This window comes from Azolla caroliniana, unplaced genomic scaffold, assembly GCF_043228905.1.
Source record: "Azolla caroliniana isolate FFs.n. ecotype wild unplaced genomic scaffold, voAzoCaro1.0.p SCAF_68, whole genome shotgun sequence".
NCBI classification, from domain to species: domain Eukaryota; kingdom Viridiplantae; phylum Streptophyta; class Polypodiopsida; order Salviniales; family Salviniaceae; genus Azolla; species Azolla caroliniana.
The window spans coordinates 7,231-68,178 of NW_028230503.1; the positions used below are offsets into that span (position 1 = coordinate 7,231).

Sequence of the window (60,948 nt, forward strand, 5' to 3'; positions counted from 1 at the left end):
TGTTCGTCAGTGATTGTCCAATCCTGTACTGGATTCTAAAATTCCATTTGAAGTGAATAACCATACAATGGATTCTAGGATTCATTTTGTAAAATTGATTGCTAGTATGAGTGACTCATTCTGCATGCAATTGATGACCATTCTTTACCACTCTCCAATGATCCTTTTCTTCATTTTATGTCCAAAAATTCATTGTTATAAGATAGTCAAATTATCTGAATCAAAGTACACACTCATACCATATAAAGTTTGAATTTCCAAAGTAGAAAAGGGTTGTCAAACAATTCATTGTTATAAAGGTTCTCTGATGATCTGAATCAAAGTACACACTCTTATTACCATATAGACCTTGAATTTTCTAACATAGAGAAGCATTCTCAATAATACACCAACTCTTCTTTTGCATTTATGCATCATGGTAAAGGATCTATGAATTTCATTCACATGGTCCTAATGTTTCCAATTGACAGGAATCATGAATTATACTAATCTAGAATTCTCAAAATCAAAACTCAAGTTTTGATTCAGATGGTTCCATTGTTTCCAATTGACCGGAATCAAGAGTTGAATCCATTAACAAACCTTCAAGTCTTCAGTCTTACACTAATCTAGAATTCTCCAAATCAAAAGTCAAGTTTTCATTCATATGGTTCCATTGTTTTCAATTGACTGGAATCAAGAGTTGAATCCATTAACAAATCTTCAAGTCTTCAAGTCTTACACTAATCTAGAATTCTCAAAATCAAAACTCGAGTTTTCATTCACATGGTTCCATTGTTTTCAATTGTCCAGAATCAAGAGTTGAATCCATTAACAAACCTTCAAGTCTTACACTAATCTAGAATTCTCAGAATGAGCAATACACTGATTACGAGCACTATACAACTGTAAACTTTGAAACCTTCAACAATCCAAGAACTGTTCAATGTGAACCATATCACCATGACCTACAAAACATTGAGTCGTGTATGTCCCTATCCAAAAATATTTTAACTAGTGATACATTGAGAGGCGGAAAACTGCAATCAATATCACTTATATTTATGACTTGCATAGAAAAGCTATCCTGACACATACATATCTATGTTGCATAATCCAGCAGCAGATAATTCTTCTACTTATGGGATGATAGTATTAAGTTTTTATGGAAATTTAATTTTTATTTTTGTGCTTTGAAATATATCAGGAATGGCTTACACATGCCAAATGCTTCACAACTAGACAAGTGTGAGAGATCACCAACATTTGTTTTCAGCATGCATCCAAAACAGGAATTGCGTACACATGCCAAATGCTACACACAGCTAGACAAGTGTGAGAGACCACCAAAGTTTGTTTTCGGCATGCAACATTTGGATGAAGAGACAAATCCCCATCAACTTTATGAACCATTCAAATACTAGAACTTAACCCAACTCCTTCTAACACTAAAATTTGCGAAAAACCTTCATCACATCAAATTGGATCTTGATAGATATAAGAGAAGGGAAACCCTTGGTAAGACTATACCATCATATATTTCCAAATGCCTTGCTTTCTGTAGTTTGGCATTGTGTCTCTTCCAAGGAAAAGTACAAGTGTTCTTGTGTGAAGGGCAGTTATCACCTTTTTCATCATTTAAGGAATACTGTAGATGTCTAAATGAGAGGTTATATGAAGCAATAGCAGTTAGTTAATCGGGCTGCCCAAGACAAAAAGCCATGTAGTGTCTGTACTCTTACAAGCCCCCTTTGGAAACAATCATTTGTGTAGTACATTTTTCTTTGTAATCCGAGGACGTTTATTACTCTATAAAAACAATAAAAGAAGGGTAAGTGTCATTCCATCAAAACCTAACGCAAAATAAGACAACATACCTTGTGCTTCTCTAGTGCCTCTGCATCTGTCCGTTCCTTCCACGTGCTTTTACGAAGCTTTATTGGCCGGTTGCCTACATATTTACCTACAGAAAAATAAGGTGAAGATAAGAAACTTGAACCACAGCCCAGTGGAAAGAGTAAAAACTAAGAAATCTTCTGACGTTAAATAGAATGGAAAAACACCGAAGTACCCCAAAACATTTCAGGTATTACTGAATTTACTATTAGAAGGGAATTCTTCAAAATTTATTGGTATTCTCTTAAATATCTAAAAGTTTGCAGCATTTTGGTGCCTTACCCAAAACAATGACACAAGAATACAGTCACAGACCCCAATTCAACATACCATTCATTTCCTTCATTGCTAGTGCAAGCTCTGCTGGAGTTGAAAAACTCACAAAGCCATAGCCCTTGGTCTTTCCCGTGCGCTTATCCCGAACTACCTATTTTCAAGTCCATACAATGTTTTAGCTATATTTGTCTGGGTCATAGAAAGAGAATTTATTTAGAAATATTCTGTGTTATCAAACCAATCATTCTTTGGAAATTTGTGATTCATGACATATGCCTTCAATCACATGTACACTGATACAGAAAGTACACCTCGAGCAGAGGTATTTAATTTTGTGCAATGCGAGTTGTTTCAAAACACCTTACAATTGCATATGGTGAAAACAAATGCTTAATAGTGACTGATCGATGCTGACATACAATGAATGGTCTCAGTTCAGGGACAAGTCCATGAGTGACAGCAAAAAATGTCAGAAAACAACAATGGTCAACAAACATATCTAGTGAATCGTGTGGGAGACAAATTTACTGGCAAATACTTATTCATGATGGACCATGGCTCATTTAGAGAATTAGACGGTTTAGAACATAAGCAATAACATAAAGTTTGATCCTTGGAATGATGTAATGAAAACATGGAGTCTAATTACAGAAACCAATATATACCAACAATTTCTTGGTGTGATGGAGAAACTCTAAACATGGCTTCTGACACATTGAGGGTAGAACTTGGAAGATACATGTGTGCCAATATGTGGGGAGGTATGCAAACTACCTGGGAGAACAATAGCCAAGCACATTTTATGTTCTGCTCAGAAAAGACTGTAGAAGAACAGCAGTAGCTTGAATTCATTCCTACAGGTTTGATGCATAAAGATCACTTATCAAGCAGCATTTATATTCCACCAAAGCCTCAAGAATAACTCTTTATACCTCTAAGTTACCATCATGAGAAGTAGAGAAGAGTCTTTACCCTTGCCATATTGAAATTTGTATATTTTGCGAATGCTTTTGTCAAGACTTCATCATTCACTTCATTTCCTAGATCCCCACAAAAAAGGCGGTAATCATCTGAAACAACAAAATGCAAAATGTTACATCAACTATGACCAAGTCAGCCATAAAAAAATCCATATTCAAAAATATGAATGGAGTTTATTTTAGACTGAAGTCAGAGATAATTTAAAAAAGGACGGTCAATTTTGTTCGTGAAGCTTGATTACATGAGCAGAAGAAGAAAATTTTAGCATTTAGATTTTATAGCCAAGAGATTTCTCCGTCTATTAAGCATCATTATTGCCTAATTGAATAATGAATAGAAACCCAAAGGTCCATTATGCTATTAAAACAATCCTTCAGTATAGTTGGATGATGTTCTGCTTCTTTTTCAGGTATTTCCGCTGTGTATGTTGCCACAATTTTAAAACCAACTCATAACAAGCTATGTCAATACTGATCCTATTCTAAAAGAAGACGCATTCAGAAACTGCGGAACTTTTTGAAGTTTAACCAACAAAGAATGGGGGAACAGTTATTAAGTCACAACGAAATATTGCACGAAAGGAACAACATACTTTCAGGCCAATCAGAGAGTGTAGGATCCTCCCATGTCTGTCCAGCTGCTTTACGAGGAATGGCCTTTTTTTTTGCCTCGGTTTTGTGTTCATTATCTCCACTTGCAAGCGCAGCCTTTACATTTTCAAGTGCTTCAGGTGTAATTGTCTGTGCATCCCTCTGGAAAAGCTGTTGTGCCTATTCATTGCAGATTCAAAGCACTCAGCATTGCAATTGCTACAATAAACTTGCAACCAACAAACTAGAAACTAAATATTGCTCTCCAAAAGAATAACATTCATTTGTTAGTTAAAATTCAGAGTTAAAAGACCAGTAAATCAAACATGATTCCCATATGGTCCATCTAATTGTAATCCCCAAACATCTAAAAATTAATGAAAACAGGGAACCAATTGTGAGCACTGTCTGAATAATGTGGATGTGTTTTATACAGCATGGAGTTCCATCGACATACTAAAATTTGAGCTTAGATTGAAGTCTCTTCCTTTGTGAAAGGCTAGAATTTACTTTTCTTCCCAAACACATGTTCGCAAGATGGCATGACAGTGTGTAAGATAATATGCAAAAACAAAAATGTGTGACAGGAATGCTCACATTTCTACATCCATATCATTTATAAATCTAAGCATTCTGGATGTGAAACCTTCTTGTTCTATAGATCCTTCGAAAATAAAATAATAACAAAAATTAAAGGGAACATTAAATACCATATAGGACAGGCAGACTACCTTTTGGGTTAAGCAAGCATGATATATGAGCCTATTGTTTTCTCTCACCACTGGCTCGTAGATAATTATTAGTTGCTAATCAGTTTCACAACCTTGTGCTCTGTATGGCTTACATGACACTTTATTGGTTTGTTTTGCAAGGAAAGGATAGCCAGTCCTATTAGAATGTTGTCTAACAGCACCTTCTATACAAGATATTGTGAAAGGGAAGAAAGAAACGGAGAAAACACATACAACTGTATAAAAGTACTGAAATAGATTTCCAGCTTGGATATAACGAATGTGTCCCATATCAAACCATAGCCTATTTAGATGATGGGGCACAATGAATGATTGTGCAAGCAGGCTGAAAGAAAGAAAGAAAGTGGACTCGAAGACCAAACTGGCCAAATAGACCTATCAGACCAAACAAGAGATTACATCTTCAAAACTGGCTCATTTTTAAGAGCATCAAACTAAAACGAATATAGCGAAATTTAGGATACTAGACTAGTACTAACGCAGAGAAAATAACTGCCAATGTCAGATTTCTACAAAATGTGCTCCGTGTATGATACAAAAGGTGATGTGGGGATTGCATAAAGTCTGTGGGCCTTCCATCTAAAACAACCGAATTACCGAGTAAAATGACAAGTAATCAACATTGCACCATTGCTAAAGAAAAACGCGACAGCCAGTGCAAGCAACTTGTCATGACTAATAAAGTATTTTCGCACCCAGCGTATGAGTGACGTGGATGCTTGAACTAGAAGAACTATAACACAGCCCTGAGCACTAACGAAATCCTCATCTGGTCTCCCTGGATCAAATGGAAGATAGAACAAAATCCTTGTATACTCGCATACCGATGGTCTTCACATGGTTTACTCGCATGGTCTCCCTGGATCAAATGGAAGATAGAACAAAATCCTTGTTTACTCGCATACCGATGGTCTCCACTTTGGAGCAGCACATGTGGGAGATCTTTTACAGAAAAAACCTCCAGTCTATCTAAGTTTAGAGCCTTAAGTTCTTCGATATACAGATTCTTTAATACCATATGTTTAGTTGCATTTATTTTGTTTTGTTCTCAAAGACAAGAAAACATTGTAAGATGTAATCTCTTGTTTGGTCTTATAAACCATTTTGGCCTCTTAAAAAGTGTTAAAATAGCTCTCTTTCTCTCTCTAGCTTGTTCACACGGTGTTGAGGTGGCATAATGGCATCAGAACAAATATGGAAATATGCACCATAAGCAAAGAAAACCTAGTGGAGGATGAATATCACTTACTTATTGCATGTTCAGCGCATAAGGTAATTCGCGAGAAATATGATAACTTGTTTGACAGGCAGGATAAAGTAAGTCTCATACTCAAATGTACACCAAGACGTGTGAGCACATATATGTGCCTTATTTTCACACACATAGAGTTTTTACTACAGAGTAGTAACCTCCCCTTCTTAGGAAGGAGTCGCATACAAGATAATATGTTGATTTGGTCCCATACACCAAATTTGGCTTCCTCATGGACAATAAAAAATCTATTCTATTCTCTCTCCTGATTTATCTCATAAGCCAATTTGCACATCCAACACATTAATCTCTCCCTCTCTGTAAATAGTATTTTACTATACAATGTTACGGATATAAATTCACGATATCACCTTCAAATATGAGAGACATTGTATCAGTTATAAATGTTTGAATGTGGCACAAATAGGCCAGATATGGTGTACGTTAGATACTATTACTCTCTCTTTCTTTATATCATCATATATCTAGAGACGTAGTTATATACCTGCTGTTGTTGAGGCAGAGCGAAAATATTTGGAGTAGGAAAGGGCGCCTGATAGCCAGTTTGATATGTATATTGTGGAGGCTTTATAACAGTTGGTTGTACTTGAGGCTGGAATTGGGAAAATTGTTGAGGTTGCGGTGGATACTGAGAGTTCTGCTGCTGAAGATGAATGGGAACAGGGAAGTAAGAAGCTGATGGAGCTGTCGTTGAGGGTGGAAATGGTGCACTAGTTGCATAGGTGAACTGAGATGAGGTAGATACGTTTGGAACCGAACTCATTCCTCCAGGATTCACTAGCCATGGAGTTGTTGAACCAATAGGAGTACTGGGGACTGGTCTTGGAGGTGATGCCTGGCATTCACAATATGCAATGAACATTGTGTATGTGTGAATGTTTTTTAAAATATTGGAGAAATATTCTACGTATGTTATTGGAAATGCTCTATCCATTTACATGTATTAAGAAAACAAAAATTAGGCGTAATTCTCAAAAATCTAAATCTTTTGACTGTTTTTACGACCAAAATTTTCCAAAGAGTAACCCAATTTTCCAATAAACTAAGGAATGACAAGCGACATTAGTCAAAAATATTCTCTATATTGACAAATTTCAAAAGATTAACCCAGTTCCACACACATTCAGGATTTCATTACCTATAAGATTGCCAAACCTCATTTCCAATGACTAATTCCATATGGTATGTTGTTTATAAATTTTGACCCTGATGTTTACGTGGCATTCATATATGCCATAAGGCATGTCGTATGGGACATGTTGGGACTTGTGGGATGGGGCATGGGGATGTAGCATACGGAATGGTGTATGATTATGTGTGCGAGCGATATATATATATACAAGTGTAAACAAAAAAAAGAAGTGGTATAGAACTCTTCTTTGGCAATTGAATCTGTTGCAAGGAGACAATACCTGAGGAATTGATGGTGGAGAGATGATAGTGGGAGGATGAAGGCGAGGCGGCAGTGGAGATGGATTGAGCGGGGTAGCAGCTCCGACCCCTTCTGTGACTGAGGAGATGTCAGACCCCAGTTCTTTCATCTCCTGTTCGAACTTTTCTAACTCGCTTAAGAGCTTCGCCATCTGCAGAAGAAGAAGCGGCTTACACTGATTTTCAGAGTCTGAGCAAGAGCGATCGATCGCTTTCTCTTTCTCTGTCTGTCTATCTGTCTGTCTGTCTGTCTGTCTCTCTCTCTCTCCCTCTCTCTCTCTCAAAGGGTACAGGAAAATGCTAATGTAGTATACATACGTATTTATTCTCTCTTTACATGCATACATCCCATACAAGTAATTTGTAAAGAACATATACATTACCGAAATTACCAAAATACCCCACCCGGGGCCAGCCCTCCCAACCAACATGATATTTCACATATATTCTAAACCTACCCCTATATTCTTGTTGAGATTTCTATGCCAGAACCCAGTTTTCATGGAAACCCCCCTCTCCTACAATCTCCCTCTCTTTCTCTCTGCATTTCCGAGGTGTGTTGCAGGATCAGGCACAATTGTCATTGGATTGCTCGCCATATGCAATAGATCTCATTCACAAGGTGTGTTTAACTAAATAGAACTCATTTGCTCGTTTTGTTGGACTCCAAGGAGCATACATAGTTGAGATACTAGAATACACCCATCCCATATAAAAATATGAAAATATAAACAATATAGATCATAGTTGGAGGAAACACATGAAATCATATTTAAGAATGCATAAGAATCTATCTCTTTTTTTCACAATGTTTATTGTGTTGTATGAGTTTCTCATAGGTCTAGCAATCTTATAGTCAAATTTAATAAGATTATTCTATCTCCCTCAACGTAGCTTAGGATTTCTTGTTTTGTCTCACAAATTCAAACATGACCAAACATTTTCACTCAATATCTTTCTGGTTTTTTTCATTAATGAGTTAGAACAAACAATCACCAAAGTTTGTAAAGCAAGAAGGTAAGGGTAAACCATGCATTGTGAGAATGAGCCACTCGAAACGATTTGTTTTGATGGATTGTATAACAAACATCAAACCACATAACCTTTAAGCCCATTAATAGCTACAAGAGAGACCTTGCATACCTTTGGAAGGGAGCGATCAATTTCTTGCAACTTAGTTGTGATCTTTGTTGCCACCAAGCATCAACGCCCATTAATAGTACCCACAACCTTTCTCACATCCACTTGCACAAAGTTGCAAGCCGCATGCATGCAACTCCTTGAGGAACTAAAAGGCAAAACTACCAACCAAGAAGCTCGAATATGTGATAAAAGTCTTCATTATGATGATGATTGGGGGATGATTGAGGTGAACGAATAGTACTACTAGGAGGTTTCCCACTATTCAAGAACATAGAGGTATTGATCATCAGTAATTTCATCATTGCAAAATATGAAACCCAGAAAAGGACGCATCCCTACACAATGACAAACTATAAATTGAAACACTATAGGAGAAATTTCGATGAAATCATCATGTCACTATCACCATAAAATGATGAGCGACGAAATGCATGGAGGACCTAGATACTACTAACAACATTAGGCCAGAACATAGGAGATGGATATTGTGGGGAATTGTTGTTATCATTTTATCATAAAATGACCCAAATTATCACATTTGAACGGTTGACACGCAAAACATCCCCACTCCAATCAGCACTAGAATGAGCTCATATTTCTCTCACATGCACACATTACACCAATGGGATGCATTAATACATTCCTCCCTGAATGAGACTTTTTTATGATGCCAATTTATGATAGCTTGGCAAAGATATGGAGGTTTTCATTTCACACATTACACTATATATGATACACACAAACTAGAGACTGTGCAATCTTCTTCTCTAAATTCGGAAACCACACTCACTAATACATGCCAAAACCCATCTCGTTTTTGCCATCTACACCATTGCTCCATAACCCCTACTAAACAACCTTGGCACACCATGCTCTTCTAGAGTGAGATGTCCAAAACAAGTTTCATTGCTTTCCATTTAGAAGATATTGTCTAATTAACCTTGGTTCCACACTCGAGAGATAGATAGCTATGTGTTGACCCCGGCGTCTAACTAAACCTTGGTTGGTTCTTGCTTTGGGTGAAATGAGGAGACATAAGGAGGCGTCACTCATTTGGTTTTTCTATGCTTTGGATATACTAAAGTGCTGGGCCCTTTTTTTGGCCATTCACTCTAGTAACAACTCACATACTCCAACAAAACCAACTTGTACCCCAACTCCCTTACACTTACAGGAGTTTTTGTGTTTTTTTAGGAGGCCATTATATCATGCAGATGATGTTCAACAGATAAATTGCCCCACATTGGTGATCATGCCACAATCGGTGAATCCACTTTTATTTCCTCTCTTTAATGGACACTGTCTCGATCATGTGATATTCTCGCCAATCTTAAAAATCGATGAGATTTTGGTACTCATTTGTACTACATATCTTGCTTGGGCTGAGATTTGGCACATCTATTCCTTTCTTTAAAGACATGGCAATGCAATAATGCTGTATCCATTGTTTTACCTTATAAACGTTGCGAGACATTGATCTGCGAATCGATGGAATATATATTGTTTCATTCGTATGCGATCCGAGTACCGAAAACATGAAAGATAAAATGTGGACTGTTAATGATGCCGCTTGGATTGTGGGAAATTTGTTAATGATTCCCCTTCCATTGTGAGGCAATACAGTGAGTAGTCTGTGTAATTATGATCTCAAGATCACAGCTAGATATAGATAGATTGAAAGATAGATAGATGGATAGATTGATTGATTGATTGATCGTGAGGATGCGAGTAAGTTCATGTATCGATCAGTTTGATGGCGATGTACGAGTAGTAGTGCTGTGTGGACCTATTCACTTTATAGGGCCTTAGGGTAAAGTAGGGTAGGCGGCTGCAATGGCTATGGCGAAGAGACGGAGACACGTTATGCATATTTCTTATCATATTCGTATTGCTGCAGCATAATTGAGAAGAAAGTGGGCGATTCGCAATCATCATAATCGCAAACAAAACAAAAAAAATGTATGCATCCATTATTTTGGGCGATTGCCTGACTTCACAAGAAAAGGAAGGAAAGAAGGAACACTTCTTTTTATGTTCGGTCCAAATCGTCTTTTTTCATCTTTATCAGACAGAATATTATGATTATTCTTCACGATCATACCATTGATTGATTGATTGATTGATTGATTGATCACGAGTGCATGCAGGCACCAGGGATCATCTCATTGATCAATCCGCAGACATTAAACAAAATGGGTTAATAATGTAAAAGCCGGTATTTATCCATTTTTAATCAACACACGATCGATTCTCTTGCTAAATTTAAGACCAATCTTATTTTTGCTAAATTCTAATTCTGGCTGATCAAGTTACCAATCATTATATATATATAGCGTGAGAGAGAGAGAGAAAGATATATGAACGTCTTTCTAAGGCCAAAATTGGGACTGTGTAAGAATATAAATAGATCAAATACTTGCAATAAAACACTATACTCAAACTAACCTTAAACTTTTATATTTCCAGTTCATATATATTATATGCTATGGGCTAATTACATCATTCCCTAATTAAGTATCTGTCTCTGATTTAAGGAGATCCGGAATCTCGCCAATCATCAGATATAAGTCAATTGTATGGAAATGGGATCCGTAGAATTGAAGCAATTCGAGGTTTTAAGGAGGACTCATGGTGGGATTCGATTAGTGCTATGGATTGTGATTTGGATAGCGAGCTTTTGGTGGGTTTCGTGGTGGATCATCTCGTCCAATCGTCCTCGATCTTCCATTGATGCAAAGACCATGATCGATCAGTTTAATGCAGCCCTTACCATTCGCTCATTTGGGCTCCATGATGTGCACACCCTTCTTATCACTCAATTGGGCCTCCTCAACTCTCGATTAGTCTTTGGGACCGATGAGAAATATGGTAAGTTACAGCTACACACTGTAACTGATTTATATAGCCACGCACATTTCCTTTACATTATGAATTAAGAGAAAATCATGAGCCCACGCGTGGTACTAACAGAGTTACTATTTTGTAGGGTCTGCGTTCTTGTTCCAAGCCCTTCCTTTCATTGTTGTGGCCATCTGTAGCTATGGCTTGATTGAGCTCAACCGATTCGAGAAGAAGAAGAAGAAGAAGAAGAACATGATGATGAAGTAATTATAGCTCTGTTTTCTGGCCCTTAATTGTAATCATCAATGGTCTGTTGATTTACAGTAGCTGTCTCCTTTTAATAAGATCATAATGTACAACTAATTCAATATCAATGCTGCTAATCATTAATGTATACATAACATTGGAATGCAGAAAATGCTCCATTGGCATTGGTAGCAGTAATATCGACGATAATGATGATGGTACCCTAATTTACCCTAGATCACAATCAGTAGGTACTGCAGGCATTAATCATAATATGTGGAGCATCATGCAGCAGAAGATGAGCCTCATGAAAACCTATCCATTGGTGGTGAAGAGCCCCTTGGGGGTACTCACTGCAGCGGAGGTGATCATCATCCTCGCATTTCTGCTGTTCCTAGTCTATACATTCAGTCGGAGAACATATCTCGACTTCATCGTGCTCGACGATAAATTCAAGAAGCTGCCCAACAAATTTAAAGCCATTCCCTTGTAAGAATCAACTAGCTAAAGATCCATCTGATTATTATTAAGTAATTGCTATAAGGAATGATGTATGTGTCTACATAATCATCTTATAAAATCTCTGCTATTGATGTGGGGAGAGAGTAATAATTGGGGGCTGTGATTTAGTATTGAAGCCACTGATTAAATCAGCTTTGAACATACACAAATTCATCAGGCCTGCAGCCAAACTCGGGAGAGCGTCCTACAACATTGCTCGGTCGGCTTTGATTCCTTTCGCACTTCTATGGATTCCAGTGTCGAGGGGATCTCCGTTCCTGCGTCTTCTCCAGATTCCGTTCGAGCGCGCGGTGAGATACCACACATGGCTCGCGACGATCATGATCTCCTTGCTCACAATGCATGGAGCAGGCTACATCATCTTCTATGTCACCATTAGTAGATCCTACAAGGTAGAATTATTAATTTATAAGGGTCTTTGGTGAGTAAGAAATCACTACACTACATTTCTACAAGCTTGGCTGATTTCTCTTTGTGATGGGTAATGTAAATAATAATCAGATAATCTCCTGGGAGACAGATGTGGAGTCATGTTCTGTGGTTGCAGGCGTGGCGGCATTGGGTGTTGGGCTCGCCATGGCCGTGACGGCCCAGCCGGTTGTCCGGCGCAGGTGCTACGAGCTCTTCCTCTTCTCGCATGTCCTCCTGTCCCCGCTCTTCTTCATATTGGCCCTCTACCACGCCATATGGGCTCTCCACTTCTTCGTCCTCCCCGTCCTCCTCTTCCTCGTCGATCGCTTCCTCCGCTTCTTGCAATCGCGCCGCCTCTCGCGGGTCGTGTCCGCACGCATCCTCCATGAAAATGCCGGTGCCATGGAGCTCCACATAGCACTCCCTACTCATGATGATGATGATGACGATGAGGAGGAGGAGGAGCAATCTGTACTAAGCAGCTGGTTTTTGTGCTTTCCTAGTGTGTCCAAGCTACAATGGCACATGTTCAGCTCCGTCGGCTGCTCTACAGCTGCTAGTCCCATCGTATCTGATCGTGGGCATCGACTCCTCGTGCTCACATTCATAATCAAACCTGTCGGCAATTGGACTCGCCGATTGAAGGAACAACTCATCGGAGCCTCCCACGGCACACCCATTACACCTCCTATAACCACGAACGTGACGATGCATGATGGAAAACAGAACCAAATTAGTAGCAGCTCTGATGGGAGCCTCGAATCGGATCTGCAATATGATGGGAATCGGATCGGTAGGTCGAGATTCTATTCTTCGAGGAATCATCGCTCACCGTGTCCGATGATGTTCTCCTTTAAAGCAGGGCTCGAGGGCCCCTACGGCTACGAATCCAACTTCTACTTGAAGTGAGCTTATTATATGACTCTTTTAACTCCATGGATCAATAATGTATACAGTGATCACATGTGCTGCATGAACATCTTATCAGTGTTTAAATTTGTTTTGAGCAGTAGCTGTAGAGTGATAGTGTGTATGATTTTCATGGGTTTTATATGTATTATTCAAGAGATATTGTAATGTGCCCAATGGTTTCATTGTCTAGGTACAAAACCCTGGTACTCATTGGTGGTGGCATTGGAATTACTCCCCTACTAGCTGTTCTCCGGGACCTCCTCGTTCGACATCACCGGCATCACGGACATTTGCCGAAATCCATCAAGCTGTATCACTGTGTCCGTCATGCCGATGAGCTCTCCATTCTCAACTCCGTTGATCCGAACCAGCTTTCGCCCAACTATGAAAAGCAAGGGCTCAGCATACGTGTCTTCGCATATGTCACAGCTCAGCCCATGGGAGACATCGAGCTCGGGGTACAAGCCGGATCAACCGTTGCTGTCGATCGGGATGTGGAAAACGGGCCAATGTCCAAGGATCATAATAAAGAAACTACAGCTGATCATCCGAGGAATGAGGGTGTATATGACCTTGCGGCATTCGATCGCAGAGGACTCCATTGTCCGAGTAGGTCACCGGAAATACGAGGATTGAGGCTGGGCAATGAGGAATCCACCACACCTCCACAAGGAGTACATGACCAACAAAAAGTGGGAGGTGCTACTCAACAAAAGGTCCCACTAGTGCAGGTGCAAGGTGATGGACATGGACATGCATTGGTGAGGGGCACTAATATGATGGGTAATCGAGGAGAGCCAATGTGGGTGGCCTCCACCATGGCGTGCAGCATTGTGGGGTTCTATGTGTTGTGGGGTGTGTCCACCATCTTGATGGTGAGGATGAAGAAGAGATTGTTGTTGAATTATGAGGAAGCACATGTGGTGGTAGCAAGCATGGTTTTGGCTACTCTCCTCTTTGGGGGCTTCATCGTCTTGATCTGGGAAATCATGAACAATAAGAAGAAGGACAAGAACAAGAACAAGAAGAGTTTGCCACCAACTCACCACCACATTAGCACCTATTATAAGTCTCCAACTAATATTAGTGCAGCTACTAGTCACATCCATGGTGGTCATGGTGAAGACTCTAAGTTCCTTGGAGGCCACCAATGTATAACTACCACAAGTCCCACTACATGTTACACCTCTCCTTGGTGCGGAACTTTGCAGTTCGGATCTCGCCCTCCATGGACCGGTTCGTATTCATCCCATGTATATTTTGTAGTACCGTCATTAATTGAATTGTCTCTAATGTTGCTAAAGGAACATGTTTATATTGGATGGAACCTTAATATATATATATACATATATATAGTTATGAATCCCGTTATCATTCTTCTCTTGTAGACATTTTCGAAGCTCTAGCAAAGGAGTACCGTGGGGAAAATATCGGTGTAATAGTTTCTGGACCACAGGGCATGCAATTTGATGTTGCAAAAGAATGCAAGAGGCAAACTAAGTTCTTTGGGGTCAACAACACTTCCAATGTCTTCCACTATCATAGTGTGAGCTTTGAAATTTGATCTTTGCATCATTGTAACAAATGTGTGACTCCTCTAACTCTGACTAACAATAACATTGGTCATCAACAAATCACATCGTCACAATTAACTCTTATACTTTGGAGTCTGGATGAAAGAGTTCTAGATTTCCACTATGAAATGCCAAACGCATTTATAAATACCCCCATAAACCATTAGGCGACCATATAAAACAAACAACAATAAAAATACATAGATTTAACATTTCCAAATTCTCCCTCCTTTTTTAGATTTATCCATTCATTTGGAAAGGGTTTGGAGTTTTTTTTAGCATTAGGAAATGTGTGTGGGCATGCACATTAGACTGATCAAATGTTTTTAATAATAAGTTAAATTATATTATTTTGTATGTGAATTATGAGTCATCCATTAGATTGAATACGTTACAAGAATGGAAATAATTTTGTCTCCCTAAAGATTCTTGTTGTGAATGTCACATTTTCTTCTTAAAACTTTTGAAGGTTGTAGAGCAACGCTTTTCTACCATCCTAATCCTATCTACAAATACCTTTTTGTAGTGCAACAACTGGATGCTACTACTACCACTAGTATCACCCCCACAACCATTCTTTCTAGACAAGCTTTTAGTGCATTATTTTCCTTTTTTAGGGAGATGTGTGATTTGACATGATAGATTTTAGCTTTTCTTCTTCATGCCATGATATTAGCTTTCATACTTGTTGCAAGTACAATGCTACAATCATCCGCCCTAGCATTATGAGATGTTTGATGCAATAATGATTGGTACACATGGATCACTTGGGGTTCATAATACATATGTGAGTGAAGTTTCACACTCAACAAGTTTTCAATTTATACTTTAGTTGCATCTACATAATTCAACAAACAAGCACTAACTTATCTGAATACGTCTTGACTTACATGAGTACTTCAACAATCAACAAATGTTCATCGAAATGGTATGTGCACATCAAACACACATGGGATTCATTACATTCTAACATTGGGCTTATATTTGTGAACACCATTTAAACACAATCAAACGAGTCACATACTTGTTTTGCATTTATTAGAGTTATGTGTTCGCCTCTTGAGCCACCAAAGATATGACTTTCATATGTTTTCGCTTCACAAAGAAGTCATATTTATTGTTGATTATCAAATTTGTAATTGTGTTTTATGTTATTTTCTTTTCTTTTTCTTTTTTTTCAAAATGAAGCTACTTTCCCATTAGTTAGGAAGGATTATTACATAGAGAGTCTACAAAGAGACTTATGCACACATCGGGGAGTCTTCCTCCGATCAAGTATAAGAAGATGAGCCTACTTACAATGCCTTGCGGCATAACTTAATGTAAGAAGCTACCTATATCCAAGGCGATGCCCTTCAATGTTGCCTAGTACGAGTCGGCTCTTGGGGCCTACAACGAAGACAGGGTGGCAGGTGAGTAGGAAACAACCAACGTGGGGGCTGGTAGTTCCACCTCGGGCCACTCCCGCCTTGCATCACCATAGGTGTGTTCCGCCATTTCTGACAAAAGCGCAAACGGGCAATGACCACGTCATTGGAGTGGTTGCAAACCTCTTCCAATTGCCCTCGTAGGCAACTGATAAGCACGAACCATATGTCCATGATCACTTCCTCCGGGAGGGCGTACTGTACCTTGGAAAACCTTGAGGCAACGCGCTTTCCATATATACCACAAGGTGAAACCTACGATCAACATCCAGATTTCCGGAAACCTAGGGGATGCGGGCTGCAACCCTCTTTCAAAATGGATCTTGACGATTTTGCCTCTCGTGCATACATAGCACCAACTATCCGCATTGATGGCATCCGTCCACCCTTTGACCGAGTGATCAATCCATGCCGCAGCGTTCCACGAGGCTGTTCCTTCAACTTCACATGCCGCAAGGAGGCGAGTTACTCTATCCCATACCTTTTGAGCTTGAGGGCAATCCCACAGACAATGTCTCAGAGTCTCAATAGGTCGAGAGCACAGTGGGCAACCTAACGGGCCGCCACGTTTATCTAGCCATTCGCCAACGGGCACCACATTATGACCGATCTGCCACCAAAAGAGCTTGATCTTTTCAGGCATGTGGAAACACCAGAGACCCTTCCAAAAGGTAATGAGCGCCTCTTCGGGGATGCCCAATGTTCGCCAGCCATTGCGAAGGGGGCCGCCTAGCTGCAACTGCAAAGTCCGACCCAATTTAGTGGTGTAATCGAAGAAGTGGTGGAGTCTATCGTCATGTTTCCATCTGAAATCCCCTGGGTCCCAATCCAGATCGACAAGGAGGCGACAGTCGTATACCCTTAACCTCCAATGGGGTTCCACCTTAGCAACATCCGGGTTTGTCTTATGTTTTATGTTATTGTGAAATGCACATAAGGGAACAGATGCACACCACATTATCATCATAATAATCAAGCTAAGATGTTTTATCACAAACTACGTAAACAACATTCACATTAATCATTTTTCCAAGTATAGCAATGGTAATTATGGTGGATACTGTCCTCACCAACAATGATATGTGTGTTGGGATTACAGTCCCTTCGGATGGGATGATCGGATGTCGGAGATGAATGCCGACGAGCCCGGTTTCGGTTTCGGAACCGGATGATGGAGACCCCGGCTTCGGAGCCGGATGACGAATGTACCCGGAGAGAGATCCGGATGCGGGGACATATCCGTGAATATGTTTGCTAAGGGCCCTTGAGGCTATAGTTGTAAATAGCCCCAAAGTCATATGTGTATAAATATGACTTAGGGCAAACAGTTTTAATGTTGCTATTATTTTTCTGTTTTTCCACTCAAGAGGAGTGAAGAGAGAGCAGCCGTGAGAGAGATAGAGCGTGAGAGAGGAAGAGGTCGACGCCTCTGTGTATTTCCGCCGCCTGTGGCGAGGACAGCGAGCTCAAGGTCGTCGCCTTGCAGCTCGCCATTGTATATTTCTCTGTGCATAAGTTTGATTTGGAGTCTTGTACTCCCGTGGTTTTTCCCGTACAGGGTTTTCCACGTTAAATCGTGTGTCCACTCTATTTTTCGCATTTCCCATTTTACTGCAACAACGATTCGTGTGTTTCCTTGGTTGTAGTCGAGAGGTGAAGTTTGGAAAGTGTCGATTGTTTCCATCAATTTGGTATCAGAGCGAGTTGCTGTAGAAAATGGAAGGCGGCGGCAGCGGGCAGCCGGGGATGATGGTGCTGAATGCGCAGAATTACGCCGACTGGAAGATCAAGATGGAGGATCTTCTGATTGTTCGGGACCTGTACGAACCGATTGACAGGTCGGAAATACCGAAGGGGGCACTTGAGTCGGAATGGAGGCTTCTGAACCGGAAAGCCGTTGCAACCATTCGGCAATACGTAGACGTGAGCGTTCTACAACATGTGGCGAACGACACCAACGCATATGAGATGTGGCGGAAGCTGTCGGGCCTCTACGAGAGGAAAAATGCGTTGAACCGGACCTCCCTGATGAGGAAGATAGTGAACCTCAAGTACCGGGACGGCGAGAGTATGGTGGAACACGTAAGCACGTTCATGGGATTCGTGAATCAGCTTGCGGCGATCAAGTTCCCGTTGGAGGATGCAATGCAAGCCATCATTCTGATGTGTACATTGCCGGAAAGCTGGGAGAACTTGGTGGTGACTCTCAGCACCTCCTGCACCGAAGATAACTTGTCCCTACAAACGGTGAAGACAAGTATTTTGAACGAAGAAGCGCGTCGGAGAGATAAAGAACCGGCCTCCGATCCGAAGATGTTGTTTACCGAATCGGATCGGGGAAGACAACGGAACCGGAGTCCGCAAAGACGGGAGAAGTCGGGGACTCGGTCGCAGTCAAGAGGAAGACCCACATGCTTCCACTGTGGGAAGCCGGGGCACTTCCGGAAGAATTGTCGGCATTACCGAAAGGACAACGGAGCCGACGACACCGATTCGAAGAAGTCTTCGGAACGGAACGGTGCTTACCGGGGAGCCACGGACCGGAATGGTTCGGATCGGCGAGGGCAGGACCGGAAAGGAACGACGGCACTCGCGGCAAGTGAAGAGGAGATCATGCTCAACACCGAAGAAGGTGAACTAAACATTGCCGGCGATGAGACTACCTGGGTGGTCGATTCCGGAGCGTCGTTCCACCTGACCCCAGAAAGAAGATACTTCTCATCCTACACAGCCGGTGAGCATGGCTGTGTTCGGATGGGAAATGAAGGTACCTGCCGGATTGCCGGCATAGGAGACGTGTGGTTGACAACCCCGACCGGATGCAAAATGCTACTGAAGGATGTCCGACACGTTCCGGAGGTTCGATTGAACCTGATTTCGGCTGGGAGGCTAGACGATGAAGGCTACACAGGTAGCATCCGGAACGGCGTTATGAAGTTCAGCAAGGGGAGCCTGATAGTGGCTCGAGCCCGGAAAGTGAACACACTGTACCTTATGAATGCCTGGCTGTGTCCGGAAGAGTTGAACGTGGCAGCCGACACTGCCGGTGAGCTGTGGCACAAGAGACTGTGCCACATGAGTGAGAAGGGGATGAAGAGGCTTGCAGAAGACAACCTTATTCCAGTGAAGCATGTGCACCTGGAGAAGTGCACCGATTGCCTGGCCGGTAAGCAGAACCGAACCTCCTTCCACTCAAGGCCACCGACGAGACGTAACGCACCATTGGAGTTGGTGCACACTGATGTGTGTCAGGTAGAAACGAAGTCACATGGCGGAGCCCAGTACTTCGTAACATTCATTGATGATCACAGCCGGAAGCTGTGGACGGCACCGTTGAAGACAAAGGACCAAGTGTTGTGCGTCTTCAAAGAACTCCACGCGAGAGTGGAAAGGGAATCCGGCAAGAAGCTGAAATCGATACAAGCGGATAACGGAGGGGAATACCGGGGGCAGTTCGCAGAGTACTGTCGCTCGAAGGGAATCCGGCTCGAGTTTACTGTGCCGAAGACGCCGGAACTGAACGGGCTGGCCGAGAGGATGAACCGGACCATAATGGAGAGGGTCCGGAGTATGTTGGCGCATGCGAAATTACCCAAGGGGTTTTGGGCTGAGGCAATGTCGACGGCGACATACGTGATAAACAGATCACCCTCAGTACCTTTGGACGGAGACACGCCGCAGAGAGTGTGGACCGGCAGGGAAGTCTCCTACCGGCATCTGAAGGTGTTCGGGTGTCTCGCATATGTGCATGTGGCTAAGGACCGGAGAGGAAAGCTAGATCCAAAGACCCGGCCATGCATATTCCTCGGTTACGGCGATGACGAGTTCGGCTACCGAGTATGGGACCCGGTCGACAAGAAGATATTCCGGAGTCGTGATATCATCTTCATGGAGAACAAGACACTCGCCGACTGGGAGTCGAAGAAGAAGATGAAGAGCTCCAAGTCGACCGGTGAGGATCAACTCTACGAGGAGCAGTCCCGACCGGCAAGGGACCGGTTAACACTTGAAGAAACAGAACCGGCCGAAGAAGATGAAAATGATACCGGAACCGGCCCCGATCCCGAAATGGATTCGGATGAAGAAGAATCGGAAGAACCGGTTACCGAAGCTCCGGAACGGAGATATCCTCTAAGAGAGAGAAGGGCCCCCCGGAGATTTCCGGAACCAGAGCACGTGCTGCTAACCGACGAGGGGGAGCCGGAGAGCTTTGAAGAAGCAAAGCATGACACCCAGAGCCGCAGGTGGTTGAGTGCCATGCAGGACGAGATGGATTCCCTGCATGAGAACCACACATATGAACTTGTGGAGTTGCCGAAAGGAAAGCGGGCACTTCGAAACAAGTGGGTGTTCAAGCTGAAACCGGGAGATGCCGGAAACCCCCCGAGATACAAAGTCAGGATCGTGGTGAAGGGGTTTCAGCAGAAGAAGGGCATCGACTTCGACGAGATATTTGCCCCGGTAGTGAAGATGACCTCCATCCGGACGGTGCTGAGCATAGCGGCAAGCATGGACCTCGAGGTAGAACAGATGGACGTGAAGACGGCATTCCTTCACGGTGACCTCGAAGAAGAGATCTACATGCAGCAACCGGAAGGATTCGAGAAGAAAGGGAAGGAGCACCTGGTATGCCGGTTGAAGAAGAGCCTTTACGGACTGAAGCAGGCTCCCCGGCAATGGTACCGGAAGTTCGACTCTTTCATGACCAACGAAGGGTACCTCAAAACGCAGTCCGACCACTGCGTGTTTGTAAAGAAGTTCGAAGGAGGAGACTGTCTAATACTCCTCCTGTACGTGGACGACATGTTGATCGTCGGACGGGACCAGGTCAAGATTCGGATGCTGAAGAAGGCTCTTCACCGAACCTTCTCAATGAAGGACTTGGGTCCGGCGAGGCAAATACTAGGGATGCACATCATCCGGGACCGGAAGAAGAAGCAGTTGTGGCTGTCACAGGAGAAGTACGTGACAAAGGTGCTTCACCGGTTCAACATGTCGGAAGCAAGACCGGTCGGGTCAACACTCCCGGCAAACTGCAAGCTGTCCAGCAAGCAGAGCCCCAAGACAAAGGCTGAGAAGGAGGACATGATGAAAGTACCATATGGCTCTGCCGTCGGGAGCTTGATGTACGCAATGGTGTGTACCCGACCGGACATCGGATATGCAGTCGGAGTGGTGAGCCAGTACATGAGCAATCCCGGCAAAGAGCATTGGAACGCGGCCAAGTGGATACTCCGATACCTGAAGGGCACGGCAAACGTGTGCCTCCGATTCGGCTCCGGTAAGCCCGAACTCGACGGTTTCACCGATTCGGATATGTCGGCTGATGCAGATACCAGCCGGTCCACATCAGGGTATGTGATGACGTATGCAGGGGGAGCTGTTTCATGGCAGTCGAGGCTGCAGAAGACGGTTGCGTTGTCAACCACGGAGGCGGAGTACATGGCGGCTGTTGAAGCCGGCAAGGAAATAATATGGATGAAGGACTTCATTAGAGAGCTCGGTATCCGGCAGGAGGAGTACCGACTCTACTGCGACAGTCAGAGTGCAATCCACCTTGCTAAGAACGCGGCCTATCACTCCCGGACGAAGCACATCCAGCGAAGATATCACTGGATCCGGGAAAGAATAGAAGACAAGGAGTTCGTGCTGACGAAGGTCCACACGGACGAGAACGGGTCGGATATGCTGACCAAGGTGCTCACACCCGACAAGCTGGAAGCATGCCGGAAGAGGATCGGATTGGAAAGACATCCCATGCCGAAGTGAAGGGGGAGTTTGTTGGGATTACAGTCCCTTCGGATGGGATGATCGGATGTCGGAGATGAATGCCGACGAGCCCAGTTTCGGTTTCGGAACCGGATGATGGAGACCCCGGCTTCGGAGCCGGATGACGAATGTACCCGGAGAGAGATCCGGATGCGGGGACATATCCGTGAATATGTTTGCTAAGGGCCCTTGAGGCTATAGTTGTAAATAGCCCCAAAGTCATATGTGTATAAATATGACTTAGGGCAAACAGTTTTAATGTTGCTATTATTTTTCTGTTTTTCCACTCAAGAGGAGTGAAGAGAGAGCAGCCGTGAGAGAGATAGAGCGTGAGAGAGGAAGAGGTCGACGCCTCTGTGTATTTCCGCCGCCTGTGGCGAGGACAGCGAGCTCAAGGTCGTCGCCTTGCAGCTCGCCATTGTATATTTCTCTGTGCATAAGTTTGATTTGGAGTCTTGTACTCCCGTGGTTTTTCCCGTACAGGGTTTTCCACGTTAAATCGTGTGTCCACTCTATTTTTCGCATTTCCCATTTTACTGCAACAACGATTCGTGTGTTTCCTTGGTTGTAGCCGAGAGGTGAAGTTTGGAAAGTGTCGATTGTTTCCATCAATGTGTTGTGTAAACGATTACTTGCGGAAGCGTTAGAGAACAGAGAAAGCAGAGAATACACAGAGTACACGGGAGAGACAGAGAGAGCAGAACCTCAAAGCTATATTCAAAAACGATAAAAACACTCTCTCCATACAACTCTGCTCAGTAGCACTATTTATACAAGTCTTCGTGGGACTAACAGAAGTACCGCATACTTCAATGCTCACATGAGCATCTGACACTTACTACGAGACTATAACTGCCTAGTAGTCTAAACTAATACTAGGCTTCCGGTTACCGATTGGATCCGGCTAACCGGCTCCCCAGCTCACCGACTCTATTGCTTGTCGGCTCAGTTACTCACCGGCTTACCGATCCGTCTCGCTCATCGGCTCAGGCTTCTCCAGCCAAACGACTCCAGTTGAGCTTGTCGCTCAACACTCCCCCTCAAGCTCAACTTGAGGTTGGATCCTAGTGTTAGCCTCTATGGCAGTCGGTTCTTCCAACCGACTTCTCCTGACGTCGCTCTGCCTTGCTCGCGCTCCTTGTTCAGTTCGGTCCCGTTTGCCGCGACCCTTCTGGTTCTGCGCACCTCGACCTTGTCAGTTGGCACATCTGCTCAATAGGCCCCTCAAGCTTCTCCAGCCAAACGACTCCAGTTGAGCTTGTCGCTCAACACTCCCCCTCAAGCTCAACTTGAGGTTGGATCCTAGTGTCAGCCTCTATGGCAGTCGGTTCTTCCAACCGACTTCTCCTGACGTCGCTCTGCCTTGCTCGCGCTCCTCGTTCAGTTCGGTCCTGTTTGCCGCGACCCTTCTGGTTCTGCGCACCTCGACCTTGTCGGTCGGCATGTCTGCTCAATAGGCCCCTCTCAGTTCCTTCGCTGCTATGACTCCGGCGCTTGCCGATCCATCGGTTTCTCCACAATGGCATCGACTTCCGCTGCATCCGTGTCTGCTTGGCCTCTAATTGATTCGGTTCATCCGGATCCATCTGTTGATCCGAATCGGTTGTCCCCGATTCGTTCTAGCTCTTGTCCGAGTCGATATCCTCCGACTTGTCTTTCGGTTTAAGGCCCTTCACAACATCAGACCATGTCCGGGTCTTGGCCTTGCTTCCATCCTCGGCTTCTTCAGCCCGCTTGTCTCCCCCTCTTCCGGTTCTTCCCTTACCGATGTCGGCAATAGTGTCTTTGCCTTTTCCCGTTCCGGTGTCTTTGCCCGTCCTCCCCCTCAAGTGTGGCACGTCGAGATGCTGAACACCAAACATTTCGGTGAAGTGTTGCAACTTGTCCGACCCGAGTGGCTTGGTGAAGATGTCGGCAAAATTGAAGTTCGATCTCACCGCTCAGGACACGCTCATGCACGAAGTGATAATGCACTTCTATGTGCTTTGTGCGAGCATGGAATACGGGGTTCTTGGTGAGTTGCATGCTGCTTGTGTTGTCGCAGTAGACCCGAATCGGGGTCAGTACCTCGATCCGTAGGTCTTGCAGCAATCGCCGAAGCCAAATGGCTTCACAGGTGGCAACGGTCGCGCCCCGATACTTAGCCTCAGTGCTTGACAAAGCCACTGTTGGCTGCTTTTTGCTACTCCACGCAACAGTTGCACTCCCAAGGGAAAACATCAAACCGGAGGTTGATCGGCGATCGGATGCATCTCCGGCCCAGTCGGCTTCTGTGTAACCGACTAGCTCTTCGGGTATACCGCGCCGGTATAACAGGCCCCAGTCCTTCGTGCCGCTTACATATCACAGTATCCACTGCGCACACTGAAGGTGCTCCACGGTCGGCTTCTGCATGAATTGACTTATCATTCCGACCGGATAGCTGATGTCAGGTCGCGTGATAGTCAAGTAAATAAGGCTTCCGACGATTTGTCGGAACCGTTTCTCATTGCAGGTCGGTCCGGAGTTGGGACGAAGCTTCTGGTTCCGGTCTAAGGGTGTGGAGATAGGTCGACATTCTATCATGCCGAACTTGTACAACATATTTAAGACGTAATGTCGTTGTGAGAAAGAAAGAAAGGTGTATTAACGTCTTCTAAGGCCAAATTTGGCCCATGAGACAATTGGTTTACAACAATAGAGTATTTATCCAGTCATCATAACTAAAAATAAAATTAAGTAAAAAAAAAAAATAGAACTTAAACTAAAAGAGTTCTAGTAGTGTACAATATGTAGTATACTCGAAAGTGACTATACACTAAGCCTAATTTTATTTCCACCCAAGCCTCTCGAAAAGAAGTGGGGGGTCAAAGGGTCTTGATGTGGGTTCCAATGTAGAGAGTGCCCTAGCCATGGCTTCTAGGCGGTGTAGCTCACGTTCCCTTATTTTCAATATTGTGTCCACATCACGTTGAGTTGTTTTGAAACCCGGCACCCGAGGACGTCTGGTTCTTCTCTGGTTTTCTGCCTCATCAATGGAAAGGCCGAGTGGTGCAAGTGTGTCGTCATTCGTTGTCTCCTCAGGTTCCTGAAAAACTACATTTGTTACATGTTCGTGATCATTAGCAGCATTATTGTCAACATTTTGTAATTTATTCTCTCTGTGTTGTTTTAGTTCTAGAATGTATTTGCCTAATTTCTTTATATCTAGAGTATCTAATAGTTTGGGGAGGGTGGGAGACGGACCAAGTATGTCTTGGTATTTTGCCCTTATCTCGGCATAGGTTGGACACTTGCAAGTAAAGTGGTACTCATCCTCTATCTCTATGTGACATAACCTACATATCCTTTCCTCCCTAGGGACTCCACTAGTACGGCCATTTTCAATCTCAAGTTGGTGAGATGATATTCTAAGTTGTCCAATGGCAACCCTTAGTGCATGTGGTAAGAATACATCTAGATATTTTGGTCGTGTGATAAAACCTAACTCAGAGAAGTGCATGAAGTGTTTCTTATAGTACGACATTTTAGATGGGAGTGGCTCTAGTGGGGTGATCCATTTACACCGAGTGTAAATTTGCCATATTTCTTGGCGTATTACTTTATTGCGGTTCTCATGAGAGATTAAGGTGTTATCACTCGTGTGGTTGTACCTAAGGGGAGGTAGGTTATTAATGTCTAGACCATTCGCAAGAAGCCAAGTCACCATCATGCCATACCATGAGCTAGTATAGCCGGACTCATACAATGATCGAGAGGCCTTAAAGGCTTGATGAGATATTCTATCATGTGGTTGGCTATGTATCCTATCAATGAAGACTACAAGTTGAAAAAGTGCCTCTACTAGCATTGGGGGTAACGTGAACTCGGCCCTAATAATGTCATGTGGTACAGTCGATTTGCTTCGGAGTTGGCGTGATAGCATCATCACCAATGGTCTCTCTAATTGCGTCCACATGAAGGATGGTAATCCTGGAGCCCAAACCGCAGATGCATACATGAGGAGGGGGTCACTAATGAGTCAAAGAGCCACCCTTTAGTCCGTGGCTCTTGAAAGTGTGCTTGGTGGCATTGTCTCTCTAGGAGTGAGAGGGATGCATGTCCTCTCGTGAGTCTATCCTTCGCTGCCTGTGTCATCGAAAATTTACCTGAGCGGGCACTAAAAGTGACTCCGAGATATACGTACGATCCAACCACCTCGACTGGGCTATGGGAGATAGTTAGGTGACACTTAGCTCTAACTTGGGCCGATGTGTGGAAGATAAGGACTTTCGTTTTCCCTAGATTCACTACCAATCCTCGTTGTACACAAAAGTCATCTAAGGCATTGAGGTGCCTCTGTAGGTCGTGTTCGGATTCAGAGAGCAAAACTATGTCATCCGCATAGAGCAAGATACGAACCTGCGTATCCTCAAGGACCACTCCGGTGCCTCCTTCACGAGCAATAAAATCTGTGATCTCATCAATGTAAATCCCAAAAAGCGTCGGTGATAGGGGGCAACCTTGTTTTACACCAATAGTGCTAGTGAAACGATTGGATAGGCCACCTGGGCATCGGACACACCCGGACACTTGTTCATATAGTGCGTAGATGGCCCATACCATATCATCTGGTATCCTCAAGCTTTTAAGTCTATCAGACAACCGATCTCTAGGGACTGTGTCAAAGGCTTTGCGGAAGTCCACAAAACAACAATATAATCTCTTCTTGCGAGCCCTAGTTTGGTCAATTAGGCATCTAAGTGTGAAGATGTGATCAATAGTGGAGAAGGCTCGTCTAAAGCCAGCTTGTTCAGGTGCACGAAGGTTTAGGGTCTCCATGTAGTCGCTAAGCTCTGCTTCCATTACTGCACCATATAACTTAGCAAGGGTATGGCCTATCATAATGGTCCTATATGTATTTGGGTCCATGGGGTCCCCCCCTTTATGTATGGGGGTCACTGTATTCATAGTCCACTGTGGTGGAAAACCCTCCGCAAGGGCACGATTGAAGATTAGAGTTAGCAAGGGAGCTAGGCACTCTCTCGCATATATAATGTGTTCTGCTCGCAATCCTGTGTGGTCCATGGACTTCCTATGTTGTAATTTCTTTATGACCTTCATGACCCTAGAGGTCGTGAAAAGTGTCCCCGTGGTAGGCCGGGGTGTGGAAGGCATTGGAAAAGGTGGTTGGTTTGGGATTTGGTAAAGTCTCTCTGTATATGTGTGCCAAGTTTCGGGATCTTCGATGGGTGTTTGTGGTCTTGGCTCCCGTAGTCTCTTCCATGCCGTGGCGCAATCGCTACTCATGAGCATATGGTAGAGTTCCCAGTATTGGGATGCCTCCCACGCTCGTCTCTTACGACGTGTCATCTTACGCATTTCTTTGCGAGCTTGTGTGGAGGTAATACTACCATTGAGTTGCGATACTGTAAGCTGTCTATGTAGGTCCCTACAATCCTCTTTCATACCATTTATTTTGTGGCATTGATCCTGATCTACCTTGATTTGAGTGTTTTGTATATGGGAAACTGCTAGCTGCTGCGGAGTGAAGGATGTGTGTGAGTTTTGTACTAAGGCTTTCTAACGGTAGAGAGGGATCAATGGAGGGGAGATGGGCCTGAACATGTTGAGAGTATATGTCAGAGAGCTCATGTGTGAAATGTATTGTGGTGTGATGGCATGGTTGACTAGACTTGGTGACCTTAGAGATATCACATTTTAGCTCGAAGTATAAGAAGCTATGGTCTGCGCCAATAGGGCATGGGGCCACTCGGAAGGAGTTAATCAAGTGGGTAGCTGTCGGGCGCCCTATTAGATAGTCAACTGTGCTTTCCCCTCCTCCATGTGGGAAACATGTGAGCTCTTCCGAGCCCGGCCACTTAGCTAAACCATTATATATGACCATCTGGTGCCGACTGCCAAGTTCGAGCAGGTGATGGCCAAAGCTCGTGGCGTCCGCACCTTGATCCTTTGATCTACGTGTGGTGCCTATGTCTAAAGGATCAACATTTACCATTTCTAGGTTTCTATTCATCTGAAATACTGTGCATTGTCTGGATTGGGTTCTCGCATTGAAGTCTCCTACAAGAAATACTTCTCCTTGGGAAGAATATCGGATTATGTCATCCGATAGGGGTTCGTATGGAGAAGGCCCATGTGGCATTCCTTCATCGACTAATCTCGTCAAGCCACTAATATTATAACGGGATCCTTTTGGGGGAAAGTAACAAATGGCGAAAAATACTGCATGGTCTTTGCTTGTGGAGACTTTCACCCACATAAAACGAGCTTCTGGGTCTATCTTCATTATTTCTATCCTATTATGTAGCTCTCTACGAAATAGTATCGCGACACCTCCAGATCCCCTAGTAGTGTGTCGACGTGAGGTTTGTCTAAAAGCGGACTCCCAACGGAATCCTTCGACCCGTGGGAGTCCTCTATTTGGGCTCTGATGTGTTTCTACCAAGAAGAGTATATCAGATACCTTTAGTATCTCCTCTAGGCGGCCGGGGTGTGCCCAGAGTGCGCCATTACAATTCCATAGGGTCATCCTAAGTGCATTTTCTGTCACATGGGCCACACGCCGTCAGTTAGTAGTGCGATCATTTATGATCACTCGCCCGTCTCGGTAAAAGGCGCGATGGCCTTCTTTACGAGCTTGCATAACTCGTGGCATACAACTCTTGCGATGCTCAATTTGCATCTTAGTGAGGTCTTCATCGAGATAGATGGGGTCCCCATCCATTCCTCGAAGGATTGGTCTCTTCTTAAAGAAAGTGATTCTAGAGTCTAAGTCTTTAAATTGAAGGACTAAGGCTCTCTTCCTAGTTGTGTCACGCCCGGCCCTCCATGCTTTGGTGATAGGTAGGGCCTCTGTGTACCCTAACATTTTCCCAAGTGTTTGTGCGTCCTCATTTGGGGATGCACCTTCCTTGAGCCCAGTGACACGTACATTTAAGCGTCGGGCCTGACGCATTTTCTCTTCTTCAAGGGTGGTGTTAACAATATTTTCATCTTTTATTTCTTTTTTAATGTTTCTTTTAACCACATCTACCCAACCCGTTTTAGCTAACTCTATGTTATTATTAACTTCCTCTTTAACTTTTTTAATTTCGTCCTTTATATCCTCTATAGAGGATATTTCACCGTCTTCTCGAGATACCTCGATGTCCTTAAGTTGTTTTTTAAGGTCGATGTTTTCTACTTTAAGTTGTTCTATTTCGGCCTTGAGGGCGTCTTTTTCCTCTCTATCTTTTTTCTTGTAGGTTTCGGTGTCTTTCACCCATTTTTTCATATCCATCTCTATTTTTGTTAAACGATTAAACATATCTAAAAAGTCCTCCTTACTTATAGCCTCGTCTTGTATATCCTTAAGTTCCTTAGTCCGTCTAGACGTCATTGTGGTGTCAATAAGAAAAAAAGAAGGTAAAATAAATGGGTTCGAGACTTAGCCGAGTTTTGTGTGTGTCGCAATCACATCGGCATTTTGTAGCACGGGACGAGCACACCAAAAGAACCCACCCACGAAACTCGTCGAGAAAAAGGTACTTCACCACATCAAGAACGGAGAAGAAAACACCCCGTGACGGTGGCAGTCGTCAAAACGACGGTAGACGACGGCAGCCGACGGCAGACGGCGGCAGCAGACGGCAGACGGCAGACGGCAGCAGCAGACGGCAGACGGCAGCAGCAGACGGCAGACGGCAGCAACAGACGACAGACGGCGGCAGCAGACGGCAGCCGGCGGTAGCAGACGGTAGAAGACGGTGGACGACTGCACGGTGGCAGACGGCAACGGCCGCAGATAACGGCAGCGACGGCGACGGCGACGGCGACGACACTAGCCGGCGACAGAGAGAGACGAGGAAGCGAGCGATAGAGAGAGAGAGCAGACGGCGACGGTTGCTGCGGCTGCAGACGACGGCTGCAGACGACGGCGACGGTGACGGCGACGGCGACGACAGCGACAGAGAGCCGTTAGCGACAGGGAGAGCCGTTAGCGACACAGAGAGAGAGAGAGAGAGAGAGAGAGAGAGAGAGAGAGAGAAATATGCCATCGGGGGTTCGAATCACCTCGATCCCAAGAAAATAATGAAGGTCCTTCAGATACTTCATCTCAAATGCGTTCGACAACTGGGACTTGACGTGGTTGATTTCTGGAACACCCGGTTCGGTGATGGCTAGATCATCAACATACAGCAGTATACATACCGGACCGGCTAAGCCTTGCCGAATGAACAATGAAGAGTCCGATTTGAAGGCCACAAACCCCATCTTACGCAGTCGGTGTGTGATCTTCGCATTCCAAGCTCGAGGGGTTTGCTCCAGGCCGTATAAAGACTTCTTCAGTCGGCATACCGCCGACTTATTCATCTCCGATTGAAAACTGGGAGGCTAAGTCATAAAGACTTCTTCTTCAAGAGCACCTTGAAGAAATGCATTCTTCACATCCATTTGATGAAGATGCCACCCCCTTGCCGCAGCAACCGCCAACACCACTCGAACCGTCGTCATCTTCGCTACAGGAGCGAAGGTCTCGTCGTAGTCGATTCCGTGGGTCTGCGCGTATCCCTTCGCCACTAATCGGGCTTTATATCGGTTAACAGAACCATCAGCGTTGTACTTTACCTTGTATATCCACTTGCATCCGATCGGTTTACAGTGACGGGGAGGGTAAACTAGGTCCCATGTCTCGTTGACATCAAGTGCTCGAATTTCTTCCTCCATAGCAGTGTGCCAATTTGCGTCCTTTGCCACTTCTGCGTAGCTCTCCAGCTCACGCACTTCCGCCACCTAAGTCATGTACGCATAGTGATGCGCCATGTACTCATTGTACCCGTACCGCGTGACGGGATCCTTCTAGCGGGTGGACCAGCGTAACTCGCCGTTACCCGGTTTGAGGCCCTTCTTGGCCGGTTCGGTTTTCGTTGCCGATGATCCGCCTTTCTCCTTGCCGGAGTCGAATGCACACTGATCCGACTCATCGTTGCCAATTTCGAATTCCGGCATCTTCTTCTTCCCCTTCTCTTTGCGCGTGAACCGTCACCTCGGTTCCTTGTGCGGGGAGTGCACAACAGAGTCTCCACTACTCATGGGTTCCTCATCGGACTGGTCAGATTGACTCAGTCTCTCGTTCGGCCCACTCAACCGAAACGATTCCGGACTCTCATCCTGAGTCCATGCTTCATCATCCTCTACCTGGGCCGGTTCAAGCTCACTAGCCTCATCCACCGACATCGGGTCGGATTCGGAAGTCAGATCCGGTAAGGAGTACCACGATGCCAATTCATCGAACTCGACATCTCGACTAACTCGAACCTGCTTTGTCCGGGGGTTATAACACTTATAACCCTTTTGCTCTTCAGCATAGTCGATTAGGATGCATTTTTCCAATTTTGCATCCAGCTTCCTCCGCTTCTCATCCGGTACATACACATATGCAATGCTACCGAAGATCTTAAGGTGTCTCAAATTCGGCTTGCGCCCAAAATACAGCTCGTGAGTTAACACCTTGTCACCGATCCAGTTTTGGATGTAGACAGCCCAGTAGAATTTGGGCATGCTCTTCTCCTCCAGCATTGCCCTTGTCGCATCAATAAGCGATCGGTTCTTCCTCAATAAGCATCCGAATGGATTAGGTCGAGCTTGTTATGGCTCCGGTTACGTTCGGTAGGGAATGGAAGCCGGTGTTGCTTCCCGAGTTGGCAGGCTTCACATACTTGGGCCTTCCGGCCGCTAAACTTCGGCAAACTGAAAACAACTTGTTTCGTTTGCAGGTCTTGAAGCCTCCGGTAATTAACGTGGCCTGTCCGCTTGTGCCACAGGTCGATGTCCGATTTGACCTTTTATCCTTTTGCGAACAGAGCGGTGCCGACGTCATTGGTGTCGAGGATAAACATCCTCCCGTCTCTACGCCCTTGCGCAATAATTTGGCCCTCTTCCTCGATGAAGCACCCGAGGTGCGTAAACCGCACCTGCATACCCTGGTCGACGATCTGTCCGACCGACACCAGGTTCTTCGTGATTGTCGGAACGTGTAATACGTTCATCAGCTTCCCCTTCTGTCCGACGTGGCTCAAAGAGACTTCTTCGACGTGCACGATTGGGTGAGGAGTGTCGTCTCCAGTTTTGACTACTCCTGGTTGATCCGGTTTCTCCAAAAAGGAGAACCACTCTTTGTGGCTCATCATGTGGTGCGACGCACCAGAATCAACATACCACACTTCCTCCGATTTGGAAGTGATCTTCTTCATCAAGTTCGCCTCGTGCTTCATCACCAAGGCTGGCCCGTTACCGTTCTTGGATCCTCTCGATCCCTTCGCGTAGTGAGAACCGTGCCAGCCATCCTTGTCAGCCTTGCCGGATCCGGACTTGTCCGAACGGTGCGTTTTCTCCAGCACTCGCTTTCTCTGTGGCCCTTTTTGCCACAGTACCAGCATTCCGTTGCAGATTTGTCTTGTTGGCCTCCGGCACCACCTTGACTCCCCCTGCCTATGGAAGTCCCGGAACTGTTGTCGGCACGTTCTCTGTGCCTTCGTTCTTGCTCTTGTCGGCCGCCTCCATTGCGTGCCGACCCGCCTTGTCCACCATGCCCACGGGACCGATCCGCCTCCGTGTACAGCATCCGGTTGTCAATGGGTGCGCTAGTTGATGCACCGGCGTGGTTCTCCTCTACAAGGAGCATCAACTGTAAGTCGAAAATTGACGGTGTATTCTCCCTTGTACACACCACCGTTCAGAACGCTCTGAACTTAGACGACAGGCCCCCAAGACAGACATGTACCATCTCGTCTTCCCCTACGGTAACGTTGATGGAGGCAAGCGAGTCGCAAATCTCTTTGATCCGGGCCATGTAATCCGCCACTGACATGTCCTTCTATCAGACATTGCTCAACTCCTATCGGAGTTGCAGCTTCTGGGCTGTAGTGCTCGCGGCAAAAACCTTCTTCAGGTTTCCCCAAGCCTCCTTCAGCGTCTTGGAGTTTCGAATGTGGCTCAGCAACTAGTCTCCGACACTCGACGCGAAGCAGTACATCACTCTGCTTGCCGATTGTTCCCACACTGGGAAATCCTTATGTGCCGCATCAGGTGTTGTTTCGTTGGCTCCTTCGACGAAACTCCAATAACCATGCCCAAGCAGGTATTGGTGCATCTTGTACGACCAAGATGTGTAGTTGGATCTGTCGAGTTTCTCCACAGGGAGCGAGCTAGCCATTCCTCTATCCATCACTTCTCTGTCTACTGTTCTTACGACCTATTAGGGTTTGCTTTCAAGCGTTTGTCGGTTGCAGAGGTTCTCAACCCTCGCACTCTAATACCATGTAAACGATTACTTGCGGAAGCGTTAGAGAATAGAGAAGGCAGAGAATACACAGAGTACACGGGAGAGACAGAGAGAGCAGAACCTCAAAGCTATATTCAAAAACGATAAAAACACTCTCTCCATACAACTGTGCTCAGTAGCACTATTTATACAAGTCTTCATGGGACTGACAGAAGTACTGCATACTTCAATGCTCACACGAGCATCTAACACTTACTACGAGACTATAATTGGCTAGTAGTCTAAACTAATACTAGGCTTCCGGTTACCGATTGGATCCGACTAACCAGCTCCCCAGCTCACCGGCTCTATTGCTTGCCGGCTCGGTTGATCACCGGCTCAGGCTGATCTAGCCAATCCGGCTCCAGTTGAGCTTGCCGCTCAACATGTTGTAATATAGATATCACAAGAAAAATGTTAGACCCATATGAGACTCCTACAAATGTTATTACACATATTATGGCATTGGTCTTTCTCTCTTGATATTGCGTTTCAACTATATACCCTAGATCACCTTCATTAGGAGACTCTCGATCTCCAAGTCCTACAAAATAGCTACTAACGAACACCTCCAATCAAGATACTCGTGGTAGCTAAGCTAACATTATTTGCGGAGCTTCTTACTTTCCATGTCACTTCTACTTCAAACTCCCTCACTTGGGCCTCTTAGATATGGCCTCATTGTGCCCATTGCCCACTATACACTTATGTGGAGCCTACTTGAACAACAATAACCTAATGTTGCCTAGACTAGTTCATAGGTCACACACTAATTATACTAGAAATTCAAGAAAAAAGAAGGTATATTACAAAAATGACATTGCGTTAAATCTTTATATGTCGTGATCCTATGTTTAACACATAAAAAGGAATTTTGTTACTTATCCTATAGGCATCTCACCTCCTTTATACTCTCCCAAGTGTGGATCAATAATCCTCATAACATTATAAAATGATGAAGGATTATAATGGTGAAACAATAAACTTGTCAAAACAGTTCTTACTAATTTCAATCCCAAGAGCTCAAGCTTAAACCTCTCTCTCTCTCTCTCTCTCTCTCTCTCTCTCTCTCTCTCTCTCTTCAAGTATTAATGGAGGAAAGTCACCTTAGAGGTAAAGGTTTATATTGTTGCTTTGTAGACTTCAAGAAAGCTTTTGATATGGTACCTCGTGAGCATCTTTGGAGGTGGATGGAAGAACTTGAGGTGCCAAGTGAATATATGCGTGCAATTTCCCGAATATATGAGAAGGTTATATGTTGTGTGCATATGAGAGATAGACTTTCAGATTTTTTCAATAGCACTATTGGTGTTAAGCAAGGATGCCCACTCTCACCAACATTATTTGGTCTATGCATTGATGAATTAGAAAAAATGGTTACCAAGTTTGTAAAAGAAGAATGTGTTGAAGAAGTTGCCATTGGGAATGTTGTGATTATGCTTTTGTTATATGTGGATGATGTAGTGCTTTTTGCAAATACTTCAGGAGATGCACAAAAGCTTATGAAGGCATTGGAAAAAATTCGCATGCATACTAGATTAAGTGACAATAGCTCTAAAACAAAGATTATGCTTGTGAAGAGTCAAAAAAGAGATAAATCATGCATTATGTACAACAATGAGCCACTTGAATGTGTGGAAAGCTTCAAATATCTTGGCCTTGAAGTTCCTTCAAATCATAAATGGAATGAATGTGCTACACGCAGCTTAGAGGTGGGTAAGCGAGCAATCTTGGAGATATTAAGTGTTGGGTCCTCAAGAAATATCTTTTTGACACTTTGGTGACCCCGGTTCTTCTCTATGGGGTGGAAGTATGGAGCGGTAGCATCCCTAAACCTACGTGGAAAGTGTTTGAAAATATCCAAAAACATTTTCTTACAAAGTTATTACACTTTAAGAAACAAACGCCCTACACCCTCCTCCTCCTTGAGACGGGATCGCTTCCCATTGAGATCATGGCCATGGAAAGGGTTGTTGAATACATGCTTAAGGTTCAAAAAAGCCCCTCACATCGACTTCCTAGAATTGCATGGGAAGCAAGCAAAAAGGTCCAAAAGACGCATAAAAGCAAAATTTTGTGTTCTGATTGGATGCGAGATTTAGAAAAATGGTTTGGTAGATGGGATGCAAGACACTTGCTTCATGATGCATCACTAGATTCATTTGTAAATGAGGCCTTTTTGCAACGCCAATGTATCATGACATGGGAAAAATGTGGTGGCTCACGCTTCACACATTATACTACAAATGTTGCACCTAACTACAAAACCATATTCTTCGCGGAACGGGGAAGTCGTACACATCGATTCATGTTAGAGCCCATCCTGATATCTGCCATTCGAACCATTGCTTCCATGCGACTTAGCTCGCACGCATTGAGATGTGAGACGGGGTGTTGGGGCACAAGTGATGAGAGTGGCCGACTATTCACACTTTGCCCCAAACAAGTTCGAGAGTCTGAGTATCACACTTTGATATAATGCTCTGCCTTTGATCATATTCGACCATGCTTTCCACATCTCTTCGATTGAGCCCAATCCTTGCACGAATTTCTCTCACAACCACGATGTGCACTCTCGATTGCAACATTCATTGGTAAAGTTCTTGAACATCAAGAGTCGCTACTCACCTTCACACGTCTCACATGAAATGTAATATTTTTTGGTCTCATAGGTCATATTTGACCTCCGAAGACGATAATATAATCTCTCTCTCTCTCTCTCTCTCTCTCTCTCTCTCTCTCTCTCTCTCTCTCTCTCTCTCTCTCTCTCTCTCTCTCTCTAATATGGAAACCTTAAGTCTTTGAGCACCCGAGCATGCTGGCTTTAGACGAGCCTTCTCCAATATTGGCCATATCTTCACATTTAGATGCTTAATTGACCAAACGAAAGCTCGCAAGAAGAAATTATATTGTTGTTTTTGTGGACTTCTGCAAAGCCTTTGACACAATCCCTAGGGAACAGTTGTTTGATAGGCTTAAAAGCCTAGAGATACCAAATGACATGATTTGGGCCATCTATGCTTTATATGAGCAAGTCTCCGGGTGTGTAAGATGCCCATGTGGCCTATCCGATTGGTTCACTAGCACCATTGGTGTAAAACAAGGTTTCCCCTTATCACCGACTCTTTTTGGAATATACATTGATGAGATCACTGATTTTATTGCTCATAAGGGAGGCAACGGAGTAGTCATTGGGGGGACGCAAGTTTATCTCTTACTGTATGCAAACGACATAGTCTTGCTCTCAGAGTCAGAACATGACCTACAAAAGCACCTTAATGCCTTAGATGACTTTTGCACACAAGGAGGATTGGTAGTGAATCTAGAGAAAAGTAAAGTCTTTATCTTTCACACATCTGCTCGAGTTAGGACTAAATGTCACCTAATCCTCTCTCATAGACCAGTTGAGGTAGTTGGATCATATGTATATCTTGGAGTCACTTTCAGTGCTCGCTCATGTAACTTTTTGATGACACTGGCAGCCAAAGATACACTAACGAGAGGATATGCATCCCTCTCACTCTTAGAGAGACAATGCCACTAAGCATACTTTCAAGAGCCACAGACTAAGGGATGACTCTTCGACTCATTAGTGACCCATTCCCTCATGTAGTCATCAGTAGTTTGGGCTCCAGGTCTACCATCTTTCATGTCGACGCAATTAGAGAGACCATTGGTGATGATGTTATCACGTCAACTCCGACGCAAATCGACAGTACCACATGGCATTATTAGAGCATAGTTCACTTTGCCCCCGATGTTAGTGGAAACACTTTTCCAACTTGTAGTTTTTATCCATAGGATACATAGTCAACCATAAGATAGGATATCTCGTCACGCTTTTGAGGCATCTTGATCCCTCTATGGATCCGGAGATACTAGCTTTTGGTATAACATTATAGTGAGTTGGCTGGTTGCAAATGGCCTAGACATTAATAACCTACTTCCCCTTAAGTACCACGGGACTGATAAAACTTTAATCTCTCATGAGGATCGTAATAAAGTAATACGCCAAGAAATATGGCAAATTTACAGTCGATATAAATGGATCACCCCACGAGACCCACTCCCATCTAAAATGTTGTGCTATAAGGAACACTTATCCAAATTGGGTTTGTCATTGGCCAACTTAGGATATTATCTCACCAACTTGAGATTGAGAATTGTCATACTAATAGAGTCCCTAGAGAGGAAAGGATATGTAGATTATGTCACATAGAGATAGAGGATAAGTATCACTTCACATGCAAGTGTCCAACTTACTCCGAGATAAGTATCACTTCACCATAACACATTTTGTACAATACTAGAACTCTTTTAGCTTTAATTCTTCTTCTTCTTCTTCTTCTTTTGATTGGATAAACACCATATTTTGTTGTTAATATTTCTTTCTTTCTTTCTTGAAGACCCAAACCTAATTAGTGAATTCAGCTAAGCTTCTAATTATTTAAATGAACTAATAGAAGCCAAGTCATAATGGTGTTTCTTGTGTCTTCATTCTCTAAAGAAAGTCATTACTGTTTGGTTTTATGATTAATCATGTGAATGTGAAGTCGTAGAATAGATTAGAGTTTGATCAAGTAGTCCGTTTTTACATTACCAGTAGCTCAAGAATGCTTGATACCCACTCTTGGCCATCTAAAATAAAAGGGTAGAATACAATTCTTGCACATTGCACAATAAAAGTAAGATGAAATTTCTAGTAAAAACACTAAAACACATTACATCTTTGGTGCCACTATTTAAAGCTTGCAATGCACTTTTTCTAAACTTTTGTGGGTATGTGTAAGCTAAGGAGATAAGAACCACTTTTTCTTATTTTTATCATCTATGTTAATTAGATTACAATTAATCCATCCTTGGAATCACATTTCCCCAAAGAGGCCAACTCATAACTTCTTGTACTTCCAAAGGTCACTATTAAGTACCGAGGGGTCAGTTTCCATGAAATTGTGTTTCCCTTAAAGTCACTATTGAGCAATCTTGCAATACATCTGCCTCTACCACCCCTCGAAAGAGCTATGCATAGAAGACCTCACATATTAGAGAGGAAGCAACCCCAAAGAGGCCTTAAATAAAGAAGTTGACCAGTAGGTCGGAACAACTAACTAGATGTAATGCCCTAACAAGATGCTAAATGAAAACATTGTTAGTCTTATTACCGAGAGAGGAGACTCATGACCAATATCCCAAATATTGTGAGATCAATATAACTATCCCACATTAAAAAACCCAGACCATAAACCTTGCGACTCAAATGAGACATGCATCTATATCTCGACATTGGTGAACAAACATTCTTTTATCGTGCTTTATTTGACACATAAATTCCCTCATACGCCTTGTATAATAGACCGAGCACAAATTAATCCCCATAAATAGGGCCCTTCTATTATTCCTAACCCAAACTTTACAAAAAGCTTGGTGTCATTATTAGCCCCCTAACTTTCAACAACAATCAATTTATTGAAAACCGCCAAAAGTCATGGAAAAAGTAACCATATACATAAAACATGGCATTACTTTTGCTTTCTCCTCCCTCCCTCTTTCGCTCTCTCTCTCTCTCTCTAGAATCTCTCCGAAGAAGACATCAATTCCATTCCAAAATCGAAAAAAAACTACAATTATCTAGGATTTTGGTAGGATTACAACAGTACAGAAAGTCATTCATGTCATCAAATGTGGGGGAGGAAAAAATGTTAAGAATTTAGAGGGGAAATTAATCAGTTAGAAAAAGAGCCCCCAAGACACAGAGAGGGAGAGAAGGAGGGAGAGGGAGAGGAGTGAAACATTCAAAACACCTACATGTGTGTGAGGTAGCAAGCCAGTCAATAATGTAGAAATGATGGAAATTCAAAATGGGTGACCAAAATCACTGTGTGTGTATGTTTCCTTATGTTTCTTAATCATATCATGTTGGTGATCAAGAATCCGGACATGGCCACAGCCATCAGTAGAGGTTGCAAGAGAGTGAGAGCGGCTGACATTGCACCTGACTTTTCGCTCAGAGTATTGAAAGGCCTGCAACCAAAACCAAGAACAAGAAACCCATTACTTAGTACATGTGTAAAACCAAAACCAAAACCAAAAATACAAGAACATATGTAAAACAACATATAAAGAAAACCTTCCATTAAAGAATTCCAGTCTCATGTTCATCAAAACCAAGACAAAGGAAAAAACAGGGGAGCAGAGGCTTACTTTTTTTGCATGGATTTTAGCTTTCCACAGTAAATGGCATTATCAGGTACAGGTAGCTCTGTCTTGTTGCTAACCTCGGGATTGTAGACTCGTATGTATAGCTCCTGCCCAAGATACCAATTAGGCAAAAGCTGCGATCGAAGGTTCCACATTCCCACATTGTCAAGTTCCACGAGCAAGGCAGTCCAAGAGTTCGGGAAAACCTAGTGCCAAACAAAAGCACACATTGTTAAGTTTGAAGGGGATCATTACATTACACATTGTGTGTTTGTGTATGTGTTATAGCAAAACTCTCTGTCTGCTATCTTCTTTACTTTTAAATGCATTCCGCACATTTAAAATTCCTTAATTGTGCATTATATGTTACAATACCTGTGTGGTTGATCGAGCCACACCATCCCACTTGTTGTAACTGCCTCGGTCTGCCTCTGTCCATGGGTTTGAACCAAAACTGGAGAACAAACAGATACATGAGAAACCCTTCACTTGGCTGTAATGTGTAAATGAATACTAAAGAAAACACCCATTATAATAGAAATAGTTACTGCTCACCCCACAACGAAAAATGCATAGCCATCTAAGTGGTAACTTTGCACGGTGTCATCAGCATTTATCAATACAATCTCCAAGAACCCTCTATATCCTCCAGAGATAACAGATGTAAGGAGTTGTGGTGTCACATTTAGTGGTTTCCGATGGAATGAATCGAGCGAAAAAACTCCCGAAACATTGTAATAATCCGCAAGTTTAAGTGGTGTGTCAGGAGCAGAATAGGAGGCATCATTCAATGCATAACGCACCGATCCTTTAATGGTCGGCTTACTTCCTTGGAGTATCAATGTTTCCGTGACATTAATCTGACCATATTTAAACGAACCCTGAGCATTCGGACGAGCTGCACCTGCTGTTAAGTTCCATCTGCATTATAAAGTTAAATTCGTGGTGAAATCAGACATTCAAATATGCATTAATCTATTTATGTGTATATATTACATCCACAACGTTGCGCTTTTAAAACATGTGGTAGTAATTCAAACAAACTTTGTATATCAAACTGACATACCTGATAGAACGAGCTTGATTAACCGACCAATTGGGGTCGTATTGGTCATCCGGGGGCGGAGGTAGTGGGCCTGAGGCTGCAGCCTTTGAATTCGAGTAATGTAGAATGGCAACCCCAGTCACATGAGACCAAATAGTTGTGTTGACGAACCTCGCGCTCGCAACCATGTAATAATCGGAACTTGCATTTTGATCCATAGTGACAAGAAAAGAATAGCTCTGCCCTACATGGATGTCCAAAGTCGTGTAGTTCTGTTGAGATACATATGATCCTTCAGTTTCCACCAAGAGCATGTTATGGTTCTGGATCCTAAAGTTCAGAGATGTTGATGTTCCCACATTCGACACTCGGATACGGTATGTTTTCCCTGTGAGAACATAAAGAGCATAGTAGCACCAACAATTAAACCAAGCTCTACGAAGATGTATACAAATGTTCTTAAACTCGCTTGAGATCATATGTAATGGAAATTAACCTTGCTCTACATTGAATGTCTCCCAAAGGATTCCTTTTGGCACCAATGTGCTGTTATAAGGGTATGGGCCTTTTCCATTGATAAGCACTCCATCGGGAATCCCTAGAGACTTTCCTTTGTCTAGTGTAGCTCTAAGTTCCTGTATACAAGAAATCACAATCATCTTAACGATCTTTGGAGTATACAGGCCAAGATGGTTAAGAAAGACAGGCAATCCGCAGATTGAAGAAACGAAAAGGATTAGGAACAAAGATTAAGATAAAAGAACGATCCCAGGCAAAGCAGACAAATAGGGGGCAAGATTAATCAATCAGATTGATAAAAAGAACGCAAATGATAAGTGAGGTGAAGAGGAAGCAAACGGATAAAGGAGACTATAGGGTGAACAAAAAGCCCTAAATTGGATATGAAAGCAACACGATATATAGGCTACTTACCTTGTGATCTGCATTGTACCAATCGCCGATCAATATGGTAAAGTCGCCATCAGGGGTACCAAAAGGGACCGGAATGACTGAGCGGGGAGTAATTGTGAAGCCCCCAAACCCTCCCCCAGCCCTCTGGAAGTTGAGAGAAGGAAAATAAAAGAAGCTGCCGATCTGGTCCTTCACCTGGAAATTGTAAGTCCAGTTCCAGGTTGGAGGGATGGGGCAGTTTGTTCCCGTCACTCCATCTTGCCAAGATGTTCTCCTCTGCTGAATCCCGTTCCTGAGTAAGTAAAATTTCGATTCAATCAAATAAATTTTGATTGAATGATTGATTTGCCGATTGTGTTAAGCAGATACTTTATCTTTAGACGAGGTACATTAGCACGTTTAGAATATCCATCGGTAATAGAAAGACATAGCACAACCACATTCTAGAATTACCATGTTTAGAATCTCCGTCATATTGTGGTGCCATTCAAGACCTAAATGATTCAATAAATATGTGCACGTATGTACAAAGAGAGAAAGAGTGTATAATGACCATGTGATGAGAAGATCTTCGTCCAAGCTGTTGAGTACATTGATTTGCATGTTGTAATTTGTTGTCGTGTTGATAACAGGGCCGGGGAACTGGCCATTGATGGCAATAACCTGCACATCCATAAAAAAAAGCATCAAGAAGAAGAGAAATATGAGTGAAAAGCTGAACAAGAACCATGCTTGGTTGGAGAATGTAGCTCAACATAAAGAGATTTAAGGAATTACTTGTTGTTTGACACCTAATGGAGCGACTGTAATGTAGGAGAACTTCCATTCCAGTGTGGAAAACGGGTCTAAGGCCAAAACTGTGAAGAAGAAGAAAGAAGATGAAGAAAGAAAAAGAATAAGACGGGATACGAACTGAGACTTCGAAGTCATGTCTCTCTCTGTGGGCAGAGACCAGAGAAAGACAGAGACAGAGACAGAGAACGAAGTTTGAAAAAGAATGGATGGGTAAGTAAGATGACTCCGGGAGCTAGGGGGTGGGAACTAGGGCGAAAGTATTTACACACATTGCTAAGTAAAAGAAGCACAGACAGAGAGAGAGAGAGGGAGAGAGGGAGGAATTTAACGCTATTTTTTTTAGATGATTGAGCTGTTTGTTGCTAATGACTCTCTGTTTCTTAGGGATGGAGATACATACATAGATCCGCTCAAAAGGAAGGGTAAGGGCTACTTACTCAGTCACTCACTCACTACAACTGCTACGCACAGACAGACAGACAGACAGACAGACAGACAGACAGGGGAAGGGAAGGGAAGGGAAGGGGGTGCTCTCTGTTTCTTCTATACATATGTATGTATACTAAACTACCTTGGAGATAAGAAGCAGAAGACACAGACAGCTGGATGGATATGGCGCTATTATTTGTTTATTATGTATGTGTTGTTGTTGTTTTACAAAGGAAAGATAGAGAGAGATAGAAAGATATGTACATATATGTATGAATGTGTAGAAATTACTAAGAAGAAGAAGAAGACTCTGTTCTGCCCTGGTACTACAGTGTTTGCTGTGTGTGTGTGTGTGTGTGTGTGTGTGTGTGTAGGTAGAGAGATTGGCAAGTGGGGGAGGTTATGACAGTGGAAGGGAAGGGAAGAGAGAGAGAGAGAGAGAGAGAGAGGAGAGAGAGAGAGGTGGGTAGGCAGAGTGGAATGAACCCGACTGACTGACCGACTGTATCTTAGACAAGAGAGCAACCGACTGTGACTGACTGTTAGTGAGAGAGACTGACTGACTGACTCTGTGTGTGTGTGTGTCTGTGTGTGGGTTAGAGAGAAAGAGAGAAGATACAGTTTGGGTGTGTGTGTTAGAGAGAGAAAAAGAGAGACAGAAGGAAACAGAGCAATGTGTGCGTGTGTGTGTGCACTAGAGAGAGAGAGAGAGAGAGCGTTGTTAGAGAGAGAAGGAAACAGAGCAATGCGGGCGTGTGTGTGTTAGAGAGAGAGAGCAGGAAACGTAGCAATGTGTGTGAAGGAGAGAGAGTGAGAGTGGGTGTGTGTGTGTGTGTGTGTGTGTGTGTGAGCGAGAGAAGGAAACAGAGAAAAATGTGTGAGTGGGAGATAGACAGAGATAGAGAGAGGGAAACAGAGGAATGTGTGTGTGTTGTGTGAACGAGAGAAAAACAGGGGAATGAATGAATTGTGTACATATGTGTGAAAAGGAAGGAAGAGAGAGAAAGAAACACAGCAATATTTGTGTGTGTGTGTGTGTTTGTGTGCGCGTGCGTGTTGGGTGGGGGGGGGGGGGGGGGGGGTGCCTCTCACGTGACCGGATGCCAGCTAAGCATGATGACGTGGAGGTAGAGTCGGAGCCAATCTGTTGTTAGAATTAACGGGCAGTTTGTGCAGCAACGGCCCCAAGGGCGTGTTCACACCACCAACCATCACACACACACACCCATCGACCGTCTGCCGTTTGCCTCGTGTGTGTGTGTGTGTGTGTGGGTGTATGAATGTATCATGTATGTATGTAGATGAATGAATGAATGATGTTGCCATGTGCTTTCTTTCTGTCCCTTCCCTTCGAGCATGTTGTCGTTTGTCCTTGCTCCCCCGTTTGATGCCATTTCTATCGCATGTTCGGCACTCAAACTATCCAACCAACCGACTCAACACCACATGCATGTTAGCTTGCATTTGATCATATAGTTTCCTTCAAAGTTCATTGCACCACTTTGGCATTGTATTATTGCATTTCCTGCCATTCAATTCTTATTAATAAGAACCGCTTACTTTCTCTAGCCCTTTCAAGCATAAAGTAGATTTGGCTTGGTTAAAAGCTTGCGTGGTTGATGTTATAATGGATCTACAACTCAATATACATGGATATATGCATCATGAATATTTTTTTAAAGAGGCTGATTACACTACTTGAATAGAGTTACTTTTGAATTACAATAGCTACAATACATGTATTCATGCAAAAACAACTTGATATAAATACAAGGCCATCCTCAATGAATACATGATGGTTGACAATGTTGGACTGCTTGACAACGAATAAAACATTTAGAAGACTTAACTTGGTGTGAATCCCACAACCAATGTTGAAACAATGAAAGGTTGTGTTCCCTAAACTTGCGTTTTATTCCAGGTACGAGGAAGCACAACAATACTAAAAATTTCTACATTCTATAAAGTTTAAACCAACATTTCACTAAAAGAATGTGAGAAACATGTACATGTATATAGGCATATGTTAGAAATGCTCCCGGTGTATTTGATATATCATGAAACTAAAAAACTACTAAATTTAAACCATATATCTTGAAAACTTCGTCGACGGTTACCATAAGTATAATTGTAAACTAGCACAAGCTTAATCATGTTCACATTTGGAACCCCTAAAAAGAATAAGTAGAATGTGAGATTGAAGTCCCAACATTTTGAATTTGGTCAAATCAAGTGAGCCCCTCCTCTTATATGTTAATTGGTTATCAGTGGTTGCAATATTTGATCTATTCCTTTAAAATCGTTAATGTCATCATTTGTGCCAATAGTGTCGTTTATGAGTGATATGGACAGTGAAGACTTCTTTGCCAAAAACTCTGTTGACTTATAGAAATAAGTAGAGACTTTTCAAATGACTTGTTTACCACGTAATGCGATCAAGTTTCTTTAACTATTCATTGTATTGTTGTTTTTATTTTGTCAAAACTTTTTCATGACTAGCATGTGATGTGCTTTGATCATCTTTGGAATGTGTCTTGTCGCAATATATAAAGTAATTAACGAGACATTAGCTTCCATTTGCTTGACAACCAAACAAGGTTTGAAATCCATAATGCATGTAGGTTGTCTTTTGTTGTCATAATGTGAGCCTTGAAAGACAACAATTTATTACAATGAGTAATCTAATGAGCCTAGCATTGGAAGCATCATTGTAGTAACACACAAATAGCCATGCAAACATGTGGAAATCCTTGAACTTAGTTCTAAACCCATTCAATATTTCACCTAAACTTGAGATTTGGTTATTCACAATTGCGAAGATTTAGTGGACATGATTTATCATTGTCTTAATATCACAAAGCCAATGAAATTGTCTTCAAGTTGTAAGTGATGTCTTTTCAAACATTTATCTGTTACGAGGCAATATTTGGGACAAAGAGTCCGTCTAGTTTGTTACTATTTTAATTTAAACTCGACAATAAGTCAAATATTTCATTATAGTATTTGCTCCAAATAGCTTGGTGATTGGAATTAGGGTGTGTATACACTTAGGAAGTAAAGATATTTTTCAAAAACAAAAATACAAAGAACACTTTGGAGATTCGAAGGTCTAAGAGGTTAGAATATTACTTAAGTTATACATAACACCATTAAGATTATTCTTCTACGATGCTTCATGTTTGTGATAGGTGACATTTAAATTTAGCCTTTAACCCTTTAGTAGTCATGTCTGGAATGGAATCGTGCTAGAAAAGTTTTGAAATATTTGATAGAAATAGAGAATATAGACGAATGTGCTATACATGTATGTCATGGGAAATATACCCAAATTATGGTATATTCACAATCATCGATGATGATAATAAATTGATAACAAATATATATGTGCATATTCGTCGATACATGTTTAGGTCTGAAAATGGGTGTTGGATATTACCTTGGCATTAGGAATCAACAACAACACGACTCAAGCCTGAATTGAACCGTAATAGTTCACTTTAGTTTATGCTTGAGCTTCCTTAACCAACTTGAGCTCGATTTGGATATTACCTTGGCATTAGGAATCAACAACAATACGATTCAAGCCTAAATTGAACCGTAATAGTTCACTTTAGTTTATGCTTGAGCTTCCTTAACCAATTTGAGCTCAATTTGGAATGGCTCAAGCCAAACCACACTTATTTGGGCCAAACCGGTTAAGGCTTAATCGACTTGTCCAAACCAATTAGCCTTAACTAGTTTAGGAACCAATTTGGTTCAAGTTTGGAAACTCCCAAATTGGTAAGGTTTAATTGATTTGGTTTGGACAAGGCCAAACCAGTTAAGCATAAATTGAACCGTTGTCGATTCCTATTAGGGATCATGTGAATATGTAATGGAAATTGTCTCTTTAAATATAAAATAATCTTTGTGAGTTTAGTTTTAAAAAACTTCATGAAAGGTGTCATATCATAACTTGAACATGAATGTCCTAACTTTTGTCATAGTAAAGGGAGTAAAAGGAGTGAAGAATCAAATTTCAATGTACAAACCTATTGTGAACAAATTTTGTAGTAAGTGTAAAACAATGAAAAATTGTTGTTTATTTGCATCAAGATGGCGAATTGTACTTACAAAGATTGCACTAGTGGCAATACGAGGAACATTTCCGTTGTTATTGGCATTTGCATGCTCCAATTCATAACATAAATGACACTAGCATCTTTCGAAAAAATGAGCTATTTTCTAGGTAGGCTTACACCTTAAAGCATAGACAAACCAAGTGTTGGCACAATCCGACATATGCTAGGCTCACAATGCCCATGCAAAAGTCACCTTGTTGGTACACGATGGATATTGACACCGTAAACAAACTATTGATGTTATGTTTATGCTACAACTGTGTTCTTGTTCATGAAGGGGGGTTAGAATACATGTCTACCATGAGGTTAGGATCTAGATGGACTTGTCCTTTTAACATTAGCTTATTGTTACTTTCCTCTAGCTTTTTGCCTTTCTTTAATCAATTTGCAAATGTTGGTCCTTTGTGATGTTTATAAAGTTAGATTCACTCCCCTATGGATTGGGCTATTAATTAGCTTGAAAAAGTAGTTGATATGAATTTGGCATTTGTATATAAGTGTTAAACTTGGTATTCTTCTACATGACACAAAAAAAGATGTAGTATTGAGTCTTCACCTCTTTTGGGGAGAGAACAAAGTGGAGATATGCTCCATCAGGGTGGCTTTTTCCGCCCCCCCATTATGGAAGGATCCTGATTTTAGTTGTGTGAATATTGTTTCTAAGGTAGTTGTGTGAGGGTTTTTGCTATTTGCATCAACATGTTGGTTGATGTGGGAATGTTGGTTGTGTTTTCATGTACGAGTTCTTTGTAGCCTTTGGGCATCTTTCCATTAATGCCAAGGTGAATCTTAAAAAAGAATAAGAAGATGATGATGTAATCTTGAATGTTTATACTAGGATCCTCTTGACCTCTCATACATGTATGATGTGACCATGAATCAAATATAATGCAGTGGATAATATGTCTCAATGAACCATTAAACAACTCAAGCAATGAGCAAATATATCATATTATACAATGGCTTGTGCTTTGAAAAAAAAATCACGATTCACAAATACTTTCAATGCATTAGTGCTTGTCTTTTACAATAACATCTTAGTTGTATACATGAATCCAAGGAAAACATTTAGCTTGAAAACAAGAAGCAAGTTAACTTTTCGAAGTTTCATTTTAAAATTCCAAAGACGTATTCCTTTGTTTTCTCCATATTAAATTGAAGAAACTCTAAAGCAATAGTTGAAACTCCACAACTTTCAAACTATGTTCCACATGTCTTCTTGACTACGATCTCATTTCTTGTATAGGAATCCACCCAAACCATTTTACCAATCAACCACAAGGAAGTCATAATTAACAATGTGCAATTACACATGAATTTTCAATTTATAACCCCTTTTGTTTCATCCATGCTAAAGTGATATGTTTGTTGAAGCTTCACATCAACTTTTCAAGCAATCTTTTGTATCACGTGGACCACACACTAATACATATTAGTAACTATTGAAATGCAACGCAATAAAGAATGTAAATACCAAAAGTATAGAAATGCAAACATGAAATTTCTTGTAGTGCACTCCCATAATAATATGTGAAGATCTCATTCTTCTTTGCAATAGAGTGACATATCGTTGAAGTGTGTGGTTGAATTACATATTGTAGATGTTCTACACTAGAGTTGAGAACATATAGAAAAGGGCTATGCTAAAACAACATGTGAAAAAACCTTTGAATTCGTGTAAAGGTCCATTGAGTTTAGCCATATTAAAGAACACCTTCTTCTCCTCATTGACGAATTTCTCGTTTGAGTTTTCTCTCAACTAAAGATCATGTTACGTATACACCATTATAACTTTATGTTTCTTTGCACCTCATGAATTGCCTCTTGGAAATTGCATTCTCGTTTCCCCTTGAATCAAAATAAATTTTCTACCTACTCGTTTATCCCTTTGAGCTCACACTCCTAGAGATTATAATCCATTCTGGTATTTGCAATTTTTTGAATTATACCTCACATAATGTTTTTTTGTTTGCATTCTTGTGATAGTGTGCGTGTGTTTGGAATATGGGTGGGACCACATTGAGTCTTAAACCAAAAGAGATGGTTTAGCAAGTTCAAGTCATTTCTTGGGCTTCATAGGTAGGTATCGTCATACGTAGGACTCTTTGTTGTATCCCTTTGTTAGTACTTCATAAATGGCATTGCTTTGTTGCTAATAGCTATGATTATTTTGTCCCTAGCTCCATTCATTGTTGGGGTCCTTTGAAGGTAGGCTTTCATCCTTAGGGCCTTTGCTAATGGCCGTTGTAGGTAGGCCTCCATTCAATTGAATTCATTGTTAGGTTTCCTTATGGGAAACATGGTGAGATAAACTTAAGGTGACTTATTTGTGATGCTTATTAAGTCGTTACCCTACCATAAGTGCAAGAACGCGGCTACTTAAAACATACAATACACTCAAAACATGACTCCAACACAAACACATTGGAGTGGTAAGTAAATCCAATAGATTGATCCAATTCACAAAAGAAGTAGACAAGGAAGGTGACTATAGATTCCTGCAATTAAAATAATCTTAGATTTAAGGGTGGGTTAAACATAATGCTCGAGTTTTGGCAAAATTTGAGACATTGAAGAGTGACCTCGAAGAAACAACACATATATGGGGATAGGGGTAACCATAATGAAAAGTTGTTAGTGAGTTGTAAACTTTACCTAAAACTAGATATATAGGATGAAAATGGTGTAGTAATGGGAATTAATAGTTCAACATATTGAAGTTCCTTTTATCATATCGGTGACCTAAAGAGGCATACAACTAACAAGTAGAGGAAACTTAGGATTTTAGAAACTTGCATGATTATATCTAATTAAACCTCGTGTGGTGAGGAGATAAGTGACTCTATGAAGAAGCTAATATTTTTTTACCACATAAAGTAGGACCCAATATCTATCCAATATTTTGACCATCATAAGATTTTGACTAATTATGGTGCTAAGAAATAAGATCTTCTTACCATGGAGTAAAGACTCTCCTGATTTCTTACAAGAATCATTCGACTTCTCTCTACTTACCATGGAGTAAAGACCCACAAGATTTTTGACAATAATTAATTATTGATCATCCATACATAGCTTGATTTGCCCTTAACCAAGATGTTGATGTAACATGCAAAATCAATATGAAAATACAATCTCATTATATGGCTCGCTTGCATATTCAATTGTTTCAATGGATGGTGTAAGGCATATTAGTTAAGTTATGGGTTGAGCGAAAGTCATGAACATTTCTATAAAAAGCAACCCTTAAAGTTCACTACAATAGCCTCTCTTCTTATTGGATGGGGAGCAAACCATTGACAAAACTTTGAGATGTTTAAAGTGCCCAAGACTGAGTCAAGAATTAGGGTAATGATTGTGTACATTGCGAGGACTTTCCATATGTTTATCCACTTATTATTGTTTAATGGAATGTTCCATGCTTGTCTATTGCAAAGTGTGGCTAAGCTTCTTCTTAATGTTGGCATCGAGAATTAGTTAGGCATCCTTAATTGCTAACTAAGTTTGAATGTGTTGGTGACGAATCCCTGACCATAGACATTTGGTTAAGTGTGCACTTTGATCTCAAGGGAAAAATGCACACTTAACCAAGTTGTGCACTTAAGGTTTTTATATGTGATTTTGATTTTATTGTTTTTTGCAAAATGGTTCTCTTTGTTGCGTTGAAGAAAGTGCAATTCCCATCACGTCTCTTGAATTGCTCCATGACTATAATCAGATCACCACAACCGCTCTAATGGCTTCCACAACGTCGATCAACCACTCTAATCACTCCCACAATGCTGCTTGAATCGCTCCTAGATTGTATTCCCAGGTGTGAAGGTTTTTACATATCGTAAAACATGTTTTCTGAATATATAATTGTAACATACATTTCAAAAAATAACAATAGTTTCCAAACATTGCAATTATAGATTGAATGCGAAAACTTGTGTTTCATTTCGACCAGTAGGCAAATGACGTTAAGTGATTTTGGTATGGAAAAGAGAGAACAGACTTAAGAAATCTGATAAGTGTGGATGGTGTAGTTGTTTTTTGAATGTTTGGATTACAAATTGGTTTGATGTAAGTTTGTGATGAAACAATGTGTATTTTATTGATCTGGATTTTGGCCTCCATAATGTACATATGTATGTATGTATAAAGTATACATATGCTAAAACTTAAAAGATACACTCTATATTCTTCCGTCTCTCTATTTCAATCCTCTTCTTGTTTTCTTTGTTCATTTTCACCATCATCGCCACCAGCAAATCTCTGCAGCAGCAGCAGCAGCAGCTCCTCCTCCTCCATACAGAACCAAAGCAGAGGAATAATCGTAAGGAACCGTAATGGCGAAGCACAGCTGCTTGCTCTGCGCCCCCCTGATTGCCACGACTGTCGCAGAGATGATCGACCATATGGAAGTAGCCAGGGAGCAAGGAGCGGACATTGTGGAGCTCCGCGTGGATCACATCATCGACTTTAACCCTCCCTCCCACCTCCCCATGCTTCTCTCTCGAAAACCCCTTCCTGTCATTGTCACATTCAGGTCAGTAAAAACAAACCTATTATATGAGAAGAGAACAAATGTGTAAAATTATGAACAATGTGCCTTTGTTCTTTAACTTAATCTGGTGCTATCTCGTGTTTCTAACCTCATCTGGTGTTATCTCGTGTTTCTAACCTCATCTGGTGCTATCTTGTTGGAAGGAGATAATTTGGTAACTCAACAATAGCTCATAAATCCTGACCTCATGTCTCAAATGTGTATGTGTATGACCTCATGTCTCAAGAACGAACAAATGTTTTGTGAGAGTTACTTAAATTAATTCTAACAATACCTTCAGAAATTATATCAGATATTATAAAGGAAAGGAAAAACTTGTTTGACAGGAATAAAACGGAAATATATCCCAGGGATTATGATTCTGAATGATCTCTGCACAATCATGTAAAGAGTTCTTTGGATTCTTCAATTCACATATTTGAGTTAAAAGGTAATGCATATGAGAACTCCATTAACACTAAGTCTTGACACTGTCTTGGAAAATTCAATGAGAAATTTATCTGATTACATTTAGCTACGGAAAAAGCTCCCTTTCATCTATAGCGTGCATTCACATATTTGCACCTACCATGAGTTATCTGACCACAAAAACTCCATTATGTCTTTGATGATTTCAATCTGTCTATAATATAGTTTAATGCACGTTTGTTGCAGGCCACAGTGGGAAGGAGGGAAGTTCGTGGGAGATGAATCCTCTCGGCAAAATGCGCTTCAATTGGCACTTAATCTGGGAGCTGATTTCATAGATATTGAACTAAAGGTTTCTAGAAATATCGTTCAATGTTGGAGTGTCTATGGAATCTGGATATTTGTATCATGTCTCCTCTATGGCACATATGAATTGTCTTCTACCTTTATCATCTTTAATCCTGGATTCTACCTGTTACATGTCTAAAAGTAATCTGTACAGGGTTTTGGTTTTCTTTCATATAACTTCACCCATTCTGAACATGGAGTTGGGTTGATCCTTTCTTTTTTCTGGGTCTACTTGTGGATACAAACGTATAATCAGTTGTCATGAATGAGAATAGCAGACATGCAAACGTTGTGACAAAGCAACACTATGTCCAATAGAGGGCATATATACGATGAGCATGGCACATTTTCTTATGAATAAATGTGCTTCATGAACTTTTGATCATCGAGTTTTCTTATCACATCTGAAGATGTTATGGAAGATGATAGCAGGTTTGGGTTTATTGCTGTCGGGAAATGATGATTTAGTTTTTTATTAATCATGTGCTGATGTATTTCAAAATCTTATACAATACATTTTATTGAGCTGGGAATTTGTATGTTTTCCATGCATTCCCAATATGGGAATTTTACTTCTCTAATGTATTACATATTTCTAGCACTTTTAATTGATTGATTTATGTTTTCTTTTGTAGGTTGCAACAGATTTCTTGGCATGTTTACGAGGCAGGGAGTCAAGCAGCTGCAAGATCATTGTATCCAATCATAATTTCCAAAGCACCCCATCAGCTGAAGAGCTTGGTACATTGATTGCTAAAATGCAGTCAACTGGGGCAGATGTCATAAAATTTGTGACGACTGCTAATAAATTTACAGATGTTATAACTGTCCTCGAGGTCCTCCGTGGTTGCCAAGTAAGTATAGTAGTAAATTTAAAGATTCTCATATAAGAGAATAGCATGTGATCTTGAACTTTTTTTACGAACACCATTTTAGAATAAAATTTGCATTGGAATTGGCGAGCTTGTATTCCATTGGTATAAAGTATTAGACAAATACATAGCAATCTTGTGAAATATCTTTTCTTTTCGGAAGTTATCTTGTTGGTATCTATTTGTGCCAACAAAAGTTCTCTTTCTCAATGAGAAAGTCAGTGCGAAGCGTCATACAGATTATTGAAGGAGGAAATATATGTTGAAGCATGCATGCAACATGTCATTCATCTGAAAGTTATTTTCCCTACAAGCACATGACTGATTTTAGTGGCTATTCTATCGTCTTCATCTGCTATTTTCTACATAGAAGTCATGATATGAACTGGACTGTCTGCGCATTGATAGGCTAATTTCATCCACAATGTATTTTCTTTATATAACATTTCTATTCTATAAAACATGACAATATATGTTTTCTAAAAATATATATGTTGTACCTGTCAAATTTCATTAAGATTTATGCAACCTTACCCATAGATCCATGTTCTTGTCTGATCTTGCAGATCCCAACGATTGGTTTGGCTATGGGTCAAATTGGTACTATAAGTCGTTTATTAAGTCCGAAATTTGGTGGTTTTTTGACATTTGGTTCTATCTCTCCCGGTAAGGAATCAGCTCCCGGGCAGACTACACTATCAGACTTGAGAAATGTCTATGGTCTTGGACACGTTGGTAAAGAAACAAAAGTGTATGGGATCATTGGAAACCCTGTGAGCCACAGTAAAGGGCCAATTATTCACAATGCAGCATTTCGTGCAGTTAGCTTTGATGGCATATATGTTCCTTTCCTTGTAGATGACCTTAAGGAGTTCCTGGATGCTTTCCATGACTCAGATTTTGCAGGATTCAGGTAAGTCTGTCAAATTGACTAAGAAAACACATGCATTGCAGAAGGATTCTACAAGATTGCCTTGGCATCAATGCTCGTTATTCTGTGTATACATTGTTGAATGCTACTTGTCATCTTGGTTGAGTTGTTCATCAATGTGATAGAAATTCAGAAAAGGTGACTTGTGCACATTGCATTACTCCATATGAATTATGAATCCCAGCTTTCTTGCACACTAATGATGTGAGTAAGCCATAGCATAATATGCTTGAGTGGTTGATGGAATCAATGCACCTTGAGATTGACTTGTGGTATAGGAATTTGTACTCACATATTTTACTGTGAGTATTTGGATTTCTGATCATATTCCTTTCATCCTCGCTCACTCTTACACACACTAACTTGCATGCAATTTGTTTTTGTCAGTGTAACGATTCCACATAAAGAAGCTGCTCTCCAATTTTGTGATGAAGTTGAACCACTTGCCAAGGTTGATTCTTGAGATTTTGCTTGATAAGGAAATGCGTATACCCTCCCCCCCCTCCCCCAACATTATAGGATTTTTCATTATCTTGTTGAGGACTGCAGGCAGTAGGAGCTGTTAACACAATTATCCGAAGGAAGACTGATGGAAAACTGATTGGCTATAATACTGATTGTGAGGGAGCCATAACTGCTATAGAAGATGGACTAAAGGGTAAGCCACCTACGTGAATTGAGCAGAGAGTATTCATGATGTTCTTTGTTTGGTGCTTCCAATAAATTAGGGGCACTTCCATGTTCTTAGGATTAGGGGAGGGGAGCGGTGTTGGCTTGTCACCTCTTTCAGGTCGCTATTTCATCGTCATAGGAGCTGGGGGAGCAGGCAAAGCAATCGCATATGGAGCAAAGCAGAGAGGTGCTAAAGTTATCATTGCTAATCGAAATTATGGTATGTTGCATGCGTGAATTCAGCCACATCTTACTTATACCATATTGTGCTTAACCGTAGAAAAAAGGTTTTTTGAAAATCTTGTCTTAGTGGTAATTGATAGAAAATATGCATTGAACAACCTTGTCTTAGTTTGAAGGGTATATACTGGGTGACTTGTAACTTGTGGGTTATTTATCAGAATCCTTAAAGTCTTCAAAAATGACCAGAACACCTATCTGTAGTCTAAATTTGATAGATAGTGGTGTTCTGGGAATTTTTGATAACTTTGGACTACCCAACAAGAGAGGGTTGTTTTGGTGCTTTATGCTAGTCTTATTTATTAGAAAATGTGCTTTTGGAAAAGTGTAAATGTTCAAAATGTCATTTAACTGTGCCATAATTTGCAAAACACCATGTCATTTTAAAGAAATTCTCAAAATGCCACACATTTTAGGAATTTGGTGAAGTTCAGTACTTGTGTGGCTTTTTGATAATAATGCATATATAGGACCACATCATACAAATAGTGATGCCTTTCTCTTACTCCAGCACCCAGCAGATATTTAACATGTTTATTAGTCTGCCTTTAACCATAAAGCTAAACCATTCAAAATCAGGCTTTTACAAATGTTCTCAGAGTGTGATCTAATAGAAATCATGTTTTCATTTGGAAAGAGAGAGGAAAAGCTCTTGCTGATGCTGTTGATGGAGAGGCATTGCCATTGGAGGAGCTAAATTCATTCAAGCCAGTGATGACAGGGATGGTTCTAGCTAATACCACTTCTGTAGGTATGCATCCAAATGTTGAAGACACCCCCATCTCGAAGGTAAAAAGCTCTGTAGAAACCCACATAATGTTTTTATTTGTTCATATGAATTTTATCAGCTCAGTGAAAGGTTTTCTTGTGTAGGGTGCTTTAGGGGCCTATAGTCTAGTATTTGATGCAGTGTACACACCCAGAGTAACTAGATTGTTGAAAGAAGCAACAGAAGCCGGAGCAACCGTCGTCAGTGGACTTGAGATGTTCATTAGACAAGCTATTAATCAGTTCTCACACTTCACTGATAGCCCTGGTATGTGTATTGAGTAACCAAATAAAGTAAATACATTTTTTCCAGTCTTTGGTTGAAGTACTAAAGGTTTTTTTTGCATGTTATGAACAGCCCCTGAGCAAGTGATGAGGGAGATAATGACAAATTGTACTTGAAAGGATAGGTTTGAGAAAAGGAAGACCTTTGTTGTTTCTTTTGACCTAGCTTCCCGATTTTACCTTATGTCAGAAATAATATTGCTTGATATGTTTGTCACCCCAACGAAAAAGAAGTGATTTCTCAAGCAACAAGGTTAAGGAAATGCTATGTAATTCACTGATTGGTTTATGTGCTCGATTGATTTGCAAGCTCGTTTGAGTAACTGTGAGACGGAATTGGATCCTTAAAGTGGATAGTCTGAACATCCTTGGGAAATAAAGATACGGGTCCTTGAGATCTGTTATTTAAGAATACATTAAAAAAAAAATCTGTCTAATGTGGAACCAAATTTGCAATAAAATAAGACATCTTTACAACTCTCAGTAACCTTGTTAGTTAAAGATTATAAAGTTTATATCCTCATGGTTCTTATAGGGCCCAAAAGTATGCTTTTCATGGCTTTATCATAAAGTTTACCTTTCAGTTGTTGAGGAACACAAGCATACAGCCATGCAACCAGAAGTTCAAGGATGTAGCATAGAAAGGCTTCTTACCATAGTAGGCTTCATATGGAATGATGGTTGTCCATCATATCGTTGCACATCTATTCAATGCATAAGTTGCATGTACAATTGCTCCCATTCATTACTTTTTAGACAAATCATTAGCTGTAATCATGCATCTAATTGTCTTCGGTAAAGAATGATCCTTTCAACCACTGAATTTAGAAGTTATATATTACAAGTACTGTTTTTATTTGCCTTCGATATTTGAAGTATTGGAAGTTCACTTGGCCAATGTGTAAATCTTGCAAATATGAAGTTGCGTTCAAACCTTGCTTTCGTGCACCTATTGTTTACATGCATATGATGTTCATATTTGTACATGTAAATATAATACTCGTATAGTGTAACAATTTCTGTACACTAGGATGTCTCACCATAGATGAAGGAAAAGTTTACAACTAAGAAATGGGACAATCGAATAGAGTGATTTATGGCATTATGTCAAAAGGCCCAAAAATGCTACAAAACCTATAAAAGGCACTTTTTATTAGTAATTTAAGTTGCTACTTGATGTTTAATAATGTTGTTGCGATGAGTGCGTGTGTGCTACTCAAGTGGAATTGCAAAGGGCTTTAACTAGGGTGAGTGATGTGTGGGAAAACTTCTAAACCCCTTTGTTGGTTGCCTCAAGTAATTTTTTCTTTTTATGAAATAACATTGTTAGGATTGAAGATTTGATTGAACTTGGTGTAAGACTTGAGTCCAGGAAAGCTAGGCTCAAATAAATGAAAGCTCAAGTTGAAGTAGATGAAAGCTAAGCTCAAATAGAGGAAAGCTCAGGTCCAACTTGAGGAAGCTTGGGCTCAAGTCAAGGAAATCTTCTCCTTTCGTTGATGTCGTGAATCAACCTTTCTCTCTTAGGGAGAATAAGCTACAAAGTGTTAACCATAACCCTTTTAATATTCGTCAACATGTAAGTAGTGTAATTTTCAGGAACAAGGGGAGACGATGAATGTGGATACACTTATGCCACTCGGCCTCTCTCTTGAGGAAACAGAAATGCAAAGAACAACCAAATGCCCTCGGATGTTGGGCTTCAAACCAACTTGACGTGGAGTAGAAACGATTAAGAAGATAAGGGAACGTGAGCTACGCCGACTAGAAGCCATGGTTGGGGTACCTTCTACATTGGGACCACGTAGGGCCACATCCACATCGAAACCCTTTGAGCTCTCGCTTCTTTTCAAGAGACTTGGATGGAGATGAAACTAGGCCTAGTATAAAGCCATTTCATTGTAGAACATGTTTGTTATTTTACTAGAACTATTTAGCTTAAGCTCTATTTTTATTTTATTTTATTTTTACTTTCGATGAATGGCTAAATATCCCATTTTGTCGTAAATCAATTGTCTCATGGGCCAATTTTGGCCTTAGAAGACGTTAATATATCTTTCTTTCTGTCTCTCTCTCTCTCTCTCTCTCTCTCTCTCTCTCTGTCGCTAACGGCTCTCCCTGTCGCTAACGGCTCTCTGTCGCTGTCGTCACCGTCGCCGTCGTCTGCAGCCGCAGCAACCGTCGCCGTCTGCTCTCTCTCTCTATCGCTCGCTTCCTCGTCTCTCTCTGTCGCCGGCTAGTGTCGTCGCCGTCGCCGTCGCCGTCGCTGCCGTTATCTGCGGCCGTTGCCGTCTGCCACCGTGCAGTCGTCCACCGTCTTCTACCGTTTGCTACCGCCGGCTGCCGTCTGCTGCCGCCGTCTGTCGTCTGTTGCTGCCGTCTGCCGTCTGCCGTCTGCTGCCGCCGTCTGCCGTCGGTTGCCGTCGTCTACCGTCGTTTTGACGACTGCCACCGTCACGGGGTGTTTTCTTCTCCGTTCTTGATGTGGTGAAGTACCTTTTTCTCGATGAGTTTCGTGGGTGGGTTCTTTTGGTGTGCTCGTCCCGTGCCACAAAATGCCGATGTGATTGCGACACACACAAAACTCGGCTAAGTCTCGAACCCATTTATTTTATTTCTTATTGACACCACAATGACGTCTAGACGGACTAAGGAACTTAAGGATATACAAGACGAGGCTATAAGTAAGGAGGACTTTTTAGATATGTTTAATCGTTTAACAAAAATAGAGATGGATATGAAAAAATGGGTGAAAGACACCGAAACCTACAAGAAAAAAGATAGAGAGGAAAAAGACGCCCTCAAGGCCGAAATAGAACAACTTAAAGTAGAAAACATCGACCTTAAAAAACAACTTAAGGACATCGAGGTATCTCGAGAAGACGGTGAAATATCCTCTATAGAGGATATAAAGGACGAAATTAAAAAAGTTAAAGAGGAAGTTAATAATAACATAGAGTTAGCTAAAACGGGTTGGGTAGATGTGGTTAAAAGAAACATTAAAAAAGAAATAAAAGATGAAAATATTGTTAACACCACCCTTGAAGAAGAGAAAATGCATCAGGCCCGACGCTTAAATGTACGTGTCACTGGGCTCAAGGAAGGTGCATCCCCAAATGAGGACGCACAAACACTTGGGAAAATGTTAGGGTACACAGAGGCCCTACCTATCACCAAAGCATGGAGGGCCGGGCGTGACACAACTAGGAAGAGAGCCTTAGTCCTTCAATTTAAAGACTTAGACTCTAGAATCACTTTCTTTAAGAAGAGACCAATCCTTCGAGGAATGGATGGGGACCCCATCTATCTCGATGAAGACCTCACTAAGATGCAAATTGAGCATCGCAAGAGTTGTATGCCACGAGTTATGCAAGCCCGTAAAGAAGGCCATCGCGCCTTTTACCGAGACGGGCGAGTGATCATAAATGATCGCACTACTAACTGACGGCGTGTGGCCCATGTGACAGAAAATGCACTTAGGATGACCCTATGGAATTGTAATGGCGCACTCTGGGCACACCCCGGCCGCCTAGAGGAGATACTAAAGGTATCTGATATACTCTTCTTGGTAGAAACACATCAGAGCCCAAATAGAGGACTCCCACGGGTCGAAGGATTCCGTTGGGAGTCCGCTTTTAGACAAACCTCACGTCGACACACTACTAGGGGATCTGGAGGTGTCGCGATACTATTTCGTAGAGAGCTACATAATAGGATAGAAATAATGAAGATAGACCCAGAAGCTCGTTTTATGTGGGTGAAAGTCTCCACAAGCAAAGACCATGCAGTATTTTTCGCCATTTGTTACTTTCCCCCAAAAGGATCCCGTTATAATATTAGTGGCTTGACGAGATTAGTCGATGAAGGAATGCCACATGGGCCTTCTCCATACGAACCCCTATCGGATGACATAATCCGATATTCTTCCCAAGGAGAAGTATTTCTTGTAGGAGACTTCAATGCGAGAACCCAATCCAGACAATGCACAGTATTTCAGATGAATAGAAACCTAGAAATGGTAAATGTTGATCCTTTAGACATAGGCACCACACGTAGATCAAAGGATCAAGGTGCGGACGCCACGAGCTTTGGCCATCACCTGCTCGAACTTGGCAGTCGGCACCAGATGGTCATATATAATGGTTTAGCTAAGTGGCCGGGCTCGGAAGAGCTCACATGTTTCCCACATGGAGGAGGGGAAAGCACAGTTGACTATCTAATAGGGCGCCCGACAGCTACCCACTTGATTAACTCCTTCCGAGTGGCCCCATGCCCTATTGGCGCAGACCATAGCTTCTTATACTTCGAGCTAAAATGTGATATCTCTAAGGTCACCAAGTCTAGTCAACCATGCCATCACACCACAATACATTTCACACATGAGCTCTCTGACATATACTCTCAACATGTTCAGGCCCATCTCCCCTCCATTGATCCCTCTCTACCGTTAGAAAGCCTTAGTACAAAACTCACACACATCCTTCACTCCGCAGCAGCTAGCAGTTTCCCATATACAAAACACTCAAATCAAGGTAGATCCGGATCAATGCCACAAAATAAATGGTATGACGAGGATTGTAGGGACCTACATAGACAACTTACAGTATCGCAACTCAATGGTAGTATTACCTCCACACAAGCTCGCAAAGAAATGCGTAAGATGACACGTCGTAAGAGACGAGCGTGGGAGGCATCCCAATACTGGGAACTCTACCATATGCTCATGAGTAGCGATTGCGCCACGGCATGGAAGAGACTACGGGAGCCAAGACCACAAACACCCATCGAAGATCCCGAAACTTGGCACACATATACAGAGAGACTTTACCAAATCCCAAACCAACCACCTTTTCCAATGCCTTCCACACCCCGGCCTACCACGGGGACACTTTTCACGACCTCTAGGGTCATGAAGGTCATAAAGAAATTACAACATAGGAAGTCCATGGACCACACAGGATTGCGAGCAGAACACATTATATATGCGAGAGAGTGCCTAGCTCCCTTGCTAACTCTAATCTTCAATCGTGCCCTTGCGGAGGGTTTTCCACCACAGTGGACTATGAAT

General features: G+C 42.1%; 4 protein-coding genes across 4 annotated transcripts; 2 read left to right on the top strand and 2 right to left on the bottom strand.

Annotated features, from left to right (window-relative positions):
• Positions 1-1,450: 1,450 nt before the first annotated feature.
• Positions 1,451-7,451, bottom strand: LOC147849411 (uncharacterized). The gene is made up of 7 exons (XM_087337555.1): positions 7,160-7,451; positions 6,232-6,582; positions 3,725-3,902; positions 3,124-3,221; positions 2,206-2,302; positions 1,857-1,942; positions 1,451-1,788 (listed from the first exon to the last, which is right to left on the bottom strand). Exons 1-7 carry the CDS (start codon positions 7,328-7,330, stop codon positions 1,741-1,743), a joined length of 1,029 nt encoding a protein of 342 aa, XP_087193681.1. The 5' UTR covers positions 7,331-7,451; the 3' UTR covers positions 1,451-1,740.
• Positions 7,452-10,856: 3,405 nt separating this feature from the next.
• On the top strand, positions 10,857-15,190 carry LOC147849412 (uncharacterized). Its single transcript, XM_087337554.1, has 8 exons — positions 10,857-11,189; positions 11,308-11,425; positions 11,577-11,897; positions 12,088-12,322; positions 12,432-12,999; positions 13,150-13,246; positions 13,444-14,489; positions 14,642-15,190. Exons 1-8 carry the CDS (start codon positions 10,898-10,900, stop codon positions 14,815-14,817), a joined length of 2,853 nt encoding a protein of 950 aa, XP_087193680.1. The 5' UTR covers positions 10,857-10,897; the 3' UTR covers positions 14,818-15,190.
• Positions 15,191-38,882: 23,692 nt separating this feature from the next.
• Positions 38,883-42,514, bottom strand: LOC147849413 (monocopper oxidase-like protein SKU5). Its single transcript, XM_087337547.1, has 9 exons — positions 42,240-42,514; positions 42,016-42,125; positions 41,484-41,754; positions 41,047-41,185; positions 40,572-40,938; positions 40,061-40,426; positions 39,881-39,959; positions 39,509-39,711; positions 38,883-39,328 (listed from the first exon to the last, which is right to left on the bottom strand). Exons 1-9 carry the CDS (start codon positions 42,390-42,392, stop codon positions 39,214-39,216), a joined length of 1,803 nt encoding a protein of 600 aa, XP_087193673.1. The 5' UTR covers positions 42,393-42,514; the 3' UTR covers positions 38,883-39,213.
• Positions 42,515-51,076: 8,562 nt separating this feature from the next.
• On the top strand, positions 51,077-56,621 carry LOC147849414 (bifunctional 3-dehydroquinate dehydratase/shikimate dehydrogenase, chloroplastic-like). Its single transcript, XM_087337549.1, has 10 exons — positions 51,077-51,338; positions 52,011-52,116; positions 52,748-52,966; positions 53,551-53,897; positions 54,303-54,366; positions 54,465-54,573; positions 54,664-54,807; positions 55,465-55,616; positions 55,701-55,863; positions 55,954-56,621. The coding sequence occupies exons 1-10, from the start codon at positions 51,139-51,141 to the stop codon at positions 55,995-55,997; spliced, it is 1,548 nt and encodes a 515-aa protein (XP_087193675.1). The 5' UTR covers positions 51,077-51,138; the 3' UTR covers positions 55,998-56,621.
• Positions 56,622-60,948: the final 4,327 nt, after the last annotated feature.

What these genes read in the sequence shown, in the direction of transcription:
- LOC147849411 (XM_087337555.1), bottom strand. Translation starts at nt 7,330, where the DNA reads ATGGCGAAGCTCTTAAGCGAGTTAGAAAAGTTCGAACAGGAGATGAAA. An exon ending in CTCTGCCTCAACAACAGCAG is followed by an intron (nt 3,903 to 6,231) that starts GTATATAACTAC and finishes TGCAATGAATAG; the next exon opens with GCACAACAGCTTTTCCAGAG. An exon ending in CAAATTTCAATATGGCAAGG is followed by an intron (nt 2,303 to 3,123) that starts GTAAAGACTCTT and finishes ACTTGAAAATAG; the next exon opens with GTAGTTCGGGATAAGCGCAC.
- LOC147849412 (XM_087337554.1), top strand. Translation starts at nt 10,898, where the DNA reads ATGGAAATGGGATCCGTAGAATTGAAGCAATTCGAGGTTTTAAGGAGG. An exon ending in AAGAAGAACATGATGATGAA is followed by an intron (nt 11,426 to 11,576) that starts GTAATTATAGCT and finishes ATTGGAATGCAG; the next exon opens with AAAATGCTCCATTGGCATTG. An exon ending in AAATTTAAAGCCATTCCCTT is followed by an intron (nt 11,898 to 12,087) that starts GTAAGAATCAAC and finishes CAAATTCATCAG; the next exon opens with GCCTGCAGCCAAACTCGGGA.
- LOC147849413 (XM_087337547.1), bottom strand. Translation starts at nt 42,392, where the DNA reads ATGACTTCGAAGTCTCAGTTCGTATCCCGTCTTATTCTTTTTCTTTCT. An exon ending in GGTACAATGCAGATCACAAG is followed by an intron (nt 41,186 to 41,483) that starts GTAAGTAGCCTA and finishes TCTTGTATACAG; the next exon opens with GAACTTAGAGCTACACTAGA. An exon ending in TATGCATTTTTCGTTGTGGG is followed by an intron (nt 39,960 to 40,060) that starts GTGAGCAGTAAC and finishes TTTGTTCTCCAG; the next exon opens with TTTTGGTTCAAACCCATGGA.
- LOC147849414 (XM_087337549.1), top strand. Translation starts at nt 51,139, where the DNA reads ATGGCGAAGCACAGCTGCTTGCTCTGCGCCCCCCTGATTGCCACGACT. An exon ending in AGGTCCTCCGTGGTTGCCAA is followed by an intron (nt 52,967 to 53,550) that starts GTAAGTATAGTA and finishes CTGATCTTGCAG; the next exon opens with ATCCCAACGATTGGTTTGGC. An exon ending in AAGTTGAACCACTTGCCAAG is followed by an intron (nt 54,367 to 54,464) that starts GTTGATTCTTGA and finishes TGAGGACTGCAG; the next exon opens with GCAGTAGGAGCTGTTAACAC.